The 72,089-nt window shown below is 41.3% G+C and overlaps 2 protein-coding genes across 2 annotated transcripts; one reads left to right on the top strand and one right to left on the bottom strand.

The window, feature by feature from the left end:
* The first annotated feature begins 10,747 nt into the window (after window positions 1-10,747).
* Window positions 10,748-39,560, top strand: CLOCK (clock circadian regulator). Its single transcript, XM_056855881.1, has 20 exons — window positions 10,748-10,795; window positions 11,571-11,630; window positions 12,725-12,873; window positions 14,481-14,572; window positions 15,736-15,825; window positions 18,534-18,654; window positions 20,502-20,615; window positions 22,050-22,168; window positions 22,944-23,026; window positions 23,229-23,335; window positions 25,346-25,493; window positions 25,738-25,813; window positions 27,203-27,344; window positions 27,662-27,762; window positions 28,833-28,922; window positions 31,720-31,878; window positions 33,309-33,515; window positions 35,689-35,894; window positions 36,915-37,188; window positions 39,353-39,560. The coding sequence occupies exons 1-20, from the start codon at window positions 10,776-10,778 to the stop codon at window positions 39,533-39,535; spliced, it is 2,541 nt and encodes an 846-aa protein (XP_056711859.1). The 5' UTR covers window positions 10,748-10,775; the 3' UTR covers window positions 39,536-39,560.
* Window positions 39,561-47,972: 8,412 nt separating this feature from the next.
* TMEM165 (transmembrane protein 165) lies at window positions 47,973-65,925 on the bottom strand. The gene is made up of 6 exons (XM_056855880.1): window positions 65,731-65,925; window positions 56,048-56,273; window positions 53,815-53,990; window positions 51,563-51,745; window positions 49,091-49,196; window positions 47,973-48,222 (listed from the first exon to the last, which is right to left on the bottom strand). Exons 1-6 carry the CDS (start codon window positions 65,923-65,925, stop codon window positions 48,146-48,148), a joined length of 963 nt encoding a protein of 320 aa, XP_056711858.1. The 3' UTR covers window positions 47,973-48,145.
* Window positions 65,926-72,089: the final 6,164 nt, after the last annotated feature.

Here is a 72,089-nt window from a genome sequence, read left to right on the forward strand (position 1 = left end):
TTTCTTCAATGTCAGCTGCACATACAGCATGTTACAAAAATTCAGTCTAGAATTTACAGAAGTATAGATTAAAGGGTTAGGTCAGTGGAGTTTAGAAGAGGAGTCAGTTTCCGAATCAGATGTAGATGACGAAAGGGAACATTTCTAGCAGGCCTAAGAACCTGGGTGAAAGCAGATGGAGGTAATTGGGGATAAACCAGCCAGGCTGCAGGGTGACTGTTCACCTTGGAACTGCTGATTGCAATTGAGCTAATCAGTAAAATGGGCAACCTTGGCATCTCTCAAGTGATGACTCATCTTTGACCATGAGGCTACACCATGGTACATCAGTGGAGGAATGGGGCCCCTGGCATCGCAGATGGGTAGCCATGTTAGTTTGTAGCAGCAAAAAATAATCAGGAGTCCAATTAAATATACTGGAATAAATAGTGTTGTCTGAAAGGTGTCACAGGACTCCTGTTTTATTTCACCAAGGGTGATTTAACAATTCTGACGAGGAATCGTACTGTATTTCAGCATGATTTTTCTACAAGTTTGCATTGTAGGGTGGCCTTCACAACCCCAAGAAACTTATCAACATTGACCAGAAAGAACAATCTGAAACTACTGTAAAAAACAGGTGTTTGGAATATTTCTGAATGAATTAAACTTTACCCACAGATGAGTGTATTCTGGGTCTGTCCCAAAAACAGTGTGTGTTTCTAAGGTGTGAAAAAATATTTTGTCAGTAATAAAATAAACATTTCAACAAACCGATTCCTTTCCTGTAATAAGGTAACAATAAAAAACCGTGCACTAATAATTAGCAAGCATAAGTTCTAACAATGGTGCAAGACTCTGAAGGGGCTGCATAGGCTGTTTGCTGGTGAGATGAAACTTAAAAGTAAAAACATCAGTTTAACTATAATCAGAACATTGTTTCTAAGGAAGTATTTCCCATTCCTCTGTCACCTACAGTCTTTTAAACCTCTGACCGAAATCTACCTAATTATAGGAAATTTGCCACATCCTGTGTTTTCTAGTCTGCTGTGGCAAAACAGAAGTAAAATTTAACAGTTTAAATTTCCACCAGCAAACATGATAAAATCTCAGAGATATGCATGCTTGCTTGGGAGTAACAACTGAACACAGTGATACTTATGTCTGAGTAAAACGTGCATAGAGGTCAGATTGAATCTGAGATTCCCCCCTTCATGTGGAAATATGAAATGCATACCAAAGATATAGATTAACAATTAACTAAGATATAGATTAACAATTAATTATTCAGTGTCATCTCAGTAATTAAAATTGCAAATTCATGGCCTTGTCAAGTTTTTTTTTTCTGATAGGGATATTCTGCCTGAATATTTTATGAAATTTTCATGCTTATTAGAGCCTCAATTTTTGAAGCATTTTACCTTTAAGATACTTTCACTGTAATACCAATTAACCAAACTTCAAACTTTACTAAATAATGATACAGCATTATATAGAACGCAAATACTAATAATTTTTAAAGTGGGGACCTGTGTTGAGTCTAGGGTTGCCAATCTCCAGGTGGTGGCTGGAGATCTCCTGGGACAAAAACTAATCTCTAGGCCACAGAGATCAGATCACCTGGGGAAAATGGCCTCTTTGGAAGGTGGACGCTGTGGCATTGTACCCATTGAAGTCCCTCCCCTCCCCAAACTCCACCCTCATCAGGCTCCACCCCCAAAATCTTCAGCTATTTCCCAATCTGAAGCTAGCAACCCTGGTTGAGTCTCATCCTCCACAGATGCTCTTCTTCCCCATTCTATCTTCTTTCCTTCCTTCCTCCCCTTGTAGCTTCTCTCCTTTCCCTGCTTCTGTCCTTCCCTCCTACCTACCCATCAGTTTCCCTTCCTACTGCCTCTATCATCCTCTCTCTTCCCCTCAAATTTCCTATGGTCTGCAGTTGCCTAGGCAATCCAAAATGGCTGCCAAGATCTTGTGAGGTAATTTTGCAAAATCACAGCATTTTTAAAACTTAAAAAATAATAATACCCTCCTTTTTAAATTTAAGAACTTATTCTGAAAAATTGAAGTTCCCCACATTTGCAGAAAAAGCTTTCATTTCTCTACACAGAAAACATAAGGGCAATCAAATAGTGTGTGAGACAAAAATACAAGCACTTGAAGTTTGTGTTAAGTATAGAACAGAATTAGGTGCAAAGCAAGGGTGGGACAATAGAAGAATATAAGGGAAAGATACCTGAAAGGGCAGAAATTTCAACTTAGAAAGCAACAAGCTGTGACTTTGAGATAGAAGAGATCTTTTCAGACTTGAAATCAAGTTAGAAACTGAATGCAAAAAGCCCTGTGATATATCACAAATTATATAGTAAAGACTGATTCTGTAGCCTTCTGGAAAACAATCATGAAGCTATTCTGGAGTGAATGGGCTGTTGATTTCTCTCATGGACTAGTAAAAGATCAGATTTGATTATGAATATCTTAAAAAAATGTTGGTACCAACAAGCATCTATAAAACATAAATATAATTTGGGATTTATGGGAAACTCTTCCCCCAATCAGGTTTATTTGTGTTCAATTTCATATCTAGAAATTGTTCAAAAATAAGAAAATTAATATTCATGTTTGGGTTAAACTTTTAGATAGCACTGAATCATGAGGAAATGCAGGCTAAAATGTTTTAATAAAATAAAATTGTGTAAGTTTAAAAAATAACAACCCTAAACCCCCAATATAAGCATAAAAAGTACTTTGTTGTTCATCAATTGATCTGAAGCTTGGAGAACCTGTTCTGTGGTCATGTCAAAAAAATCTCAACTGGTATTAACAATTTGTCAAGACTGGAAATAACACTGCAATAACTGTAATAATGTCATTACAGTATACAAGTCTATATTGTATCCATCAAAACAAATTTCAAAAGTATTAATTTCTTTGGGTTTAAGCTTATTATTTTATTTATATGCTGTTTTTCAACTGTTTGGTCATTAGAGTAGTATACAACAGATTAAAATAGCACAAACCGGTTAAAGTGACCCCAAATGGGCTCAAAATAGTGCTGGGGGGAATGGAAGGGCCTCTGCCTCCTACCCAAAGCAGTTTTCTTGTTTGAAAACCACACTTGTGGGGAAGTTATTTTGTGGATTTTGCTGTTCCATGTGCACAGATACTTCACAAGGAGCAGCAAAATCAGCAAAATAACTCCAATGTTCCAAGTTTATCTTTTTATTTCCTTTCATTTTTCTTCCTATGATGGATTGACTGCTGTTTGGTTTACAAGCCCAGGTGTATTGGGTCTGGATTTGTGGTTTAAAAAATGTTTGGGGTAGAAAAGGTTGGGACTATATAGCAGCCACTGGAAGGCAGGGAGAAAATTACTGCTTGCTGGGACTGAAAGTTGCTGTGATAATCACAATATATCTAGAGCAGGGGGTAAAGGGCTGCCATTGAAGGTCTGAGAAGCAGTATAGTATAGGACTGCACTAGTGATTATAATTTTTTCTGTAAACAGAGCATTTCAATGGTGGATAGCACCGAGGGATCAGAGCAAATTTAAATTTTCCTCTCAATGTCCCATCCTGTAAGTATTTCTCTTGTGCAGGTAAATCAAACAACTGAATGATTATTTAACTGGGGGAGAACATGTTGATCTTACCAACCAGTGTCAGAATACCCTTCAGCCCATTCCTGAAGGGGGGCATTTAGGCAGCGACCGGGAGTGGCGCAACCGCGCTGCCTCCACAGAGGTTTCCTGGCTGGAAAAAAGGAAACTAAAAGCACTGAAAATACAAAAGTTAAAAAAATGCCCTACAGACTTTCAGTGAGGCTATGCCAGCTATTTTGCTGGCATAGCCCCGCTGTCGCATGGAGGGGCATTCCTGGGGGCAAAAGGGGTTAGGAAGCTGCCTACAGGCAGCTTCACCCCCAGGAATGCCCTGGGAACACTCCCAGGATGCCAGCACGGGGAGGTACGCTGGGGAAACACCGGCGTCCGTGCCAGTTTGCATGGTGCAAGTGGCACGGATGCCAGCTAGGGGTCACGCCGGCGTCTATGGGCATTTGGGTCACCTTCAGGATTGCACGGTTTGTTTCTTATTGCTTATTAAATCTGGAGATTTTGCATCAGTTAATGTACATGCCTAATTTACTACTCAGAAAAGAAGCTGCTAAATTTAGGGGCCGACAAAATATATTTTTTTTGTAGGGTGTTCTGTTTGTGAGTCTTTGGAGATACTGCTTGTGTTAGTGGTTTTATTACATGTTATGTTATTATAGAAGTTGTTTTGCTTCTATCTCTCCGCAGTCTTGTTTACAGACTTAAAAATATGGTTAACAAATATTTAAAAATATATTGAAAAATCTGGATAATGTGTCAGGAGCCCTAAAAGTTGCGGTGGTTGTCTTACTGAGGGTGGAACTGATCACACCTTTTTGTGTATATACTGACATACCCTAGTAGATATGTATATATGATGTTATAGTTTGTCAGTATTCATATTAGCAGTCTAGCATGGAATTTGGCTTATCTAACTGATTAAAAGCAAAGTATGTAACAAGGTTCTTCATCAAGATGCAGAAATGTACTTGAGTTCAAACAAGTAAAGCGTACTTGAGTTCAAACTGGGTAAAGTGTAATTTGAATGGAATGAATAAAAGAGCAAAAGTAGAAAGACCATCTCTGCAGTCATGAAAACAGATACCTAAGTAGTCACCAGCCTGCTTGTGTGGGAATAATAGAAACTGCTTGACAGGCTCCAATGATCCGCTTGCTATGGGTTTGCCCACCAAATATGCTGTTCCCTGCTCCTGCTCCTTGCTGTCCTCTTACACAGGAAGGAAATATCAGTGGCAGCCCATTTTAGGGTATTTTCTGTATTTGCCACTGCATCATGGAATAGGCTGCATTTTGAGGTTTGGGGCACACTTTTCACTGTTGATGTTTCGAAAAGGCTATAAAACAGTTTTATTCCAAATAGTCTTTTTGTAATTGTAGATTGGATGTTTTAGTTTTGAATGATAGGTTTTGATTATGGATGTGACTTACTTCTGATTATATTAGTATTGATTTGAAGCTGGTTTCATTCACTGCTGAATTTTACTGTATATTTGCGTTCAAATACTTTTCTGAAAGATGATTAATAAATGTCTTAAGTATGCCCCTTTATTATATCTGTGTCGAAACTGAGCATTTTCATTGTAGTTGTTACTAAGCAGTACACAGTTCAGCCCACAGAACCACAATAGGGTGCCCTTCCACCTGCAGCCCAACATGAATACAGTCTATTATTCTGTCCGATTGTAATTGTGTGCAGTGTCCTGTGATAGCAACTGAATAGAGAGGTGAAGGAACTTAAAAAAGAAAAATTGAACATCCCCTTCTCCAGTTTTTTCTTGTTCTTTTCAAGGGCTTCTTTTTTCAGTTTTTCCAATTGAACAATTTTGAAATGTTTAGGGAGCGCTGAAAGAACCCCCTATGAAACATTTTCTCTTTTAGTCTGAGTAAAGTACTTTTTAAGACAAGTTTTTTACTAGTACATAGTGTATGTAGCATTGAAAATTTTATGTAAGACAAGCATTATTAGATAATGATAATTCCCATGTATAGTGTAGGCATTTTTAAATATGAATAACTTCAGCAACAATTGTTATGTTATGTGTTTAATAATACATTATTAAAGAGTTCAGTGTTTTCACTGTTCTAAAATTAACTTGCTGTCCAAAAATGTTGGTAGTCATATTGTGGCTGTGTCAGACTGTTTCTGTCCAAATAACATGCTTTCTTTTGCTAGCTACAGACTTTCCCCCCTAATTCCAACTTGTATTTTTTCTGCTTCTCAGATAACAGTAATTAAGAGATGTGTGCTAAGATAGCATAGTTGTGGCAGATTTTAGCACTTCCTTTAGTATTGAGTATAGTTGTAATTCTGGTTGTAGAAAACCAGCAGTGCGGTGATATTCCAGTCTAAATTTATTAATTTCAGGGGGCTGGTTTGGAGTAACTCTGTATAGGATTGCACTGTTAAGACATTTATGGTTTCAAATTCCTTAAGTCTGCCACATAGTATAATGTTATATGCTAAGTTATAAATTATATACCGTATTTTTCGCTCTATAACACACACTTTTTTCCTCCTCAAAAGGGAGGGGAAATGTCAGTGCGTGTTATAGAGCGAATGCAGCGGCAGCAGGGTGCAGAGCCGGGCCACCCCGGGAGCCGGCTGGGACGCCACCAGCCAGCTGGGGGCGGAAGGCCCCTCCCAGCCACGCAGCGCAGAGCAAATTAAAGACCCACCGCCCCCCTTCCCGGGACTTCCGAGAAGGGGGGCAGTGGGTCTTGAATTTGCTCTGCGCTGCCTGCCCAGGCAGTGCAGAGTTTAAACACCCACCGCCCCTCTTCCCAGGACTCCCGGGAAGAGGGGCGGTGGGTCTTGAATTTGCTCTGCGCTGCCTGCCCAGGCAGTGCAGAGTTTAAACACCCACCACCCCTCTTCCCGGGACTCCCGGAAAGGGGGGCAGTGGGTCTTGAATTTGCGCAGGCAGCGCAGAGTTTAAACGCCCGCGGTGGGGCGGTGGGGAAAGAGGAGGAAAAAGAAGAAGAAAATATTTTTTCTTCTTTTTCCTCCTCTAAAAACTAGGTGCGTCTTATGGACAGGTGCGTGTTATAGAGCGAAAAATACCGTGGTTTATGTTTTTAAAGTGGGAAAATAAGTTTAGGTTTGAGTGCAAAGTATGTGTGACATATATTTCACTGTTTCTCAAAGCTGTCTGTCCTCCCTCCCTCCCTCCCTCCCTCCCTCCCTCCCTCCCTCCCACATTTCTGGAAATTTTGCATTCTACAGATGAGTGTTAAATCATCAATTAAGTTTTCAGTGCTGATACAAAGAAGCACCAGTCTTGCCTGGAATGCTTCAGTGGCACCGGTTAATATAGTTCATTAAAAACCTATCCTGGCATAGTTTCCCTCTTTCATAAAATTTTTAGTTGATAGTGTGATTTTTAAAATTGAAGCTATTGCTTTTTCAAGGTGGATTTTATAATGGGATTTCTTTGTTATGTCCCTTATTGTTTTATTATTTCTTTTTACTTTAAGCTGTTTGAGAGCTGCTTTAGGAACATGCTAGGAAGCATACAGAAAATAAAATATTATGTTCATATACACTCTTGAGGTGTTTGTCTCTCGTGCAAATAATAGAATTATTTATGTAGCCATCTGCATCAGCCTCCAAACTCCTCTGGTTATCCTTTCATTATATTAAGTTTAGATTATCTGCTTTTGGCTTTTCAAGCTTTCAAGTCTTAAAACGTTGTTCTTCATTGATACAAGCGTAATCCCTGTCCAAGGAGCCACAGAAATAATTCCATGTGTCCAAAAGGGCTTTGAACTTTTGTTTTCTAAACAGCAGTACCCCCGCCACCACTGTACAGCAGTACCCCCACCACTGCTGTACAGTACCCCCACCACTACTGCAGGTTTCATGGAATTCCACTTCTGAAACTATTTGTCCATCAAGGTCAGTATTGTCTACTCAGATTGTCAGGGGCTCTCCGGGGTCTCAGGTGGAGGTCTTTCATATCACTTACTACCTGAGCCTTTTAATTGGAGATGCCAGGGATTGAACCCAGGACCTATTCTCTACCATTGAGCTACGGCCCCTCCCAAATCTGTGTCTGTCTCTGTCTCAGCCTCATACTCCCCCATCTGCAATATGAGGCTAGTCATACTGGTTTCTGATACAAAGACTTTGTAACTGTTACAACAAGGTAACATATGTGAAGTTCTTTGGACAATGAAAGCGCTGTATAAATGCTAATGAAAGTGAGATAGATCTTTAAAATCTGTCAGGGGCAGATGTAAAACTCGCTTCCTTCTTGTGTAATGATGGGAAAGATACTTGTACAAAAGTTTTAAAATGCAGGCTTCATTTTACAGTTTCTGCACTCCAGATTTCATGAGATCTCTGTGTTCATATTAGTGGATACATTTGTTTGCAAAAAGAAAGAACGCTGTTCAAATGGGAGATAAGGGTTTAACTACCTTAACAGGGAAAGTAGGTCAATAGGACAGTAGGCTATTAGGCCAGAAAGAAACAAGCAGGATACTTGAGTCATGCTCTTGATGGTATGTTTTTCCACCCTTCTGTTGGCAGATTGTTTTTCGTTCTTTTTAATTTCTGTATGAAGATCCTTTTTAAAAAAAACCTAATTGGTTGAGCAGCTCAGTTGGAAAGAAGACACATTAATTTTATGAATGAAAGTTAAATATTATTTTTGTATCTTTTACTTTCCTGAAGAGAACTCAAAATGCCAGTCTAATGTTTAGAATGAGGTTTTGAGGTAGTCCTGAAAAACGCCCTCTCATTTTGCCATCACAGCTGGCAGCAGTAAGAGAGCTGAAGAAAGCAGAGGTGGGAGAGTTCTCTAGTATCCTGCTTGCTATATAGATAGTTGGTAGGAACAGAAGAAAGGAATGCTTCAGCCTTCTCCCACCTTCCACAAGATTCTGAACGTGCATACTTTCACAACAGCAAAATTTTCATTCAGAATTTGAGTCTAGAGATTGACAGTATGAGTGATTTTATTATTACGGCGATAGCCAGATAAACTACAAACTTTATCAATTAAAATCGATTACATAATTAAATTAAAAACTCTCTATACAAAATACAGATAAAGTTATATCAATTAAAAAACACTGTATTCACAAGGCATAAAACGATTAAAATCAATTAAAATCACTAATACCCTTCTCCGACTGAATTTTAATAGCTACAGAGCAATACTTGGCTACTTGCAAAGATCGCTGAGAGTCTCCCTCCCATAAGAGGAATTTAATTTTCTTTTCCTCCGAACTAGTCTCCATATTGTCAATAAGAGGTAGAATTAGTTTCTGACGAATTCCCTCATAAAAAATACATCTTAAAAGAACAAGACTAGTGCTTTCCATTTCACCTGATCCACAAGGACATGCCCACTCAGATCTTGCTAACTTCTTGTACTTTCCCTCCAGAATTGCTGAGGGCAAGGCCGACCCTCTAACCAGGGTTAATGCTCTCCTTTGGTTATTTAGCTCAATAGCAGATAAATATTCGGCTGGCGCTAAACGAAAGCGTGTTCTAATAGGAGCCAGGTACGCTGGAGAACTCATAAGCTCTGTTTGTCTTTCTATATCAAAGATCCTTTGTCTAATCAGGAGCTTTGCTTGATCTGAGATTGACAGCAGCACTAAGGAGAATTTTAAAAAAATAGGTAAAAAAACCAGTCTGTGTAAAACTCCTTTGGGTTTAACAAGGGAACCATCACGGTATAGGTGTTATACCTGTAAAGATGTAATGGGATGACCCAATGCCGGAAGACACCATGGTCACAGTTGCAGTCATTGTAAATTGCAGTGTAAATTTATGTTCTCTGGTTAGGCATTTAGCAGAGTGCATTAATATATTAGCATACATCCAGTGTCATGTATGCACAAGAGACATAGCCTAAGGTACACACAAATGAGAGCAGCTGCATATATTAAAATGCATCTCCACTGCAGGCCTTGATCATTTTTATATGGAGTTTGCTGGCAGAATGCCTTAAGGATTGTGTTTTGCAAAGTGAAGTTGTAGTAATTAGAGGCAGATTTAGAATGAGGAAATGAAGATGCAGCAGGGTTGGGAATACATGTGGCATGAAAGTGTATTTAGAGCTGAGGAAAAGAGACAAGAGACTTAAAATGTCATCCTAAATTTTAATGTATTTGGAATTAAATTACTTTGTAATTTAATTAAATTACTCATTTTAGCAGACTTCAGGACATGAAGTCTTATTCAGGTAACGCTGAACAGAAGTTCAAGAACTCTTTTTTAACTGAAGAAGCACTTAAGTTTTGATACCCTTATCATTAAATATATTGCTGTATTTATGTGATATATGATTTAAATAAAGGAACAATTAATTTTCTAAAATATTAATTATGTGCAGAATTCCAATAATTAACTTTTTTTCTTTTATTTTTCTCTTACAGTACTGACTTAGAAATTAATGCTCTTCTGCTGGGAATATTTTTGAAGGCACATTTTTCTCATGAGGCACTTCTGCAATCTGTAATTTTAGAACATCAATATTTATCATCCAGAAAAGTATAAACGGTAAAGAAAAAAAATAAGATTATGTATTATGTTCAGATATCTAGGATATGGTATCAAAAAGTAGAAAAGTTGTTGGATATACTCTGGTCTATTAAAAGCTACTTCATGCATGGTCAAAAGTTTGAGCATGATTTATGGAATTTTTGTCTTTTTTGTCACCTTGGTATATGACAGGGGTTCCCAACATGGGTGCCCGCCAACACCTTTCCTGGTGCTCGCTAAGCATTTGTAGAAAATGGGCAAGTCCAGGTGGGGCTTTTGTTTTGACAGCAACTGCTGCAACGGCACAAAGATCTTCACTGTGTGATTGAAGATAAGCTGGGGCAGCCATTTTGTGGCTGTGTGTGCGCACACCTTGTGTCAGAGTTACAAAGGTGGCCACAGGCTCAAAAAGGTTGGGGACCCGCTGGTATTTCCTATTGGTGGTGTGGAAGCAGGCTGTTGTCCAAAAAAAAATAGGGCCTAATGCTTTCTTGAAAATGTGGAACTAGCTGCATGGTATGCTATTTTTTTTAATGGGAATAGGTAATTCTATTTTGAGGAAATAAAAAATAATGTATGGACTTTACATTTCTTTCTGTTTCCGTTCTTTCATAGACTAGACGTACAAATGTCTACCACAAGACTAAAGTGTGACATGTTACGTTCTTCACCATAAGCAACCATAAAATGAGCTCCATTGCAGACAGGTATGTTATTGTCTAGTTTTGTTAATTATTTGTATTTCTGCATATTAATTACTTATGATTTAAAGCAGATTTACAAAGTGAGGCAGTGTATTTGATGTATTGGAACTTGATTGGTCAGTTGGCCGTATGAATAAATTTGATTTGATTTGAAGTGAGGCAATGTAAAACTGAAATATATCTTTGTAACATTAGTTATTTATTTATTGCGCTGAATAATAATCTGTGGATCAAGTGTTTTTTGTCGTTTATATATTGAAAAATTATGTGCTGCTTTTCTTGCTGACCATGGTGACTTACAGAAAACATGAACTGCAGACAATGAAAAATTAAGTCAAAACAGGCACCCCTCAAAACCATCTACACAGTTTTCCTGCAAGATAACACTGTCTTTATACAATTAACTGCCAAATGCCCACCTAAAAAGAATGGTCCTACATATATTATGGAAGGTAGGCAGCGTAAGGACCTTCTGCACGTCCTCAGGAAGAACATTTTATAATGCTGCAGCTACCCTTGAAAAAAATGGACCTATGTTGTGGCTGATCTGACATCTTGAAGGGAGAAATTAACCAGGAAGAGTCTCTGGGAGGATCTGAAGTGGCAGACAGGCTCATAATGGGAGTGACAGGCCTTCATGTATATATTATAAACTTACAAATGTGTTTATCTTTGAAAAAATTTAGAGTATTCATTAACAAGCTCTTATTATTTATTTTGCATTAAGATAATGCTATAGCATTAGGCCGTGCTCTGAATTTTGTTTATTTGCTTGCAGAGATGATGGTAGCATTTTTGATGGTCTTGTGGAAGAAGATGACAAGGATAAAGCAAAGAGGTATTTTGTGACATACTAAAGAAGGTCATGAAGTTTGGTCTGTGCTTTGAAATGAGCTTCTTTGTATTATTAGTCTTTGGACAATATCCCATGCAGGACAGGGTCTGGGAATATCTCCACATCCAGCGATTTGAAGTGTGTCCCAGTGCTTCTACACTGAGAGCCGGCGTGGTGTAGTGGTTAAGAGCGATGGTTTGGAGTGGTGGACTCTGATCTGGAGAACTGGGTTTGATTCCCCACTCCTCCACATGAGCGGTGGAGTCTAATTTGGTGAACTGGATTTGTTTCCCCACTCCTACACACAAAGCCAGCTGGGTGACCTTGGGCAAGTTACATTTCTATTAAGAGCTCTCTCAGCCCCACCTACCTCACAGGGTGTCAGTTGTGGGGAGGGGAAGGGAAGGTGATTGTAAGCCAGTTTGAGTCTCCCTTAAGTGGTAGAGAAAGTTGAAATATAAAAACAAACTCTTCTTCTTCTACATCCTGTATACATTGCCAAACAGGCTGTCCATGCTGACAGTGCTGATCTCTTATTGAGAGGGAAAGGAACACTGATTTTGGGGCATCTCTTGGCATTTGGCTTCTCCAAAAAAGTGGCCAAGCTTACAACCTACACTATTCAGCAGAGATGAACCTTACATGTTGTGTGATTCCTGTATGCAAGAGTCTTTGGATCAGGTCCTTTGTTCTTCCAACATGCTAGCAGTATGAAATATTACAAATAAAAGATTAACATCAGTGTAAAATGGTTTCGTTTAAATGTATCTTGTGATATTCTAAATCTACCAAGAATCCAGATTAGCTTTTCTTTTCTCCTGGTCTTTTTCTAGGGTACTTTTGAAAGACTGGCAGTATATTTATAGGTGCTTTGAGGGAGAGATCCTTACACAAGCCTGAGACTAGAGCAAATTTGCATGATATTGTTGTTATACTTCATCCTGATTTTATCAAGCTTTAGTCACTGCTTGAGTTTTCCTGTTATTTTTACAGATGTATTATTCAAGGTAGCATATATTAGTAACGCTTGACACTTAATACGTTAACAATAGAATGGCATAAAACTTGGTTTGCATTTGTGTCGCAATTTTCTTTAGAGTATCAAGAAACAAGTCTGAAAAGAAACGCAGAGATCAATTTAATGTTCTCATCAAAGAGCTGGGATCTATGCTTCCGGGCAATGCTCGGAAGATGGACAAATCCACTGTATTGCAGAAGAGCATTGACTTTTTACGGAAGCACAAAGGTAATTCTGGGATGTTGCAAGAAAGTTAAAATTCCTGAAAGTATTTTTCTTGTTTGCACTTTAAAAATACTAATATCTGCTGTAATTTCAGTCGGCGGCTCATATATTTGGGAACAAATTGTCTGTTGATAAAGAAGGAAGTGTGTCTTTACGCTGGAATTTGTCCATAATGCATAAAACATTTTAGCTAACTTAGCAACTGTGTTATTGAGAATATAGGCTAATTACAAAGCCTTATATAAAATAATTATTAATTGAAAGAGCAGCGTTTCAAAACTGAGGAACCCACAAACCAAACTCATCATGCCTTTGAGGATAGCTGGTCTCTTGTGAACAACAGGAAGTATTTGTATTATAGGGAACTTTAGAAATTCAGGAGGAGTCATTTCTATAGATAGGTTGCTTCTTTCGTAACAGTATGTAGACAATAGCTTTACATATTGTGAGAACTAGTTGACAGTCGTGTTGCCACATTACATGCAGGAGTACTGGTGTGGTTGTATGAATGCATGCATCCAAATTTATCAGCATAGAACTAATTTCTTATAATTCCCACCCAGGAGTTTTCATATCTCATAGCTTTCACATATAAGCTAGTCTGATTAATTAGAATTTAGTAATGTTTTTGTCCAGGGCATAGAAGCATGTAGCAGATCTTTTTTCACATAAATAGATATTATGTGTTTGTGTGCAGATGCACTGACGTAGAAATACCTCGTGCTACAACTATTCTTAACTGTTGGTCATGGCTCTCTGTGCTGCATTCCAGTTTGCTTCTGTTCTGGTGTTCTAGTATGATTGGGAGCAAAAAATTTCTTTCTCTCCCCTTCTTGTAGGGATTTACTTGTAGGATCTGTATGTTGTGGGGACTTGCGTTCAGTTTATCCAATCTTCTGGGTGCAATTTTCTACATCGTGTGTAATAATATATTTAATTTATATACTTTTATTCAGTCAGAATTTTTTCTTTTATTCCTGTGTGTATGGGTGACAGCACAATATCAACAAAAATAAAAACTGTTGGCAGCAGACAGAACTTGGGCATCATCACTCACATTAACCATTGAACTGCCGGTTGAAATGGTTAGGATCCAAAGAACAATTGAAGCTGACAAAATGACTTGCCCAGCCTTTGGGAATTTTGAAACTTGCTTGGAAAAACTGACACTCCTGTCCAATCACAAAGTGCTTTTGAAACGCCCTTCATGCAACTTCATGCACTGCAGTTTGGTAAAGGGTAAAACCTCCTGTAGAATTCATCTCTCAGTTTATTGGATCTTGGCTGTTAAATGGTGAATCAAATTCCAGAGTGATCCATCAGTCAGCCACAAGGAATAAACACAACTCCTGTTCTCCCTTCCCCCTGTGTCTCTCTCTTCCAGCTACTGAAGACAGAATGTTGTAGTGGGTACAGGTTTTTTTCCCTTCCAAAAGTTTTCTTTGGTTATCAAACTGATGCAGTAAGTATAGTAGGTTCAATGGGATGGTGGAAAAAAACCTGTGCCACTAGAAGAGATTTTTTTCTTTCCTATTACAAGTCAGCATACAAAATTAGGTGTATGGATTAGAATAAATGAACGTGCAGATAATTGTTTTTCTCTTTAACAGAAATTACAGCACAGTCAGATGCCAGTGAAATCCGACAAGACTGGAAACCCACATTCCTTAGTAATGAAGAATTCACTCAGTTAATGTTAGAGGTAGGTTTTTTTTTAAAAAAAAATCTAAAATGTATGAGCATTGCTTTTATTAGACTTGTTTCTTGGTGAAGTGATAAGATTACGTTGTGATGTACTTTCTGCTATGTATCATAATTAAAATGCTGCCACCCTGATCCAGTAAGCGGTGGAGATTGGTAGGCTTCAGTAGGAAGAAAGGTATTTTTATTACAGATATAATGTCTTTAAAGCCAGGTAACTAACAGCTCATTCCTAAGCGGGAGGGCTTCACTGCCTCCAAAAGAGGTTCCCCCCCCCCCACTGAGGCCGAAACCTTCCCCTTCTCCCAAAAACCCGTGCAACCGCTCCATAGGGTTGCATGGAAAAAGGAAAGGGGGCGTTCCCAGGCCGAAAGGGCTTTGGAGGCCGCCAAAAGGCTGCCTTTCCCCTGGCCCTGCGTCAGAATGCCCCCAGGAGGACAGCGCACAGAAGTGCACCATCTGGACGCTGGTGTGAGGTTGTGCCGGCGTCCCTGAGCGTCAGCGCAGGAAGGATGGCATCCAGGTCCCACCGGCGTCCGTGCCACTCTGGATGGCATAAGTGGCATGGACGCTGGCACGGGGCCTGTATGCCATTGCAGCCCGTTCATCCTTTCGGGTCAGGAATGGGCTGTAGTAACCATAAAGCTGCCATAAGAATGGTATTTAAATGTCTGACCACTTCCTGAGTTCGTACAGGCTGAACATTCCAGCGTGATGATGCTTTTGGCAACTATTGCTATATTTGTCCCAGAATCTGGTCTACATTTGACCTACCTTTATGTAGAACAGTGTTCAAATGATAAAGTTTCTGAACATTCAGTTATTTAGAGCAAGTTTTCTTTTCCTTCATTATGCATTTTGTGCTTGTCAGTTGTACTTGAGGTTGAGGAAGGGGAACTCTCATGGAATATTGGGGAGAGAGACTGGCTGAGTGGTGCAGTGGTCAAGAAAGCCTTTAGTCATTTCTAGTCCTGAGAAGCAAATCTGATCAAATACAGCCACTACACATTTTTTCACTCAAAGCTGCTTCTGTGAAGAGGTACTTTATGTGATTTCTAGATCAAGTAAAAAGCCAATTTTGCTTCTTTTAAAAAAAGAAAAGCACATTAACCAAGTCGTACAGTAAGCTGCCTCTTTTTAACTGTTCCTTATGTTTAATTTCAGGCTCTTGATGGTTTTTTTCTCGCAATCATGACAGATGGAAGTATAATCTATGTATCAGAAAGTGTAACCCCTTTACTTGAACATTTGCCAGTAAGTACAAGCCTCTTTTAGTAGGTTATCAGACTCACTTGGTCCTGGGACGTGCAAACAACTTACCATCTGCTATATGAGATTCTGGGGCTTAAACAGTGTGCATATCTTTGTCCAAGATTTTCTTTTTCTTTCCTCTGAATGCAACTCCTGTTGTCTTACCATATGTCTCACAAATGAGGCTGATGTCGCTTTGGTGGGCCTGAACCATCCAACTATTTTCTGTATGTACACACAGCCACCACAGAGTACAACAGTGCATATCCATACACGCAACAGTAATGACATATGAACATAACACCTTCTGTGCACAGGACAGTCTCTGAAAATGTAATGCTCCTCAGTTGTCGGAAGGATATAAATGATTTTAGGGTGTGGCAAGAGAGCAACAGGCAGGCTGATGAAGGGCCCCAGCAAGTGACCTGCCCAAAACTGTATCAGACCCAGATGTTGCTGCTGGCCTTGCTCTGTCCACTTCTGCCTCTGAGCCCTGTAGCACAGCACAACACATGAAGCTGCCTTATACTGAAGCAGACCCTTGGTCCATCAAAGTCAGTATTGTCTACTCAGACTGGCAGCGGCTCTCCAGGGTCTCAGGCGGAGGTCTTTCACATCACCTACTTGCCTGGTCCCTTTAACTGGAGATGCCGGGGATTGAACCTGGGACCTTCTGCATGCCAAGCTGATGCTCTACCACTGAGCCACAGCCTCTCCCCAAAAACTGCCACATTGTAGCAAAAACTGCTACATTGTAGCATGCCTGCTATAACAGTTGAGACATCAACAGCACAGATTTGTCCACAACTAAGTAGTGAACGGATTTCAGTAATTGGTATGTAGTGAGGGTTTTTAATCCCCCAGTTGCTGCACATATGTAAACACACACTCTTACAATAGTATTCTTGATTAGCATGCAGGCATGCACATGCAGACCCACAAAGTGCCATTCAGCTCATTCTTTGTGTTCTTAAAATGGCCTCTGTGCAGCAAAAAGTAGGGTGCTTGTCAAAGTGACCAATAGAATATTCATCAGTTAGTGAAGGGGAATCTGGTAGAGGCATCTTCAATATGAAAACTTCAGGCTGCTGTCCGTATCGGCTGTGTGCTAATGGTGATCAGGTGGTTAGTGCGGAATTTGTCAAAATATATGTTGGGTTGGATCCAGACTAAATGTTCCAGTGGCAGAATGGAACTTTCCTGTCCTCCTGTAACCCAAATTGGTTGTAATGTGCAGAGGCGTCCCCTTGCTAGCACAGAGCAAACATGTGTATTTTGGGTACTTTAATATAATTGGGATCTTAAGCCCATGTATATCAAGGGCCAGATTCAGATCAACACTTGGAAAAACGAGGGGAGAAAAACTCTTAAACCGAAGTGTTTTTATTTTATAAACAGAAAAGAGACCAAATTAATCTATGTAAGTACAAAAACGGCAATGGAAATTACAGAAGGGAAAAAGCAATGTGGTAAATGACACAGGACTGTTTCACACGTTACATTTTCGCTCATTATATTGCCATGTAACGTTGGGGTTCCCCCCCCCCACACACACACACACATTCTGCATCTTTCTGGCTTCAAGTTCTCTCTGGGTTTTCCCCAGGCACTTATAAGGTGATTGTTCCATTTAAAGCACTAGCAGATCGGTTTGACTCTCTGTGCACAATTATTTTTATGATTTTATTCTTTCTGAAAATTCATGCTCCCTGCTATGCACCTGGAGAATCCATGCCCCCTACCATCCCTCCTGTTCCCTCCTCCCCTCCATCCCTCTTCCTTTTCTGTGTGTGTGTAAAGTGCTGTCAAGTTGTAGCCGACTTATGGCAACCCCAGCAAGGGGCTTTCAAGGCGAGCTATTAGGCAGGGGTGGTTTGCCAGCGCCTTCCTCTGCAGAGGCTTCCTTGGAGGTCTCCCTTCCAAGTACTGACCCTGCTTAGCTTCCAAGATCTGACGAGATTGGGCCACACCATGCTGGCTTCCCTCCTCCCTCCCCTTACCCCCTCCCCACATTTCCCTTTGCTATTTTTTGGGGGGAGAGTACACAAAGCACTAGTGATACTTTGTAAATGATAGTGGGCAGGTGGCAAAGAATTAACGATCAGACATTCATTTAAGTTGAGTGTTTTTTCCCAAGTGAAACAACGTTGTTAGCAGGAGTGCCCCTTCCAGTAAATCATACCTCCCTCCCCACTAGTGTCCTGCCTTTCCCTACGTATAAAACGACCCTTTCTTTATTATTTCCAAGGAAATAAACACACAATCCCCCCACCACTTTATTGCTTACATAGGGAAGCCACCCACAAACATCAAATATGGTGTTTAATTTCAGTTAGATTCCAGAAACAAAACCATATAATGCCTTTTATTATAATCAATCAAAATAACAATGTGCTTCTGAGCTCTCCAGAACTCTTATCAGGCCGGTTCCCCATACCCCCCAATTTCTGGCAGTAACTTCAACAGAAGAAACACAGTGGACGTTTTTCTACTATTTGTATATGCCTGTAGCGACATTTGTTCATTATGCCAGAAATTGGTTTGTTTTATAAATATGGTTGAATGACTTAGGAATCAGAAAGCTTTTTTTGTGAGTGTGATACTTGAATTCTTCTCCTTGATAGCTTTGTTTGCTGCTGTGCATTTGAAAACAATATTTCACGAGATGTTTAATTTTGTCTTTTATTTCTTTTTGTTTTGTTTTGTTTCAGTCTGACCTTGTGGATCAGAGTATATTTAATTTTGTCCCAGAGGGAGAACATTCGGAGGTTTATAAAATATTATCTACTCATTTGTTAGAAAGTGATTCGTTGACTCCAGAATATTTAAAATGTAAGTTGAATTATCTCTTATATATGGGGAGAGATGTTAAAATGTGCAAGTTTTAAAATATGCAGTTAAAATATAATTTTGACTTATTCTGTTGGGCTAATAGGTTCCTCATTTCACAAGCCAAATAACTGAAACGGATAGCTAGAATATTGTCGAAGGCTTTCACGGTCAGAGTTCATTGGTTCTTGTAGGTTATCCGGGCTGTGTAACCGTGGTCTTGGAATTTTCTTTCCTGACGTTTCGCCAGTAGCTGTGGCAGGCATCTTCAGAGGAGTAACACTGAAGGACAGTGTCTCTCAGTGTCAAGTGTGTAGGAAGATATAGTCAGAAAGGGGTTGGGTTTGAGCTGAGTCATTGTCCTGCAAAAGTAATGTGCTAATCATTGTCCTGTAAGTATCAAGATAATGTGCTAATGACGGTGTGGTATGTTAATATGGAACCATTGTATCCTGAAGTGACCTGTTAATGTGTGAAGTCCAAAGCTAATCTCCATGGCTATTGTTGACTATAGTCTTTGTTAGTCTGGAGGTTTTTAGGACAGAATGAATAAGGCTTGGCTTCCTGTCCTAAAAACCTCCAGACTAACAAAGACTATAGTCAACAATAGCCATGGAGATTAGCTTTGGACTTCACACATTAACAGATCACTTCAGGATACAATGGTTCCATGTTAACATACCACACCGTCATTAGCACATTATCTTGATACTTACAGGACAATGATTAGCACATTACTTTTGCAGGACAATGACTCAGCTCAAACCCAACCCCTTTCTGACTATATCTTCCTACACACTTGACACTGAGAGACACTGTCCTTCAGTGTTACTACTCTGAAGATGCCTGCCACAGTTGCTGGCGAAATGTCAGGAAAGAAAATTCCAAGACCACGGTTACACAGCCCGGATAACCTAAAGAACCAAGGATAACTAGAATGTTTGGAATAGTACATCTCCTAATGCCTTATGTTGAGAGAATGTCGGACTAGTTCAGATCCCCACTCGCGCCATGGAAGCTTTCTGGGTGACCTTGGGCCAGTCACACACTCTCAGCCCTGACCCTGTCTAGTACTTGGATGGGAGACCTCCAAGGAATAACAAGATTGTGATGCAGAGGCAGGCAATGACCCTCCACCGCTGAAGATCCTTTGCCTTGAAAACTCTATGGGGTCACCATAAGTCAGCTGTGACTTTACGGCAAAAAACGGATCTTGCATTATATAAAGGGTGTTATCATTTCATATTCTTATTGGATTGTTTGAAATTGGGATATTGACAGAAACCCACTGAACCTTGCAAAAGCTTATCATTCACAATTCGATAACCCATGAGGGGTTGGGATCCACACTCTTTAGTGTTCACAGTTCTGTTGAGGGAAGGGGGCATTCCTCAGTTTTAGAACACAGCCTTTTACATGTGTGAGGGTATAGAGTCAGTCCTTGGCATCTCCAAGCTGGAGAATCTCTAGGTTAGAGATCAATCTTAGCCTTGCTATATCGGAGACTCTTGAGAACTGGCATCAAGCAAGGAGAAAATAGTGGGCTACTTGGACTATTGTTTGACTGCATACGGTAGGTCCTTCTCTCAATCAATCAATCAAGTTTTATTTCAATACAAATCAGTTCTGGATAAAAATCAAAGTTAGGTTAAAATAATAAAAGTCCCACTAGACCGGAGACAAAATTTGACTACTTGAATGGTTATCTCCTGAGAGGAGTCTGCTAGGAGAAGGAAGGTAGGTCCTTCTATCATAGATTGTGTAATTGCTTATTTTTGTTTGAAAATGTATACAGCTTTTAATGCTTTCTTGTTCAGTAGTGGTGTTTCATCTTGCATGTATTGTTTCAGCCAAAAATCAGCTCGAATTCTGTTGCCATATGCTCCGTGGGACAATAGACCCCAAAGAGCCACCTACATATGAATATGTAAAATTTATAGGAAACTTCAAGTCTTTGAGCAACAGTAAGTTTTCTACGGTACTTTTGTATAATGTGCAATTTTTAGTGTATATTATAAATGCCTCTTTCCATCCCAAAGCTTTAAAAAAGAAAACACATATAAAACCTCACCAGAAATATCAACAGTAGTTTCCTTGTTTTCAAGGGATATGGGCCAGGCACCAGGCAACAACATTTATATAATTCTGCTGAAATGAAGTAGTAAATGTAAAATGGTTCAAGAAATATATGCATTAGTAACAACACTGATGGTTTCATTTTACAAAAACTGGAGCTGTTTTTGCTTTTAGGAGTATAAAGTCCTGTGCCTTTAAAACTATGTTTAGATATTCGTTGACACACAGTATCTGTTTGGTAGGACCGATATAAACTACCAAGTGTCATTAAATTTCCTCGAATTGGAAATTAGAGCACGTAACTGCTAGTGAAGACAACTGTCTCTTAACCTGTGTGGTGGTGGGAAGTGTAAATGTACATAAAAACTGTATAAATAAAATATATGGCTAACAGTGATTCAGTATTTAACTGAAGATTAATTGGACCCTGAACACCTCTGAAGTTATAAAAGTTTTGCAAATGTAACCCAACTTTTTCCAAGAATTCTTGCTTCTGTTTTGCAAGGGGGATATGATCCCAATTTTAGATCCTTTTCTTTTCAAATTAAGAGATAACTCCTAGAATTAAAACAGGTCAGTTTTTACTTGAAGAGCATATGGAAAATATCCTGTGATATTGCAGTCAGATGGAATTATGTAGGAATTGCATTGTGTTCAGTAAACTGTGTCATTCCTAAACGAAGTGTTGGCTACCAAGTTTCCATTCTGCTAATGGTGAACTGACCCTAGAAGCTAAAATGACTAAACTGAGGCTGTCGTACCTTGGACATATTATGAGAAGACAAGAGTCACTGGAAAAGACAATCATGCTAGGAAAAGTTGAAGGCAGCAGGAAAAGAGGAAGATCCAACATGAGATGGATTGACTATAAAGGAAGCCACGGCCCTCAATTTGCAAGATCTGAGCAAGGCTGTTAAAGATAGGACACTTCGGAGGACATTGATTCATAGGGTCGTCATGTGTCGGAAACGACTTTACGGCACTTAACACACACACACAATGGTGGAGACTTCCTCTGATGCAAAAATTGTTGCTGTGGCATATTCAACTGGTAGAAGACTCCTTGTGTCAGAGAGAGGTTCCACTATTACCAGAACGGAAACTTTGGATCCAGCCCAAATGCTTTGGAAGTGTTATCATTATACAACTAATTGATATTATTAAATTCAGGATTTTAATGTGTAGTCCTCTGTTATATTTCCTTTCTAGTGATAGTCTCTTATAATTTGTACGTTGCTTAATTGGCTTACAAATTATATGTTAAGATTTTCTTTGCTGTCTTTGAAACTGTTGTAACGTTTCCTTCTTTCTCTCCTCTTCAGTGCCTAACTCTACACATAATGGTTATGAAGGAACCATACAGCGGCCTCACAGGCCTTCTTATGAAGAAAGAGTTTGTTTTGTAGCTACAGTTAGGTTAGCTACACCTCAGTTTATCAAGGTTTGTTAAAACTTTCATCTCTTCCAAATATAAAATGTATTTTTAAAATCTGTTATATTTTTATTGCTCGGTTATGGAATCTAAATATTTCCTGTTTTTAATTAGCCATACTCATGCTGATCCAGGGAAGTGGAAACTGACTTTTGCATGTGGGATCACCCCAGATTAGGTACTTTGCAGGTTAAAAATGCCCCCTTGTGTGCTAAATCAGGTTGAAGCATACATTCCCAACCAATAGATGATGCTGTTGATTTTGACAGCACCATCTGTTTGCAGTTAGAGGGACTCAATTGCTCCAATCAAAGTTGACAGTGGCAACCATGTTACTCAGTACCTTCCTCACAGGATTTTTGTACCATATGGTGCCCTTCTTGAAGTGGAATTGAATTAACCGCAAAGAATTTCCTCTTTCAGGAAGATTGTAGCATGTGAATTTTGTGAAAACCTATAAATGGGTTCCAAGTCAAAGTGTGAAAGTGGAATGAAGTGTTGGGGGTGGGGTGGGTAGATCTCGTTATTGGCTGGTTCCAATACATAGGATTTATGGTGATCAAGTTGCATTTCTCATCATTATAAAATGGGCGTAAAGTATGTTGGTTTGGCCAGGCAAATTGCTTAAATTGTTCCACTTCCAAGCAGCATTGGAATAGCAAAATAAATGTTTCATGATTCATTAGTTTGAATGCATTTAACTGTTTGGAAGGCTTGGATTTCAGAAAAGTTTTAAAATTAGGGTAGAGCAGTTCTGGGAAACTTACCCTTTTTATTTTTTTAGGAAATGAGCACTGTTGAAGAACCCAATGAAGAGTTCACCTCTAGACATAGCTTAGAATGGAAGTTCCTTTTCTTGGATCACAGGTGCCATTTCTTACAATGTAGTACTAAATGGTAGCTTTCTGTTACCTTGAGTGGCTACTAATCTGCATTGGCTGTTTTATAGCAAGCAATAAATTTGACTTTTTGCATTTTTGGTTGATTGTGAGTGCAAATAATCAATGATGGTGTGGCAGATTTCTTCTGTTCCGAGAAATGAAGCAACAATTCCTGTGTCTTTATCCAGGGCACCTCCAATAATAGGTTATTTACCATTTGAAGTGTTGGGAACATCTGGCTATGATTATTATCATGTGGATGACTTAGAAAATCTGGCAAAATGTCATGAACACTGTAAGTAAATATTTTATGTAAGTAATGCTAATTTAGACCTCTGTACAGTAGATAAATAAGCTTGTGTGATGACGTGGAGCATTGTGGGAAGATTAATAAATGTTGGAATTATGCACAATATTGAAAACTTTTTTTCTGTATTGAACAGGTGGAAATATTTTGCCATCGAGAATTTTTCACAAGGCAAACTAATTCCTGCTATGCTGGCATGTTTTGCACATCAAATGAAACCATGGTTTGCTGCTACAACAAGAAGCCTGGAAGATACTTAGCCTTGTGTTCTCCCTCCCTTTAATGTAGTTCACTAATGAACTATTTTTGTTTTTGCAGGAAAGCATAGATTGTGACTGACAGCCCATTCCTGAGCCAAAGGGACAAAAGTCCTTAGGATGCTAGGAAGGGGCTGTGCCGGCGTTCGGTGTACCAGTGCCCATGCCACTTATGCTGCCCAGGGTGGCATGGACGCCAGCGGGGGGACCTGGGCACCATCCTTCCGCCTTGGCCTCCTGTTGGCATCCAGACAGAGCACTTCTGTGTGCTGTCCTCCCGGGGACGTTGCCGGGGTGTTCCAGGGGCAAAGCTGCCAGTAGGCAGCTTCCTGACTCCTCTCGGACCGGGAATGCCCTCCTCCGAAACAGTGTTTCTGTGCCAGCTTTTTTGCTGGCACAGCCTCGCTGTTTTCAATGAGGCAAAATGCCCCATTTCCCTGAAAAAAATTTTTTTAAGGCTTTTTAAAGTTTTTACGCAGCCGGGGAACAGCTTTGGAGGGGCCGCATCTATGCTGTCCCCAGCCGCTGAAAATCTCAGGAATGGGCTATAAGTCTGAGCCATAAACTGTGGCTTTTTCTCTTTTACAGAAGCTAGGATTAAATTTTGGACCTGTGGTTTATGGAAAAGGCAGCAGAGCATAGTTCTCTCTAAGCCAGGATTCTAACCAGATTAATTCACTGGTTTCCAAGAAAACTGGAAATCTTTCGTTATTGACACATGTGTGAAGGGAGAATGTGGGAGCTCAAGAATCCCCAGGCTCAGTCCCATAGCAACAGACTATGGGTTTGTTGTTGAATGTGATTCATTCCAATATGTCATCTATGATAGCCAGGTTGCTAATAGCATTTTGCCATATAATCTGTGGAAACTTGATTCTTTTCATCTATTTCAGCATTTTGAAAGTTATTTTGAGTTATATTTTCTGATTGTGTGGCTGTTAATAGCCAACCACATGCACTGCATGTATTGGAAATAAAACCCTTCAACTCTTGTTGTCTTCTTCACAAACAAGAACACTATTTACAATAATGTTCACATTTCTTTGTGTATGGAAGGATGCCCAGTGGCGCAGAGTGGTAAGCTGCAGTAATACAGTCCAAGCTCTGCTCACGACCTGAGTTCAATCTCGATGGAAGTTGGTTTCAGGTAGCCGGCTGAAGGTTGACTCAGCCTTCCATCCTTCCGAGGTCGGTCAAATGAGTACCCAGCTTGCTGGGGGGTAAAGGGAAGACGACTGGGGAAGCACTGGCAAACCACCCCGTAAACAAAGTCTGCCTAGAAAACGTCAGGGTGTGACATCACCCCATGGGTCAGGAATGACCCGGTTCTTGCACAGGGGACCTTTACCTTTATGGAAGGATGAACTTCTTAAACTTGCTCGAATTCAAAGATCTGTACTACTAGCTCTGCTTTCGCATTTTCCAGTGCCACTTGGTGCACTGCTTGTAACACAGGGGAATTTCAAATGCAATTTGTAAAATAACGCTGGGGCTCCATTGTTCAAAGGAAGAAAAGGTTTCGCTTTGCATGCCTAAACTCTTGAGTGTGCATAGTGTCATTCTTAGATCCTTGGCATTTTTGGTATGGCCCTGATGATCTTTATATTTGGGCTATTAGATTAACATGATAGAATTTGCTGTACGCATTCCAAAGAATGAAGTAAACCTTCTGATTGCATGTTCCAAAGCTGGGATGTTTTGAAGCAAATCCTTATTGTGTTTCATTTTTTTTTTTTTTTAGTAATGCAATATGGAAAAGGGAAGTCGTGTTACTACAGATTTCTTACAAAGGGGCAACAATGGATTTGGTTACAGACTCATTACTATATCACTTACCATCAGTGGAATTCTAGACCAGAGTTCATTGTATGCACCCACACAGTAGTAAGGTAACCGAATAGTGCTTTTTCTTTTTAATTTCAGGCCTCTAATAAATTTTACAACCACATTTATCAAGCATTAAAAAAGAGTTATATCACTAATCTTCTGAGCTGGATACAATGACAAACATGTTAATGATTCAATTTAAAACCTGTATTTTATTCTTAAAAGAGGGTGGTATATAAAATATGTTTTTGTAAGAAAGTACAACATGCTAGTACCCTGAATTTTGGGGTTTTTCCTCCCCTGTAGTTACGCAGAAGTTCGAGCAGAAAGGCGGCGTGAACTTGGAATTGAAGAGTCTCTTCCGGAAATAGCAGCTGATAAAGCAAGTTTTTTCCACCATCATCCAACATTGTTTCTTTTCTTAATCTTAATACTTAAAATATCTTAATACTTAAAATTAGCTTGCATTTTTTAAAACAAATCGGCTCAAAAATGTGCAACATTATCGTTTAGCACAATGAAATGTAAAAACAAAAGCCATGTAGTATCCTTTATTAAGTTCAACTAAAATAACGCAAGTTAATGCGCAAGTTTTCATGTTCTGTGGAATTGTTCATCAGACCGGATGTTTTAAAAAAAAGGGAGGGAGAGAAAAAGATCTTCAGGCCTGATCTTAAGACTAAGGAAGCGTGTATATGTAAATTGTAGTTCAGGTTTTTCTTTCTTCTTTATATTTTTTAACTGGCAAAGTGTAACAAAAGAATTTTTATTCAGGGTCTCATTTTGCTTGCTATAAACGCATAAAATTACATGAGGTTGGATCCAAAGTACTATGTGTCGCATAAAAATAGCACTTAGTTCTGGTGGTAAAAGACCCAATATTGTGTTTTATGATTTTATGCTTTTGATTTTACAACTAAGAATATATCTGTTGGCATATTATTGATATTAGGTTTTGTAAATGATCATTTAAATATTAGTATCTTGTTGCAGATATAGGTACATATTATGAGTTAGTCAACAAAAGGTTACTGGAAATCAGGATTTAAGACTATTGATCATAAGTGTGGAGGTAGGGTTTGCAGTGCCTGGGCTTAAGCAAGTGTTAAACCTCAACCCCCAGTTTTTTATTCTTTCACACTGACTTTCTGCCTTTGATTAAGTATTTTAAAATAAATTTGCTCAAGAAGCCTAATAACGTACAGCATATTTTGAATTGAGCCCAAACTGCTCTTGTAACTTTTGGTTCATTTACAGTTTTGTAATGGTAATGGAAGTTCATCTTGTATGATTGGTATGATTGAATGGAAAAACTGGAACAATGCCAAGAAGACAGAAGAGAACAAATTGTGACTGTGGGGTATCATAGAACGAGAGAAGGGGCTGTGGCTCAGAGCCTCTGCTTGGCATGCAGAAGGTCCCAGGTTCAATCCCCGGCATCTCCAGTTAAAGGGACTAGGCAAGTAGCTGATGTGAAAGACATCAACTTGAGACCCTGGAGAGCCGCTGCCAGTCTGATAGACAATACTGACTTTGATGGACCGAGGATCTGATTCACTAGAAGGCAGCTTCATGTGTTCAAGTATGAAGACTGCGAATGGGCAGGGGATAAGTTAGAGAAGCGGGTAGAATTTCATGGATATTTGTATCACTGGATGTTTTCTTTTCCATTGCAGCCCTGTATTTAGAAAAGCCTAATGAACATTTACTGACTGGATGTTGGTTTTCTAAGATAAGTCAACCAAAATATTTTTTGTCTATATTGTTTCAGAGTCAAGACTCAGGTTCTGACAATCATATAAATACAGTAAGCCTCAAAGAAGCATTGGAGAGATTTGATCGTAGCCCCACACCTTCTGCTTCTTCCAGGAGTTCAAGGAAATCCTCTCATACTGCAGTTTCAGACCCTTCATGTAAGTGTTCAGAATGGAACACGGTTATAATCTGATCTATTAGCGAGTAATTTTGAAGCCTGTAAAAAGCAGTGTATAATTAATATCAGCCTAATACATGTCAATTTTGTATCTGCAAAGAGTTTGTTAGATCTGTTGCTGATATAAAATCCCATTTCTTACTTAACTAATCGCAGGGAAGCCGTTTTGAAAATACAGTTCTATAATTTTATTTGGACAAACACATCATTATGTCCCTATATATAACATGTCCGTGTGTGTATGCTCAGGGTTATGAGAATAAGAGATAAAAGTGTTCCTCTTTAATTTTACATCAGCTACACCAACAAAACTGACCATGGATACAAACACTCCTCCAAGACAAAGTTTGTCCACTCATGAAAAGTCTACACAAAGAAGGGCGTCACTTGGTAATCAGGTAATTTTTCAGAAAAAGCATTTCTTTTTCATGTGTCAATAGAGGTTAATTCCCCACATAATTAAGACACATAGAGAGTGTATACTCTCTAATTACTGTTGCACAGGTTAGAGAAATCCATTTTGGGTTCTCTCTGTTGCTTGCTTGAGATTTTCCCATCCTGAGTATTTTCTCAATATACTCAATTTTTCCTATAGCATCCCAATATTATATCCTGGCCATTTAAAAATCACTGGAAATCATGCTGTGGAGTTAAATTGGAAATATCATTGCAATCTCTAGTGTTTTGGTTGCATGTAAACTTAGGGGGTTATCGCACTTGTATTCCCAGCAATGTATTAAGAGTTTGAAAACATTATAAAAAATGCTGTTTGCACTTTGTTTGGCCCCTTTAGCTGTGAAGACGTCTTCCAACCATTTATAAGCCGTGGTATCCAAAAACCCTTTTAAAGCGATGTTTTTTATAACATTTTCAAACTCTTAATACATTGCTGGGAATAAAAAGTGCGGTAACCACATTAGTTTGGTTCAGAGAAAGGGAGTGAAGGATTCATTGTCATTTTAACTGCAGTCCATACGGCAGTCAAGTCCTTCCCCAGCTGTCTTACAGTGTCTTTTGTCACTTATCTAAACACTTGGAACTGGGAGTGTGGGTTTTTAGAGTGTGCCTCGCTTATCGCGTAAGGGCAAGAAGGTGCATTCTGAAGCAGGGAAGAACTCTGAGACTTTTGCTCTGGGCTGATACTTTCGGTCTACCTCTTTGGGTTGTACAGTAATTGCATTGGGCATTCTGTGCATGTGGGCAAATAAAAGAGGGAATATTGAGAGCAGTGAGTGATGTTAAGCAACCTGCACTCTTTCCAGCTGTTCTGTGACAAGGGTTCATTATTGCCTGTGGTGTTGTGGAAAGAAAGGATAATGTCTGTTATGAATGTGCTTCATAGGCCTCTGATTTTCACATCCCCCAAAATGCCTTTTGGTACTAAGCTCCTATAAAGAAAGAAGTGATTACCTGTGACAGAAGTTTAGCTTAATAATTGTGCTGTATGTATATACTTTTTAAATCCTAGTCTTTAAGTTCACAATCTGTTGGACAACCATTAGCACAGCCAATGATGCCCCAGCCTACAGCTCTGCAGATTCAGCAAGGCATGTCTCAGGTACCAATTTTACTTCTGAATTGCTACTGACTATATTAAAGTAATTATATTTTTATGTGGAAAACCACACAAATAATTTAATTGAATCAGTGTTTGATGCACAGAATCATAGAGTTGGAAGGGACCACCAGGGCCATCAAGTCCAACCCCCTGCACAATGCAGGAAATTCACAACTACCTCCCCCCTCCACCCCCCTAGTGACCAGAAGATGGCCAAGATGCCCTCCCTCTCATCATCTGCCTAAGGTCACAGAATCAGCATTGCTGACAGGTGGCCATCTAACCTCTTCTTAAAAACCTCCAGGGACGGAGATGCAAAACGTAATCCATGAATTTGGACAATAGTAAACTTTATTAACATAGGAGTTATGATGAATATTGCTATTTTTGTATAATTCTGCACTTGTAGATTTATTGCCTAGTTAGAATTGAGTTCCTTTTAAATAATTTCAATACAAATAATTGTTGGTGAAATTGTGAAATCTTTCAGTAACTCTCTGACCACGCTGCTTAGAATAGGAGTTTTATTTTTATTTATTTATTTTCAAATTTATAGCCGGTCCTCGTCCCCAGCAAGCCAGGCTCAGGGCAGGTTACATCGATTAAAAACATATATCCAATATATATATCCAATATATTTATATCTAATATATAAAATCGTCAACATCATTAAAACCATAATCTTAATAAATCATTTATACTCAGATGGCCATAAATATACCTGGTGCCACAGCGTAATAAATATCAGCAGATCAGCTCCCACAGATTTCAAGAGTGGGGGCAGGATGAGGAGGCCAGTAAAGATGGATGTTCTTGCGGCTGTCCTCAGTTATAGGCCTGGCGGAATAGCTCCGTTTTACAGGCCCTGTGGAACTCCTTAAAATCCCGCAGGGCCCTGATGTCACCAGGAAGACTATTCGAAAAAGCCCTGGCCCTTGTTGAGGACAGCCGCACATTCTTCGGGCCAGGGACCACCAGCAGATTACTGTTAGCTCTTTGGGGGGCATACCAGGAGAGGCGGTACCGCATGTTGCCAAATTTTGAATTCTCTGCAGCATGCTACTCTAGGTCATAGCTAGGGAATATAACAATCTGACCTATCAGGGTTGGGTATCATCTAGCAGTAAGTATTTGACAGTTACGCACTTAGTTGTAAGAGGGCATTGATTTAGGAGGAAGAGGGTGTCTGGGGAATTAATGTGCTTCAACAATCTCCTCAAAGAGCAGATTGGCAGTGGCTGTTTGCCCTTCCAGAATACACACGTGTTAGCAATGCAATAATTTGTGTTCCTTCTTTACAAGTGAATAAGGGAGCAAAATGGTTACCATTTCATGAGTTGGATCCATTGCTTTCTTCTTTTCGTGCGAGCGGCATATCCACATGAGAGATGTCCATGGATTTTCCCCTTCCCTTAGCAGAAGTGCAGTAAGCCCCTGAAGGTCCATTGACTCCCTTCTCTTCCCCAGAGCAGGATTTCAGGAAACTGCAGCAGGCTGCTATGGGAAAGTAGAGGTGGAAAAGTACCATTCTTTGAGCACCATGGTGGATCCAGTCCATTGATAAAAACTTGGTAGGGTCCCTGGAACCCTGATAAGAGTTTTTCTTTTTTGGGGGGGAGCAAATCAGAACTTTCCAAATGAGTCAGCCCTGTATCGTTCAAATAGGGAGAGTGTTCCTATTTTCAGTTGAATTGCATTCCAAGAGAAAAAGAACCCAGCTCACACTCTTAAATCATCACTGCAGATTACTGAGGATTCAGCCCATTACTCTTATGGCTCTTTGTTCAGTAGTATCTTGATGTATTGTGGAACTTGCAGTCAGTCCTCAAATCCACTCTCTGCTGGATCAACAGCCTGTAACTAATGGGTGGATATATTTCTCACCACATATTTTACCACCTGTGTTGCTTAAGAATAGATTGTATTGGAGTTGAGCAGGGCTTGGGAGCAGGACCCTCAAGTTTCCCCTCTCCTTCTTTTCTTGGTTCTGTAACTCCTGGTATTTTTCCATAGTGTTCATTATCAGATGCATCATTGTAATTAATTGTATATACCCTGCCCTTCCCCTTGGCCCCATGCAGTTTACAAATCCGTATCTAAAACTACAAAATTGTTAACCCCCCCCCCAAAGTACCCAATCCCTAAAATACTTCCTGTAACCTACACCCTATTAAAAGCCCTAGTAGCACCCCTTAAAAACATCTAAAGATTGGTGCCCACCCGACTTCCTCAGGGAACCCCATTCTGTAGGGTGGGAGGTTCTGGTCAGTGCCACACAGTCTACCTTAAGCGAGCAAACAAACCAGTAGGTGGCGACCTGAGGACTAGTTGGCACATGGGAACATATAGGATATGTGCGATCTAGGCTGTAAAAGTCTTTAAAGGTCATGACCAGCAGCTTGAATTGAACTCAGAAACAAACTGGCTGCCACTGTGGCTGTTAGACAATAGGGGACAAATGTTCCTGTTGGCTGGCCCCTGACAATAATTTGGCTGCCGCATTATGAACCAGTTGCCATTTCTGGGTTTGTCTTCAAGGGCAGCCCAAAGTAGACTGTATTACTGTAGTCCATTTTTAATATTGTAACCCACCTTCCATTGTGTTAGGGAAAGGCAGTCTAAACATGTCAAAAATCAATCAATTTTATAACTTTAGTTTAAATACAGGTGATTATTATGCTGCGCATAGCCTTGATTGCGGGATTTGAATTTTTTTAATTACTTTTCCTATAACGTGTTTAATGCTGGTTTCTGATTCAAATCTTCCTTGAGTTATTGCTAAATATTTGCTCTGCAGCCTATGCTTCAGTTTTCTGCTCAACTAGGAGCCATGCAGCACTTAAAGGACCAACTGGAGCAAAGAACACGAATGATAGAGGCAAATATTCATCGCCAGCAAGAAGAATTGCGTAAGATTCAGGAACAACTCCAAATGGTCCATGGTCAAGGCCTCCAGGTTGGTTGAAGTTGATCCACTATTAGCTTCTGGCCATTCTATACAGAATCAATAGATTGACTCCCCGGAGCTCTTCCGCTAGCCGTGTTACTTTCCTTTGACTTCTGGCACCAGAGGATAACTTCACCATTAGCAAAATGGATCCATGGCATCCAGCCCCATGGATCTATGTATATAAAATGGTCCTATTAATACGAAAAGCCATCTTCATGTGCTGGTTCTGCATAATGCTTGATTTCTTGGACAAGCACATTTTTATGCATGTAGGGATTCCATCAACTGTGTTAATAAAGCTGCCTATTTCAGTGTAGTCTATTCATTTCACTTGCTAAGAAACTTAGACCCTCCTTAAAATTATTTTGTTGCCCGTTCCACTATTGAGTACACAGTACTCTAGAACTGAGAACTTAGGAGCTTAATTTTTTCTTTAAAAGATTAAGTCTTACATCTCTATCATCTTGAGTAGCTGTTGCGGTCCCAGCACCAAAGGGGTAAGGAGACAGCAAGGGAACGACCTACACCCCAGTAAATGCAAGAACGCAAAAGATAACCTTCTGGATTGAAATGGCCACAACCTTAATGGTTACAGCAGCACAGCATGGAGCAGCAGATCCTGGCATCGGCTGACCTGCCTGCTTGCTGATGTACCCCAGCCGGCCTGCCATGGGATGGCAGGATGCAGGATTCCACATGGGCACAGGCCACTGCGTGGTCTTACCTGCCACTTGAGAAGGAGGGTGCCTTGACAGCCCCCGAGCTGGGTATGTACCCTGTAAGCTCTCACCCCGAAATCCCTTAAAGGGATCCCCAAATATGGGGGAAATGGGCATGTAGGCCACCTTTCCCCCGAAAATGGATCCAGCCCCAGGCTGATACCACCCAATGCAGTTATAACAGAGAAAGGAGAATCAAAAATAACAACCTGCAAATTACACAAAACCCAACCAACACCCCTTTAATGCTGCAAACAAAGGGAGGGATGGGTGGGAAAAGTCACGAGGCCGCCTGAGCCAGGTGGTGCAGAAGGGCCCCTAATAATCCAGCCAGGCGGACCAGAAGGAAAACTCCTTCTGAAGGTCTGCCGGCCAGGTCCCACCCCTGGCCATGCCAGGCCATGCTTGATTGACTAGGCTGGAGAAGGAGGCCCAGGGAGCTCGCGCAGATGCAGAGGCCTCCTCAGTCGTTACCCTACCATGCTGCCAGCCCGGACAACCTCACCACACTGCATTGCCTGTCTTCCTGCCCCTGCGGGCCCTCAAATGGGCCCCAGGTAAGTTGGGGGCACCTAGCTTCTTGATAAGCCATGTCATAAACAAAATAATATTGTGTATATCTTTCATCTCTAGCATCTAGGATTCAGTGTTTTTTAAAAACAGCCAATATATTCTGAACTCTCTAGTAAGTGATTTTTTGTGGTTATCCTCTGATAGATGTTTTTGCAGCAGTCAACTCCTGGATTAAACTTTGGCTCGGTGCAGCTGACTTCTGGAAACCCATCAAACATTCAACAGATTACACCAATAAACATGCAAGGTCAGGTTGTTCAAACAAATCAGATCCAAGGTGGTATGAACACTGGTCATATTGGTACTCAACACATGATACAGCAGCAGCCCCTGCAAAGTACCACAGCACAGGTAAATAATGCCACAAGATAAAATCTTGCAAATATTACAGCCACTGTGGCTGCCAGGAGATACTCCTTTACTTTTCATTACTTTTCATGCGCTTTCTGTTGTCAGCCGAACGTTATAAAGACTAGGATGGACTTCGTAGGGCATGAGAGTGGGACCCATATCTCTGAGTAACCTAAATTGGGGGGGGGGTAATTCACAGTGGGTAGCCGTGTTAGTCTGTTTGCAGTAGTTAAAATTGGGGGGGGGATTTGGGGAGGATGCTTTAGTTGTAGGTGCAAGAAATTATACTGAAAGTATAAGAGATGTTATGGGCTACAAAACCAAACCAGATACACAGAAACGACAGGCTTGGCACTAAGGGAAGGAAAAAAGAATGAAGGAACTTGCAGGGATAAACCAGATTTGCAGTGGAGCGGTAGCTGTTATCTTAACACAAGGGCTAGTAGATCAGTGGCCATTTATTAAACCTTTTTGTGGTACATTTTGCTATCTAGTACAGGGCTCTAATGTTTGATGAGTAACTTTAAAAATAAAATCTTTCTGTTCATTATTGTGTGTGTGAGGTGCTGTCAAGTCGTTTCTGACTCATGGCAACCCTATGAATCAGTGTCCTCCAAAGCATCCTATCTTTAACAGTCTTGCTCAGTTCTTGTCAATTGAGGGCTGTGGCTTCCTTTATAGAGTCAATCCATCTCTTGTTGGGTCTTCCTCTTTTCCTGCTGCCCTCCACTTTTCCTAGCATGATTGTCTTCCCCAGTGACTCTTGTCTTTTCATAATGTGACCAAAGTACGATAGCCTCAGTTTAGTCATTTTAGCTTCTAGGGGCCGTTCAGGCTTGATTTGATCTATAACCCACTGATTTGTTTTTTTGGCAGTCCACGGTATCCGTAACACTCTACTTTCTTCCTACCAGCTTTCTTCATTGTTTCTCTTAGGCAGAGCAATTCTGTCAGATTTTGCAATGACCGTGGTACTCACCAAGACCCCATAGCCCTGATTTTTTTCAGAAATAAGGCTGAAAGCAGTAACTACTTAAGTGAAAAGATTAATGAACTTTTTAAGTTAAAAACTATAATCAATTAATATTAACTGTTCCATTTGTGTGTGTATATGTGTTGAGTTATGCTAAATATCCTCCATAAGAGAGTCTCAAACTTTGTCAAGGTGAGCTTCGCTGAGTCAAGAAAAAAACAAAAACTTTGGCAAAACCAAAAATGCATCATGTGACTGGCCACCAGTTCTTGCTTTTGGCCTATGAGCAGAGCCCTAGAAAATCCAAGTCCATGAAATATGCACCTTTGACCATCAGCAGAATCTATCAACATTGGGGGACAGGAAAAATAGACTTCAAGTACCTCTCTGTCTGCATTGGACTGACTGATTGCAATGAATAGCTCAGCATTCTGAGTCTGTGAAATACTGGACAGGAGGAACTTGGGCAGAATCTTGTGCTTCCCTTGGCTTAGCTGTTGTCCCCACCTTCTTTGTGAGTCGCATCTTCTAGTTTGAGAGCTCTTCAGTTTTTTTTCTTCTTCTCTGTTCTTTTTAACACGATACTTGTTAAAAAAGAAATAATTTGTATCCACCACTAGTTCTAGAGAAACTGAATGATCTCAAAAATACCTTGTGCAGTATTACTGATGCATTTAAATCCCTCCTTTTAAAATGTATAGTTATTTAACCTAAATATTTCACAATAGTTTCAGTTGAGAGATGTTTAAACTACTGAGACTCTTTAAAATGATTTTTTGTTAAAATACCACCATCATGGTAGATTTAAATTATCTTCTACTCTTTTCATTTTTAGGACAAATCTTCTACCTCCTTGCCAGAACTGTATATGATATTTCAGTCAATATCTGCTTTATTAATCAAACTTCTGGATGCTTTCATCTATATCTGCATCGTACCATTTCACATACCAGAGTCATTTGTGGGGGATAGTGTTTCTACCAAAGGGCACACATTTCTGAGGATCTGATTAATGTATTTATACCTATATTTAAACACAAAAATAAATATTATACTGTTAGCATAACAATGAAAAAATAGCATTTTTCTCTAGCTCAGACTTATTCAGCAATCTTTGTTTTCTTTCATGTTGGGGAAATATGTTTAGATCTGTACTGCTGTGCAGAATCACCTCAGTGACAAAATATTTTCTTTCTGCAGCATAGTCAACAAAATGTTCTGAGTGGGCACAGTCAGCAGACTTCTCTTGCTTCTCAATCTCAGAACACACTGTCAGCCCCACTGTATAACACTATGGTGATTTCTCAGCCAGCCGCAGGAAATGTCGTCCAAATTCCTTCTACGTTACCACAAAGCAACAATCAGAATGCTGCCGTTACCACATTTACCCAGGATAGACAAATCAGGTGCGTGTTGAGAGAGAATTCCTTTTAGAAGATTTAGATTTTCTCTTTTTCTGCTGCATCAGTTGTTGTTGTCTTCAAAGGGGATTTAGGGGGCAAAAGAAGGTCATGGTTACTAGCCTATTTCAGGCAGCCAGGGATCACATTTGATATAAGAAACTGGGAGGGGAATGTCGGAGAGCGGAACTGTCAGTGGCGATATTTTTAATTTTGTTACAGACCTACTTTATTCTGTGTCAAGAAAAGGAACAAAGTGGTAAAATGCCTTTTTAGTTACCTCCCAAAGTACTAGAACTTAATGGCACTCAATGACATTGATTGGGAGTAGGTTTAGGACTGACAAAGGAAGGTACAGCAGAGCCATTGTAGTGTAGTGGTTAAGAACGGTGGTTTGGAGCAGTGGACTCTGATCTGGAGAACCGGGTTTGATGCCCACTCCTCAACATGAAGCCAGCTGGGTGACCTTGGGCTAGTCACACTCTCTCAGCTCCACCTACCTCACAGGGTGTCTGTTGTGGGGAGGGGGAGGGAAGGAGATTGTAAGCGGCTTTGATTTTTCTTAGAGTGGTAGAGAAAATCGACATATAAAAGCCAACTCTTTTTCTTCTTCTACTTTATAATACATGGTATTATAAGGTATTATAAGGTATTCCATATACTTTATGGAATTTGCAGCTATAAAGTATGGTTTGAAAAAGGATTAGACAAATTGATTGGTAGGTCTCTCAGTGCCTGTTAGCCACAAAAGCTGTTGTTGCCGGGCAGGAGGAACTGCCACCTTCACGCCTTGCTTGTGGGCTTTCTGAAACCATCTGGCTGGCCACTGTGGAAAAAGGGACACTAGATGGGCCTCTCAGTCTGATGCAGCAGTGCCCTTCCTGCGTTTTTGTGTCTTGAATGAGATGTAGAGTAAAGCAGACCTTTGATATCAGGCTAGTTCATGTGAGCCTTGCTTTCGGAGTACGCGAGGTCCAACGATTGTCAAACATAGAGTGAAAACTGATGTTTCTGTGCTCCTTACAGATTCTCCCAAGGCCAGCAGCTTGTAACGAAACTGGTCACTGCTCCTGTAGCCTGTGGAGCAGTCATGGTACCAAGCACTATGTTTATGGGGCAGGTGGTGACGGCCTACCCTACTTTTGCTGCACAGCAGCAGCAACCGCAAACATTATCAATCACACAGCAGCAGCAACAGCAGCAGCAGAGCCAGCAGGAGCAGCAGCAACAACAGCAGCTCACAACGGTTCAGCAGCCGACTCAGACTCAGCTGACCCAGCATCCGCAGCAGTTCTTACAGGTAGAGCCCTATCCTGGGTCCATTATGCGTTGAACGAGTCTGCAGTGTACTTAAACAGTGTATACCGTTGAAGCATCTTGGTAAAAAGATGTTCTTTTGTGGATAAAAGACTGCACAAGTTTCTTTTTTTAACATATACAACGCACACCTTGCCCAGCAGTGCAAGACATCGAATGTAAGTTGCAGAAAGCAAAATAATTCAGTCCCGAAGAACCTAGCAATTTTAATTTGGGCCTGGGCATTCAAGCAAGGGAGGTAGAGAATGTATTTATTTATTTGCATTGTTTATGGTTCGCCTTCCTCACTGGGACTCAAGGCAGATTACAGTTGTGAGTCATTTTGTACAGTGCTACCCTGTTGCCCAAGTAGAAAAACCCTCATGAATAATTCAGCCAGGAGAGCGGGAGCCTTCCTGACTTCCTCAGGCAGACCATTCCACAAGATGGGGGGCCACAGTGGAGAAGACACGTGCACAGGCAGTTGCTGATTTTTGCCCATTTGCAGGTTGGCGCCTGCAGAAGGGCCTGCTCAGATGGGCGAAGTTGACGTGGCAGAGCTTAGGGGTAGAGACACAACTATCAAGGTCCAAGGCCATGAAGGGCTTTGTATGTCATAGGCAATACTTTAAATTGAGCCCAGTAGCTGATGGGCAACCAGTGGTGTAACTGCAGAATGGGAATAATGTGCACGTGCCATTGAGCTCCCAAGCCATGGCATTCTGCACCAACTGGAGTTTCGGAATTGTTTTTGTGGGAAGACCAATGTACAGTGCATTATAGTAGTCTAGTCTCAATGTTACCGTGACATGGATCCAAGGGGCCAGGTCAGCCGTATCAAAGTAAGTGCTCATTTTTCAGGCTAGGCTAAGTTGTAAGAAAGCCTTTTTTGCCATTGAACTCAATCAAGCTGCTTAGCTGCCTCTTATTCCTTTATGAGGCCAGCAAAATGGGAATATTTATGTATTTGTTTAGATATTTGTACCCCATTTTTCTCCCCTAAGATCGCAAAGTGAAGTTGTCAGCGGCAGTCTATACCCTCCTGTTAAAGAGTGCCATGGAGGCACTGGGGGCCAAAGACTGGCATCAGATCAGGGCATTGCTCCCCCTCCCCCAAAAAAGGATGCCCCTCCGAGAGTTTTGGGATCTATTTTGTGTGTCAGGCCTGGGCAGGAAGGAGATTGGTGGCTGAACTTTTCTCCTGGCCCTAATGTGTGCCTGGCTGGACTATGGGGCCAGCTAATCCTCATTGTGCCACCCTAAGTTGATTTAATCAGAGCTCTGAGCAGACCATTACTCACCCTATCTGCCCCCATCCCAGCAATCAGTCAGTATTCAAGAGAGTAGCCCAGGCATTCTCTTGGTACCCAATAACCCATCAGGCCTCTGCTACCCTTTTGTCGGAACCCCGGAAAAGCACTCAATTCTTTGTTCTCTAGCTTTCCTGCCGGCTTACCTCATACTGCCTCTGGACCCATTTGGGGATATAAATATTGATACTTTGGCAATTCGTATTGTGTGTACCTTGGATCTGTGCACCCATCCCCACTTGCGTGTGGGTCCCTTCTTTGCTACCGCAAACGCTGGCCATTTTCCCCCCTCAGCACTGCTTTCCCTGGACGTCCCTTCAAGACTGGTCACTATCACCCTTTCCTGAAACCCTATCCAACCTCTTACCTTTGCTGTTAGTCACTCTTGTATACTGTGTGTGTATGTTTGGGTGGGGGCGTGGCTCAGTGGTAGAGCCTCTGCTTGGCATGCAGAAGGTCCCAGGTTCAATCCCTGGTATCTCCAGTTAAAGGAACTAGGCAAGTAGGTGATGTGAAAGACTTCTGCCTGAGACCCTGGAGAGCCGCTGCCAGTCTGAGTAGACAATACTGACTTCGATGGACCAAGGGTCTGATTCAGTATAAGGCAGCTTCATGTGTTCATGTTTATTGGGTTTTTTATTTTTTAATAAAACTTGTTTCAATTATACAACCGCCTGCTCATTTGAGAGTTCTCACCTGGGACGATCCTGGGATACATACGTTATGGATTCCAGTTACCCCCTCTTGCTCTCTGCCTCCAGCCAATTCCCACAACTTAAGTGGAGGCTGCCTGCTCAGGGTAACAAGTATCCTGTCAGGATTCAGATGCCTCACCGTCTCTCATCTGTGTGCTTTCAGACATCCCGGTTGCTCCACGGAAACCAGTCGACTCAGCTTATCCTCTCTGCTGCTTTCCCGCTACAACAAAGCACTTTTACCCCATCGCACCACCAGCAGCACCAGTCCCAGCAGCAGCAGCAGCAACTTTCACGACACAGAACTGACAGCATGACTGAGCCTTCCAAAGTTCAGCCCCAGTAGTGTGGAGGCTCTGCTGCTTCCAAATGCAAACGGTCAGGGAGAGGCTGCTCCCAAATAGTTACACTGGTGACGGCAGAGAGAAGACTACAGGCTTTTCCAAGCGCAGTATTGAATATTCTTCTAAATGCTTGGAATCTGTCTGCTGAGGAAAAGATTGCGAGATGCTGCTGAAAAGGTACCTTTGGTGCAAATCAGCCAAAGGGTGATGGGGAGAAGGCCATGGCTACTTTTGCCAGGGATCTGGTTGCGCCAGCTTTTGTGTTTTGTTTTGTTTATTTTCCTTCAAAGGCATGTACTGCCATGTGTTAACTTGTCCAGATCAAGTCTCAAAACGTTCAGTGGACTGAGCAGGGCACTTAAATATTGTGATGTTTTTAGCAATTATCTCAAATTAAGTGTTACAATGGACATGCTGTTGCTACAGCAGTTTGTTGGGGTTGGTTTTTTTTTTTAAGAACACCTGCAATTATGCTCCGAAAGACAGTTAATTTTTTTCATTATGGGACAGTAAATATTTTCAAAATATTGTGTGGAACTGAAATTTTCATTGTACAGATGCTGTAAAATACTGTGTATATGTCTGGATAAAAGGCAAGAGTGGAATATTTTATATGATGCATGAAACTGTTGGTTTGAATGTTTTTCCCTAAATTTTCACACAATGGCTCAAAACTGCAGTTTCCATCTGTTTTTACCGATTTGTCTTCTATGACATGCTCCATCATTTAATCTCACTTGTAATGTGGGCACAAGTCTCCTGTCTGTGCTTTATCCGTGATGTCAGAATTTGTTCAATGAGGTAATATAGTGTGCTGGTTTGTGGAAATTATGGAGTTATATTATTGATGAAACTCTTTGAACTGTGAGGGGTTATGCATCAGAGTTCAAGGCATTCAGTTTCTTAAATATCATTTGTAATTTCATAGATATTCAATTTTTTTCCATTGGGGGAAAATAGGAATTTGCACTGCTATTATTGTGGATGGTTTCGAATTTTACTCCCCAAAGTTATCTTTTGATATAATTAATAGTTGGAAATATTTATGTAAAAATAAGGTTTAAAATATGAAAGTGGTTTTCACGAATGTCTCAAATACAGGAGGAGTAATTTGCACAAAAAAATCTTTTAATTTAATAATTGTAGGCACTTTTAAACTTTCTCTGTGGTGAGAAATGTAACTTCTCGGAATATGTTGGAAACTTTTTATTATCCTTTTCAAATTTTGACCTTCATTTAGTCAAAAATGATTCAGGGTCATTTGAAACAAAACAAAAATACCCATAGTGCCTTGGTTTTGATTCAGGTGATAATGTTAAACATCTCAAATTACATTCTGTTGAATTTTTAACCATTTTTGAAGTCTTAGAATATTGTTAACAAAGCATGCTCCATATTTCTCTACTATATTTGTATATATAAGTATTTTGAAAATTGTACAAATTGAGATCGGAAGTGTTTTGAAAACATTGGCACTTTTTTAACCACTAACCCAGGGCATGCACCATTTAAGTACTTTCTTTTTGAAGTAGCTGCCTGATAAGAAATAGTTCTTCTAAATGATATCAATACAGACATGAATAGCAGTTAGTGTAATTCCTTTGTGACTGAAATTTCATGGAAAATCTAAAAAAGAGATCATCAGGGCTTCAGCTTTTAAAAGGGATAGTGTTAAACTAAGACTTCAGATGGTAAATTCACTTTAAAGATAATAAAAAGTTCCAACAGAAATTCTGTACACTTTAAAAATATATATACAGTGAGTAGATTTTATGGTACTAGTTTTAAAAACCACATCTGCAGAGCAAAACGTGTTAATACAAAATAGATGGGTAGTAAAATGGGAAAAAATGGTTATGAGTAGGGAATGTCTGAATTAAGGAGTATTATAGAGGAGCTTTATTAATATAACCAAAGTGTGGTGGGATGCTAAGATTGCAATGCTGGGTAAACAAAGCCTGCATCCAAAGCAACACCATGTAGCAAGTGGTGGCAGCAATGATTTTGAGGCTAACTCCCCGAGAATGCTTTTTGTTGCCATACCCTTCCATGTTCCCTACCCTTCCCCATTACAACTAACAGACTATTAGCAGAACCACAGTGAAAAGAAACAAAATTATGATGAATCAACCAAAGAATTGGACTAGTTCATTCCCTTTTAGCAAGGACTGCGAACCTATCTAGGAAACCACCTGTCTGTGCATTCATTAAAGGGACTTTGTGACATTCCCTAAGTTACTTTCAATGTATGAGAAGCATATATTGTAGTAAATTGATGTCCGGCTGCTTTCTTCTGTTTGTAATTCTGATTTAGGCTGTATCGAACAAAGGTTCATGCTTTAAGTAGATTATTTAGTGGAGGTTGTCCTCTTGGGCTTTAAGCTGTTGACAATAATTAAAAAGCACTAAATGAAAATGCTGGGAAAGCTTTAATAGTGCTTACAGAAGGGCAAAGCATTGGTATTTGTTAGTGAAAAGGCAGAGACAATCACTGGACTGGTGATTTACTTGTTTAGCGTAAATGCAGCCCCTAGTAGATGTGAGGGCTATATAGGAGGCTCCAGGGCATTTGTTGATGACAAAACCTTCCCTAGCCTCAGAGGGTGAAAGTACCAAGTGCTTTCCATTGTCTTTAGCAGATAATGGTGGAGGAGCAGCAATTGACTGGAAAATATTGCCTTGGCCAAACTTAATTGAAGGAGTGCAGAATTTGTGTTGGTACTGATGCCCTGTCTCTGCCGCTGTTGACTACTAAGAAGTGGTGCTCTTAAGAGGACTGTTTGGTTTGGTTTCTTCTAAGCCAGGAGGAAGACCTGGGCTCTGGGTCTCATGATAAAAGCTGCTGCTTTTGCAAGGCTGTTGTTTGTCCCAGTAGTTATTGCAAGAGGGAATGCCCCACCGTCTGGAACTTAATATGGCCAAATGTCTCTACATGGGTTAGAATGTGGAGACTGGTGATCTGTGAGTGAATGTCGTGGTAATGCACTAGTGCTAAAGCAAAAAAACAGCATGAAGTCTGATGAAGTGCTACTGAAGAGAAATAAATAAAAGATATAGGTTTGCCTAAGTTTGGGTGAGAGTGGGGAGGGGTGGGGGGGAGAAGACTCAAAGACGAGCCTTTGGGAATGTTAGAGGGAATTGTATAGATATTTTTATATTATATTTAATATATATACTATATTTGTACACATATTAAAAGAGTATAGTCAGAGCTCTCCATATGCCTTCCATTATTTTTATCTAGACGTTTGCTTCCTGGGGCCCCGGCTCCAGCGCTTCACCACCTTCTGTGGGCCACTTGCCTACTGCCAACCATCCACACCATCTATACAGTTAGCACCAAGTTGTAGGTCCTAATTCCTAATCCAGCAAGATGCTGAAAGACGTGCCAGAGCAGTAACCCCCACTAGGTTCACTGCCATTGGGGTTACTGTTTGGCAGGGTAATCCCATTTTTGAGACGATTAGGAAATACTGCTTTTAAAAGACTTTGGTAAGAGGGATCTGCTTATGCCACCAATCCACTGGTTTAGCCAAGAGAGTAGCCACAAAGATGGCGAGTTAAGGATGTTCGTTGCTCTGAAGTGCCATGCTCTGACCCTTCTAAGGCGGTCGTCCTCCCATCATATTTGAGTATCATATTGAATTAGTACAAGATAGAAGATGTGTGCAAACTTTAAGCACTTTATTGAGGGGGTGATCTTATTTGAAATGCAGTATATTATTCTAGGCATGGGGGGATCTCAAAGGTATTGGAATGTAGAATATTGTCAAAGAGGCATTGCTGGAAAATGTTTCTCAATCTGGTGATCCTTTGAGGCTCTGAGTCCAAGATTATGCGGGCATTGAAAACAGGTCGGCTTTGTAGGAAATTGATAAATATACATCTAAGGGGTTTTTTAGAGCTGTTTTTAAAAAAATATATATATTGCACAATTGTCAGAGAGATATCAACAGGAGGCTTGTTAGAGCCTTTTAAATGATTCTAAGTGGTCCTTAGGATAAAAATGTGTAGAGGGTTTACAGATGTGGCCTTTAGTAGACTGCTTCAGTCATAACTATAGAATAGTTAATATTTCTAGAGGTAACACCATTTTGTGTGTGTGTGTGTTTAATGTCATGGTGTCATGTAATTTCAGCATTTGTGTTAACATCATAAATTGTCTCCATTGGAAATTTATCATTGAAACATGATGGGAAGGGAGCAGATTGGATTTAAAAGGGAGGAAAAGCTCTCTCTCCATGAAGCAGGGAGACTTTTTGGAAGAACTGAGGTTGAATGGTAAAATTCACAGTGCATGAGACAAGGTTTGAGAGAACTTAAAAATTTAATTTGGTTGTTCACAAAGCTGGGTAGTTTGTCAATATAGATATTTTTAACACTACATTCCTCTTTTAATAAACCTGTACTTTTAAGTGTTTGCTATGCTTCATGCTTTCTCATCTGCATAGGTGTTGTTAGAAGCATGATGGGCTTATATTGTGCAAAGATGTTGTACCTACTAGTAACACATACACACACACACAAAGCAAACAAAACACTGTGTATGAACAAAATAACTGTGTTGCCTGATATACAGATCCCAGCTCTGACTGACAGGTGCTGCACTAGTAGACAATCAAAATTTATGGAAGACTTTTGGGGGGAAATGTTCTTAAAGATACAGCTGCTTTGAAAGTGTTTTTTATTCTTAAAGTAAAAGGAGTATTTATTTTTTAAATTGTCTGATTGGATACTTTTCAGTGTTGATTTCACATTGTCTTGGTTTTGCATTTTTAAAATTTGGCATTAGATTTGTATATGTAGAAAAAAACATGTTCAACTTTCATTATCTGACTTCAGGAAAATGTAGATATGGTTTCTTAGTGTTCATGTGACCATTATCAAGTGTCAGTTTTTAATTGAATAAATATAACATTTGAAATTTCTGCTGTGTGTAGCTTTTAAGGTCCTGGCAATGTTTCTGGTTTGTGTCCTGACCTGTATAGCACTACTCTTGCTCAGCGACAGCACTAGCAACTATGTGCATGGGGCCGTTTGATAATACTTTATCTCCCTACCCCCCTTACAGTATGATACGATCTGGACTAGCTGAGATTAGAATCATCTCTGACTCAGGGTTCATTACTAACAAAACCTTGTTTAGGAATGCCCTTAGCTAAGGCTCTTACCGTGTCCAAACGTGCTTGTAAGCTGTTTCCAGCTGTGACTATCAGTGCATTCCTGAGGTGGGGGGCTGAAAGTGCTCTGGAGGTGGCATGACCCTGCTGCCAGCATGTGGCCTCTTATCACGGAATAAGAGGCACTTACACTGGCGGCAAGGGCAGTTCTGTGGCCGCCTGGGCACTGCGGAGCTGCATGCTGCTCCTCCAATGCCGCAGTCTCTCTGGGACCGAAATCCCGGAAGAGAAATGCGGCGCCGGCGTGTAGGGGGGGATATCCTGGGGTAGTCAGCTTCCAAATCCTCCAGCCCTGGAACACCCCCTCCAGCAAGTGTTGCTGCGCCAGCACTGGCACTATTTTCTATGGGGGGGGGGAAGCCCCATTGTCTTTTTTACCCTTTAAAAAAGGCTTTTTTAAGCCTTGTGGCATCCGGGGAACCTCTTTGGAAGCACTGTGGTGCTGCCTCAGATATGCTGTCCCTGGCTGCCACAAGGCTCAGGAATGAGCTGTATATGACAGTGGCTGGCTTTTTCAAACAGCGTTTGTTCTCCTTTATTTCTCAGTTCTGAAACCAAAGGTGGCAGCTGCGTCTCCTGCACTTTGACATTTTTAAAAATACATGAATTTTAACTGGACTCTTAATTCAATATGGAGTTTTCTGACCAGGTATACAGAAGAGGGTTCAGATGAGTCAATAGAGTAAGTTTCACTGTAACACAAACCATTGGTTTTCTTAATTTCTCTTTTCTCAGAATGACATTGCGCCATGAGGATTCCAGAATATACTATAGGGTACACATTCAGTATACCCGTCAGAATAGCAGAAGTCATGTTCGTTTTCATGGAAGCTGGTCTACAGTAACATGACCTAATCAAGGAAAATAAAACAGAAGTCCATAGGGACCTTGAAGACTACCATTTATTTCAGTATGAGCTTTAAGTCACAGCTCACTTCCTCAGATATATGTGCAAAGCTCACGTTGAAATGAATGTTTTTAGTCGTTAAGGTGCTACTGGACTTATTTTCCCACAGCAACCCCTTTTTAATTCTTGGGGAACCCTAGGATTCCCTGGGAAAATTTAGAGGTTGCTACTTACTAACTAAACTGTGAGCTAGTGAACAGTTAATTGAAATTCAAGTCCCCCACTAAACTATCATCTTAGGTTGGTTGTATGTAGCCATCTTGCTCTCCATTTCCTATCTGCGTATCAGGAGTATTACATACAAAAGTTAACTGATCACCTGAAATCCAATACAGCTTATTAAAAGGCAGGTATTGATTAGGGGTTTTTTGCATAGCAGTACTAAGTGTCTGACAAATTGCTCCAGCATGAAAAAGGAAAGGCTATGGATATTTAATTTTCAACTGATAGGTGAATTCTATTAATTTATTAGCACCTACTGCTGCATATTTCCTTAAGAATTTAAAAAGAGAGCCAGTGAAACTGTCAAACAGAGAATGTTTATCCTGCTTCTTAACCAAAAAAAGTTGACTCCTCAAGTGGCTAACTACAATTAAAATATAAATATTGAGGATTGATGATTGGTGCAAGGCCCAATGGAAGGATGTTTGGTTGCTGGTAGAGAGTTTAATAGTGTCTCCCATTATCCAATTTTATTTTGGCCTAGATTAGAGTGGTGCTCGGATGCAGTATCACAGGTAAAGAAGGGCCAGTAGCAGTTCATGTTCTTCCCAAACTATGCTAGTTCTTGGAATGCCATCTTGTGATATCCAGAACGTGTCACCTAGTTAACTCTGGCATCCCCCAATGCATTCCAGAATGTTAGAATACTTCCACAATGTCTCTTTCCATACACTTAAGGATTGCCATGAAGCCACACTGTTTAATGTTCTCAGTTCAATTGGGGAAGACTGTTCTGCTACCCATTTCCCATCACTGAGGAACACCGTCAATCCAGCACGGGTAAGCAATCTTTTTCATCCCCACAACAGAAACTACTAGGCCCTCAGATGTATGCAAATTATTTAAATTGTAATTGCTGCCATTACTCAATGGGAAAACTGCTATGGGAGCCGATATGGACAAAACCAGGGCATAATGATATATTTTTTTTGTCTGCTTCATTAGTTCTAGTCCAGGAGAGGCAACATTACATAATATGCTCTCAGCGTTAGGACCCATCTTTTAAGTACTCCTATGCTTAGTGTCAGCTTCTGCATTTAATAAAAATTGTAACTACCTATCAGCTGCCATGGTAGCTGTTGGTTTTAAGAGCCACTATGAAAACAACGTAAACGAGTCATAAACGAGTTTTATTTTTCAAGTATTTTTTTCCATCTTGGACTATCACGTACAGTAACAGGATGCGCTCTTTGGCTACTTAATCTCATCTCTTACTTGGCAGTTGTAAGATGGTGTGCTTAAGCCATCAGCAAATTGAAGAGCTGTTAAACTGTTTTGGGAAAGATTTATCGTTTCAAACCACCAATCCATTCCTTAACAGTTGTACTACAGCTAGTGCTTACACTGTAAACTAGTTGAGTACCAAGTTACTGCAGCTATCTACAAAGTCTTAGCAGAGTTTGAAATCAAGAGTAAGGAACACAAGATCAGATTATTCAGACTACTAAACAAATGCAAAAGTCATTTACAGTACTGGCTGTGCAGGACACACAGGGAAAGTCTACATCTACTTAAGAAGTCATAAAAGTCATTTCCCCAAGTGGTCAGGAATTAACACAGATAAGAAACCAAAACTGAATGGTAATAATTTACTTCTAATCACATTTTCATCTAAATTCAGTCAGTTACATCTAATTTTTCCCATATTACATTTTTCAATTGCTAAAAATATGATGAACATAGTACTTTAATTTGGAAATGCAGATCATTTTGGGGGTCATAATACAAAACGAGTTTGAATCTAGTAAACTAGGTGGATTATATGTTAAAAACATTATATTCCAAATGAGTTTACTACATACTCAAATATCCCTGATTCTCTCCCAACCCCCCCAAGTTGGTTCCAAGCCACCAATTCTTGACAGTCACATGAGTAACTCGCAATTCCCTCGGTTCTGGTGTCTGATTGTGGAATCATGTGCTCGGCAGAGCTCTCTCCAATACATTCCACTGGACAGTTCGTAAGGCATAAGTGCTATTCTCACAGCAGCAGCAATTCATCCATCCAGAATGACAACCAGTGGTGGTGAAGAGATGGGAGTAGCAATCCCCACATTTCAGGATCTGTTTGCTTGAGCAAGAACACACTGTACGAGCATCCCATGTAAAAAAATATAGAGAGAGAGACGGGGATTCTCCATCACGGTATATTCAGAGTGTCCCAAATTGTTACTATAGGAGTTTCAGCATCTCATCATCAGTGCTCATTTCACTACAACTGTACATTATATACAGAACACCAAGGATAGGTTTGTTGCTCCTAGTCCTCATTTTTTTCCTCAAGGAAATGGAGAAACATCTTGTTAAAAACCAGCATCTGGGCTTATAAATAGTGCAGAGAATGCAAATGCTAAGAAAACAATGCCTCCTATGATTGTCACTGCAAGAGAGGAAAAGAAGGTTGTTAGATCCTGATTACTGTAAGTAATCCAGCCCCATCCTGAAGCTTCTTTTAAACCCCTTCAACAACTCTCATACTCCAGTAAAGCCAACGACACCACCTCTTACATGCCAATCATGTTCAGAGGCAAGAAGCCACAAATGCCAGGCTGTGCCTACTCACAAGTAGATCAACTTTTCAAATAGCCTTATGAAATCACACTATTACCACTGTCCTCTTTCTCCTCTGCTTGAAATATGCTCCAAGAAGGGGAACACTTGCAAAGGACAAGAAGAGGATTTTTGGTGAACTAATATTCAAACAGAAGTGAATCTGGCATTTTGGTGGGAAAGGACTGGATGCAACCCCATGGTGTCTCCCAGTGGGTGGCCACCACTTCAGTTTAGTGCTAGGCTGTGATACTGCCTATGTGGTTCCCTTGTCATGCATCTACCAAAGAGCTTCACGTGGGAAAACAGATGTACCGATTTGTTCAAATGGCTACCATGCTACTAGTGCAATCATTAGATTCCAGTCAAACCACAACACTTCTGGAGGGGCAGAGATCCTAAGTATAATGGCACTAGTAAACAGGCAGGCTGTACATTAGTCCCAGCTTGGGCATGCGTATGCATAGAGATGTATGCATTCTTGAGTATACATGCACAATAAAGATCCCCCCCCCACAAATAGCTCTTATCCACCGCTTTGCTAGTTCCTGCTCCATATATAACATGCCTCTCCTTTATAAAAGAGACAGTTCAGAGATAAAAAATATTTAGCCTAAGCAGCTGGTCTCTAAAGTTTAGAGACTCTCACTGTTTATAATGGTTTACAGCAATTAGCCAAGCTGCTCTCCTACACTTACCAGTCCGAACAGAGATTTTTTGTGCTATCATTCTTCCTCCAATCACTGCTAGGCCAGTGCATAAACTATGTCCAAATGTCCCACCAACTGCCACACCATAGGGATCCTGTACAAAATACACATCAATATTCAGTTCTGTTGGAAAGCTATACACCTCAACAGCAGTTTCTTGGGGAGAGGGACATTAATACTTCCAAAAGGCAGCGACAAAGCTAACATGTGGTGAATACTGCCAGCCATATCCAAACGTTAGGGCTAATTAGAAGGTGATCTCACTGGACACCACATCCTCATATGAAGTCAAAGGTGTGCAATTGTTTTTGGAAACACATTTTTGCAACACAATTTAAATACACAGCATTTAGCAACAAAAAGGAAGTACTGTGAGGGCTTCACTCATTACTCGGATGGAACTTGAAAAGCAATCTGAACTAGTCGCATGCTCAGAAGACTCCAGGTGATGCTAACAGCAGCTATCTGAATCAATAGTTTCAGCAAACTGAGGCCATCTTTTTCATCCAACTCTACATTTGGCTTCTTCTAAAAACAGAGGAATAAAAACCACAAACTCCCTTATTCTGCAGAATAAGAATAAACAAGTGTGTTAGTGGATGGCAGTGCAGAGGGAACTGGAAGTGGGCTATCTGCAGGTCCCTGCAGCCAACAGATGCTGCTACAATCACCTACAGGCCTCTGGACAAACTGCTGTTATCTAGAGCAAGGAGGTACAAACCCAGGATTAAATAAAGGCTCTTTCCATCATTGATAAAACAGATTCCTTCAGTATTCCTGGAAATGCAATACAGAAAGGATGATATATGCATCTGTTTTGGAACTACCATGTGGGTGCATTTTAGTAGTTATAAGATCAGAAGCAACCCTCAAGAGATCAGAGTTCCGTTTCTCCGGCATCCATTGTATGCCACAAGAGAGTGGCACATTTTTGGAAGAGAGAAAGCGATGTACTCCACCTAAAAATAATTTGAACCTGCAAAAAAAACCTGTATAGAATGGGAGAGAATCTATATGTATATAGTGGGCTAAGCAACCTATTCTCCTATTGTTTACTCAAGAGAAGGGGTAGAATGGACTCCGAGTCACACTGGAACTCCTTCTCTGCATGATGGCCAATGAATTCCTGGGATTCAAATTGAACTGCTCCAACTCCTACCTAAGTGTGGCAGGTGTGGCAGCGCACTGCCTCAGGCTTCAGAAGCACCTTTTACATTTTATTTATTGTATTTCCCACTTTTCTTCCTTCAGACCCATGTCTCTCACACGGGCACTCACCAGACTAAATCTGCTTAGTGTTATCAAGGCTGTTTTATGTCAAATGCTATCCTAACTGCACGGAACCCTTTTGAACACTCTTCCCTACTGTCCACCCCAATTTCAATCACTACCAGATGCAGCCACACCCTGCCAATTGCGTCTTATTTAACTGGTCTGGAGGTGGACTTGATAGTCCACACATGTGCTGAGCCTTGAAAAATGGACTAAATAGCAACTCAGGCACAAGAGAGCCAACATGCCAGTTAGGATTCACCCATTATACTTTTTATTTTTTTAATTTACGTTATTTATAGTCAGCCTTCCTCACTGGGACTCAAGGCAGATGACACAGTCTGTCAATACAGTAAACAGGATGGGACATCCCATAAACAACGCAATAAGGTTTGGACTGCGGAAATCTGAACAGAGCTGACAGCTGAAGAGAGCTGAAACAAAATGTACGTATTAATGTGACCAGTTGAATGATGTAAAAATTACGGAGGAAGATCATATTTAGTGAGCCCCGTGGCGCAGAGTGGTAAGCTCCAGTACTGCAGTCAAAGCTCTGCTCACAACTTGAGTTCGATCCCGATGGAAGTCGGTTTCAGGTAGCCAGCTCAAGGTTGACTCAACCATCCAGCCTTCCAAGATCAGTAAACTGTGCACCGAGTTTGCTGGGAGTAAAGTGTAGATGACTGGGGAAGGCAATGGCAAACCACCCTGTAAACGTAGTTTGCCTAGGAAATGTCGGGATGTGACGTCACCTCATGGATCAGTAATGACCTGGTGCTTATACAGGGGACCACCTTTACCTTTTTAAGATCTTGCTTATGGCAACAGACTGTAAGAACTATAGACAGCAGTATAGTCCAGTCCCTCACCCTTTACCAAAACATCTTTCTGAAACATTTTACTAAGTACAGCTCTATGACGTGTAAAAAAAGCCCTCTTGAATAATTCAGTTTTGCATAGTTTGCAGAAAGCCAGGAGAGTGAGAGTCTTCCTGACCTCCTCAGGCAGGCTACTGCATAAAGTCAGGTCAGAATAGTGAATGTGTGTGTTCAGGCCGTCACAGATTTTGCCCATTTGCAAGGTGGCACTTGAAGAAGGCATTACCTACATTTAATTAATTTTACTGTGAACTGGACCTTGAGACCTTTTGTTCTTTGAATATATGCATTTCTTATGCATTACACTTACCTCCCTTGCTGCCAGAACTATTGTGGTTAATTGAGAGCGGTCTCCCCATTCTGCTAAGAATGTTAAAGTAAAAGCTTGCACAAAAATGGGAGAAATAAAATGCAGCCATTTCTTCTGAGGCGAGCTGGGGCCTGCTCCTGTTTCCACATCTCCGGGCCCATTTAACAACTTCGTTCTCTGGAGCTAGAAAAAGCGAGCAGATACCAGAGTGTCAAAACTAACATCCTTTCCTCCTAGTAGACACCGTATATCAATATATCCAATTCCCAACATGGCTAGATCTGTGGATACTTAAATCCACAGACTGGAGCAATGAACAGACAAGATAGTTCCATAAACCTAAGAAAATCCCCAACTTTGCATAAAAATCTGAAATCTTTAAAAAGTAATACATTGGACTGTCAAACCCCCTCAAAATAATAGAAGCAGCACCTGTAACTTTAACAAATACCATCCATGGCTGTTGCTAGGCCACAACAGTACTGCCAACCTTCAAGTCTTGGTTTCTGACAGTAAAAGGCAGGGGGAGAGTGCAGGGCCCTTTTCAGGGATGTTTTGGCCTTTGAGGGAGAACTCATCATTGCCAGGCCTGGCAGCAACCATCAGGTGACTTGCTACCATGTGACTGCATGACTCACCCAGGACTAGTTGCTTGCTATTGCTCAACAGCAGCCACCTCTTGAAAGCTGCTTTGGTGTAATGGTTAGAATTTCAGACTAGGAACTGAAGACCCAGATTTGGGTCCCCACTCTGCCATGGAAGCTCACTGGGAGACCTTGGGCCAGTTACACATTCTCAGCCTAACCTATCTCTCAGGGTTGTTGTGATGATACAATGGAAAACATTGTAAGCTGTTTTTGGCCTTCCTTCACTGTGCAGAAAGGTGGAGTATACATGAACGATAAATCTAGCTAAAGATTGGGGGGGGCAGTTAAAAAGTAGGTTGGTGGGTGCATGGGAAGGAGAGGAGAAAGCAGGGGAAAGTGAGGACATGAGGATTTCTAGGAGAAGGGAGAAAGAAATTCATGTGGAGAGGGGGAAACGGGAAAGTGAGGTGCCCCTCCAAGCCCCTGAAGATTTCACACCATGCAACTGGACCTGAAGCAGCAGTGGGCACTATGCACCTGGGCCATAGCTTTCCTAGCTAGAGGCTGCTGGGGGAAGGAAAGCTGAAGATGGGGGCATATAAAAGTAGGTTGACTGAGAATGTAGTAAGAAAGGGGAAAAGCTATGGGTGCTTTCAGGGAAGGGAAAGAGGAAATAGCGAGGGAGGGGTAAATGAAATACACCTCGCAGGTCCCTGCGGGTTCCTCGCTTGTATCTATTACCAGAACAGGGTTAGGTTTTTAACACACTACCAATTTTAAAGAGGCAGCGTTTATCAAGAAAGACAATCCAGCTCAGCTTTTCATTCTTTCCAAAAGTAATGTAAAGGGAAGAGTAGTAGTTAACCTGTACTAACAGTTGTAAGATCACATTTTGGATTAAATCCTGTACCTTACACAGGAGTTTTTTGTTTGTTTGTTTGTTTTTTACACTATTCTGACATGGAAACAGAATGTTACTGAAGTGGAGAATAAATTCTAATTATGCTAGAACCAAAATTAATGAAATACAGGAGTGATTTTGAAAATAGCTACTATTTAGAGTTCTATATCCCAATATAATTATCAATGAAGATGCCTTGACATACAGAAACTCTGTAAAGAGTTCAACATAAAGTGAATCCATTGCTATATTGGAGGAATTTGTCTCAGAAGATACAAAAAGCATTCCAGTAAAAAAGTAATTACAATTAAAAGTAAAAAACTAAAAGACACAGTAGTCAATTTCTCCTAGGAAGTTCTCCCAATCAACACAAAGAGCAGCATCAACTGTCAAAAGTTGATCAAAAGTTCACTGCTGCAGCCTCAGTCACCACCCTTAAGCTTCCTGTGCACTTTCAAATAAAAATGGGAAGGTGTGCATTTATAAAGCCAAGGGGTTCAGAGCTTCCCCTCTCCTGCTGTTACAGCACAATTCAGTTTTAGTCAGGTATCAGGACATTCTGCTTGGGACATTTGGGGATATCTTGGGCTAAGGGGGGAGTGCTGGAAATGTTTTCTGAAAACTCTGTTCAATCAATTATACTGAAGACTAGATATTAACTAAGCACCCAGATGCTCACCCCAATTTCCCGAGTTCTGCCCAACTTCCTGAATTCATCACAGTATTTGACATTGGATTCACTCTTTCTACATACTTTAACTTACTTCTTCATCTTTCTTCTTGATTTCTGCTTGAACTTCCTCCAATTCTTCCTGACCTTCATCTGGGCTCATCTTTAAGCCTTCCCGAAGCATTCGGATGCCAAAAATTGCAAAGAGTGCAGTTGACACATAATATGTATATACTCTGGGGATAACCGTGGTAGCATAACCAAATAAAACTAAGGGGGAAAAATAAACATTTTAGGTTACTTGTTCAAGACCTCACTTGTTCATTCAGTCTAACACTTTGAATACTGAGGTAATTTCTAGCCCTCAGCATTTATGGATATGAGGTATGTATGCAAAATACAATAATAATAAAAGCTTACTTAAAGTCACCTAGCAAGTTCATGGCTGAGATTCAACTTGGAGCTTCCTAATTAATAGTCTTAAACACAGGGCTACAAGAGCTCTTGTATCAAATTAATACTTCCTTCTTTTTCTTATTACAGCATTAAAAAGAAACTATACAATCCAAACGTCAACCAAAACATATTGGAATATAAAACAAATAAAGTGAACAAGCAATGGCTTTATGATCATCCTCCATCTGATTCTAGCATTTTAAATATATTTTCCATTCTGGAAATTGTAGGACTCCATACTTCCTCTAAATCCTCTGTTTTTATCATTTTGGTAATGGGTCAATTTAATCCATAGGTCTCTTTCACTTTGTCATACCAGCTAATTAAATCTGGTGATTTAATCCTTTTCAACATCTAGCAAAATTTACTCTTGCTATTGTTAACATGTATATCAACATATTTCTTTTGTATAATCGGTAGACAGTTTCGTAAAATTGTTTCTGGTTTCATGGGTACTTTAGATTACAGTGTAAGGTTGTAACATGGAGCTATAAGGTTATTACATATAGCTAGCTTTAAATAACATTCAAATTGTGACTGTGGCAAATTCAGATAGTTTACATTGTATAAATAAAGAGTAACTCAATAACATTTACCTGATTCAATTTTATGGACAAATTCTGAGTGTGCTAGACAACCTCCACCACAGAGCACACTTCCTTTTCCACTAGAATTTCCCTTTCTGCACGTTTTCACTGAAAACCGTTGATCCTGTACAAATGGATGTGCTAGACGATGCTCTTTCCAGAGCAGAGGCCGTGCAACACTCACAGAATTCATCTGTAGCATCCAAGCCTACCTAAACGTTGGGTCTGTTGAATAACCAGTAACTTGCAGCTTTTGGTTTCTACTGACAGGATCTACCTGGGATGAGTAGTTACCTCACAAAATATTCTCTATATCCTTTCAGCGCGAGATAGAAATTCAACAGTCCTACAACCAGGTCCATAATAGGACCATCTCCACATAAGTTTCACACTGTCCAGTTCTGACAGGCTTCCAGCACATCATGTTTGCGGCAGGAGTACCAAGGGATACAGTCCAACCATCCAAACTGTGTCTTAACAGATCATGTTGGCTGTTTTCCCCCCCCTATGTCACCATTAATTAAGTCACCACTGCTCCTGGCCCCTTCCCCTCCAAAAGCTCCCCAAATTACTCATTAGACATCATGACTCAAACTAGAAGCCTTAGAAAAACCTTGCTCAGTATACTTCACTAATATCAATTCAAATTTCAACTAAACTGGTTCAGATGCAATGCTAAATGATGGCAGATATTTATTTATTTACTCTGTAGTCCGCCTTTCTCAGAGACTCAAGGTGGATTACAGGATATAAAAACAGTCTAATCAGACCGCATAAAACAGCCAATGAACAATGCAATCAGACTAAGATTACATAACCAGAGAACAAACTATCTCAAGCCAAGTATGCTATAAACAATACATATAGTGGAATTAAAAGGTAAAGACAATGCAGTAAAAGCAGTAGATAGGTATAACAATCATTGCAGCGGGCTACCATCCCAATAGAAACTTCTGGGTACATGCAGTTCCTCCCCCAAACATGCAGACAGAAGGGAATAGTCCTACTATTATGCTAGCAATTGCTAAATACCATCTGGGCTGAGTTTGGTTTTTCCTCTGTTTGCAGGTACTTAAGCATGGGCATGGCCAGAAGCACAAGCCACAGTTTGTGGCCTAATGTTAGCCAGGCCAGTGAAAACAGGACCTGCCCAGGATAGGTTTGATTTTGTTAATTTTGGAAAATTCTGTGAGCTGCTCTGGGGAGAACAGCTAAGCAGTATGTACCTTTCTGGCCTGCAGACAGAATATGTGACTTTCGGGACAGAGAAATCGAGGCACTAACCTGATAAACACGTCATCAGCCCTAAGGCGAGCATAGCGCCAGCCAGCACCGTCAAGCGGTTATAACGCATTGCCATGATGGCGGCGATGAAAAAAGTCTTATCCCCAAGTTCAGAGACGATGATGACCGATATGGCAGCCACAAATGCATGGATAAATCCCAGGTTGGTCTTATCTAGAGAGTCTCTGCTAACAGAATGGTCTGGGGCAACCTGAGTAGGTCCTTTCTGAAAAGAAAAAAAAAGTTACTTAACTTTTGCCCAACCCAGCCTACCCTTTATAGTCTACAGCACATTTTCATGGAAGATTATAGTTCACTCTAGTGCCTGTTCACATCCTGACATAGGCCGCCATCCATCTGAACCTGCAATAATCAATTAACATTCATTTACAATATCTAGTAGTTTATAATACTGGAACTGCTCTGTACATATTATACTATTAACGAATGATTTGTAGAATCATAGATCAACGGGGGGGGGGGGGGGGAGGTAGTTATGCCAGAAATGTTACAGGCTTAGATCCATACTAGTGTTCCTGTATTTACAGTTTTCTACCTGCAGAGCACAATTTTGCTGCTTCACCTGTCCTGCAGCAGACTGACATGTGCCCTCAAATCCAGCTCTGGTGCAGGTCCCGTCACCTCCCAAAACAGGATTTTCGGGGGCATTTAGGGCTGCTAGGGGTGGGGGAGGCAGGAAAGTCTTGCTCTGCAGATGGAAATCCCAGCATCCATGGAAACAATAGCCTGGATCCAAGCCATAATCATTTAAATTGTCAACCGTCCACATTTCCAGGACATCTGCAGATGAATAAAATAAGATTTCCAATTTAGCTACTCTAATTTAGTGTAGTGTGTGTGTTAAGTGTTGTCCAGTCGCAGCTAACTTATGGCGACCCCATAGGGGTTTCAAGGCAAGAGACTAACAGAGGTGGTTTGCCATTGCCTTCCTCTGCATAGATTTCCTTGGTGGGCTCCCATCCAAATACCAACCCTGGCCAACCCTACTTAGCTTCCAAGATCTGACAAGATTGGGCTAGCTTGGGCCATAATAATTAATACAACCAAGTTCAGTACATAATATTGTCGAAGGCTTTCACGGTCAGAGTTCATTGGTTCTTGTAGGTTATCTGGGCTGTGTAACCGTGGTCTCGGTATTTTCTTTCCTGACGTTTCGCCAGCAGCTGTGGCAGGCATCTTCAGAGGAGTAACACTGAAGGACAGTGTCTCTCAGTGTCAAGTGTGTAGGAAGAGTAATATATAGTCAGAACGGGTTGGGTTGAGCTGAATCATTGTCCTGCAAAAAGTAATGTGCTAATCATTGTCCTGTAAGTATCAAGATAATGTGCTAATGAGGGTGTAGTATGTTAATATGGAACCATTGGATCCTGAAGTGATCTGTTAATGTGTGAAATCCAAAGCTAATCTGCATGGCTATTGTGGACTGTAGTGTTTGTTAGTCTGGAGGTTTTCAGGACGGGAAGCCAAGCCTTATTCATTCTTAAACTCTCTTCTTTTCTGTTAAAGTTGTGCTGATGTTTATGAATTTCAATGGCTTCTCTGTGCAATCTGACAAAATAGTTGGTAGAATTGTCCAGTCTTTCAGTGTCTTGGAATAAGACCCTGTGTCCTGTTTGTGTCAGTCCATGTTCAGCCACTGCTGATTTCTCAGGTTGGCCAAGTCTGCAGTATCTTTCATGTTCTTTTATCCTTGTTTGTATGCTGCGTTTTGTTGTTCCGATGTAAACTTGTCCACAGCTGCAAGGTATACGATATACTCCTGCAGAGGTGAGGGGGTCTCTTTTGTCTTTTGCTGATCGTAGCATCTGTTGTATTTTTTTGGTGGGTTTAAACACTTTGTAGGTTATGTTTTTTCAAAAGTTTCTCCATCCTATCAGTGACTCCTTTAATAAATGGCAAGAATACCTTTCCTATGGGAGACTGTTTTTCCTGAGTTTTCTGATTTTTGTCCTGAAAACCTCCAGACTAACAAAACTACAGTCAACAATAGCCATGCAGATTAGCTTTGGATTTCACACATTAACAGATCACTTCAGGATACAATGGTTCCATATTAACATACCACACCCTCATTAGCACATTATCTTGATACTTACAGGACAATGATTAGCACATTACCTTTGATACTTTTTGCAGGACAATGGTTCAGCTCAACCCAACCCCTTTCTGATTATATATTACTCTTCCTACACACTTGACACTGAGAGACACTGTCCTTCAGTGTTACTCCTGTGAAGATGCCTGCCACAGCTGCTGGCGAAACGTCAGGAAAGAAAATACCAAGACCACAGTTACACAGCCCGGATAACCTACAAGAACCAAAGTTCAGTACATAATCTTAATTCTAGTCTGTTGTCCATGGATACAGATTAATATTTTTCAAAGAATACAAACTGTTCAGTGCTTCTAGCCAGTCATTATTCCTTGGATAAACAAGGCATATCAAAGTGTCCTCTGAGTGCTACGTTCTTTACAAATGGAAGTTTTTAAAAAGCCAGTTGTTTAATCTCGTCCATATGGTCAGATCACTGAAGACAGCAAGAAAGACAAAGTCCCATGTGATAAGGAAATTGCTTTCTTTTAAAAATCTGTCTCAGTTATGCTGGATGAGCAATGGCCAGCAATTAACAAGCATGTATCAGAAAAGCAGCTGAGTTAGTCTTTGAAAGGACAACAGGTTTTCTGTGGCAACGGCTAACAATAGTTGTGCCACAATATCTTCATCTTAAGGTGCCACAGTACAGCTACTTGAACCATGAACCAAATCAAATTAAAGTATGGGAACAGTTTACCAGAAAAGAGACTATTAAGAAAATGAAGTCAGCACAGTAATTCTTAAGAGCAGATTGCAACTTCAAAGGTGACCATGGAGAGGCCTCTGTAAAATGGCTTATGCATACATGATCGCATACCATTCTTCTGTAAGCACACCATTCCACATTCCATATCTCTGCTCACTGTACTCTAATAAGTATTTACTACTACTAAGTTTAAGGAGTTCAGGGTGGCAAACTTGAAGCTATCCTGTTTTATATCTCACAGGGTTGTTGAGGGGTTGATCAGCAAATGATTCTCAGCCTAACTTAGTAACCTTCAGGGTTAAGTGAGCAGTTTCGGTTTATTTATTTACAGTCATTTGACCAGCAGAACAGGGTTCAGTGGAAAACTGACCAGGTCTCCCCAATCAAAATTTGACAACATGTTCTATATGCCATACTTGAACCTCAAACTATGTTAGAGCATTCTCACTGTACTGCCATCTATAGTTGTAGGATACAGTGGGGGTTACCGCACTTGTATTCCCAGCGATGTATTAAGAGTTTGAAAACGTTATAAAAAATACTGTTCGCACTTTGTTTGGCCCCTTTAGCTGTGAAGACGTCTTCCAACCATTTATAAGCCGTGGTATCCAAAAACCCTTTTAAAGTGATGTTTTTTATAACCTTTTCAAACTCTTAATACATTGCTGGGAATACAAAGTGCGGTAACCCCCAATATTTGACTTCTTTGCTTAGACAAGAAGCCAATCAACATTAAACTGTGGCACCTAGATAGCTAGCATAGGGGTAGTGTCCCGGGCCAAGGTGACACTCATATTTAAATGGGAACAAGAAAAAAAGCTAGCCAATACTTGAATCCCAGACAACCAACCATTAAGCTCAAGTTGGTCAGATAAGATAGCATTCTTGGTCTTAAAACTGCAGTTCAGACTTGGCTACTACTTGTGTAGCACAGACACTTCTAAAACCACTTCAGCATTTTCCACAGACTAAGCATTCTTATTAATATTTAACCATTTTAATCACCTAATATTTAACGATTTTAATCATCATTGCAGACAATCCAAAGATGGAAGGAAAATTATATCATGCACTTCAGACTTAGAGTCCTCTGTACATCAGTCATCCCCTCAGGCTTATATTTTTTTCCTGCATTCAGCTAGCATGCTCAACATGTTTCACCTTGTTAGCCCTTTGCCACCAGTAATTCAGTCACCAGCAGTAAAGGTGGAGACCAAGAGCAACATGAAAAGCTGGTTTTCTAGATATAGGTTCTGCTAACTGTGATGCCTCCAGGTTTGGTAAGATTAGGTGCCCATCTTTTTTTTCTTTTTCTTTTAAAAAGCAATGATTTATGTTAGAACAGTTTAAAAGCAGAAGGAAAGCTTAAATTCTTATTTGTTTTGAAGAGGAAACAGGCTAGAGATACTAGGGTTTTTTAAATAGAAAAGAAGGTATCCAATATTAGGACTTAAACCATCAAAGTGTACAATTCAAACACAGTAGAGAGTATACCTCACTGAAGTCTGCTACTAACTTTGGGGCAAGCAAGTACAGGATCAGGATGCAAATTTGATTGTTCAATAAAAATGATAGTTTATGTTTTTTAGAAGTGTGGTCAAAGTCCTGTGGCACCTTAACATCTGGCTCTTAAAAACTTATGCTACAATAAATTTGTTAGTCTTAAAATTAAGAGTCTTCTGGCATGCTAAACTTTTACATAATTTGTTTCTCAGAGGCTCATTGCCCTCACCTAAAAATAAAAAGGGACTCATTTCAATCTGAGGGAAATAATCCTTCTATGTTCTGGATATATTTTTAAAGCCTTTGATTAAAGGAATGCATGAATACAATCCATTCCATTTGGCTTTTTACAACAAGAAAGAGTTTGAATATTGTCGCAAGTTCTAAGCGAAATGACTAAAATACAATACAGGAGCAGTGGTAAAGCATTACAAATGAATAAGACAGGAACCTCAACATACAAATATAGCTGTGCAATAGCTGTGTTTTGAAGACCCTTCATCATACAACCCGTCAGCTTACTAACGAGTTCTCTCACAAGGGGCAATTTTTTTGTTACTATCTTCTCTACAAGCGAAACCCACCAAGCACGTTTGGGAGAACTTTGAGGAGCAGTTGTTAACACACAAAGAAAGGACAGTGACACATTTTGTCTAAGTGGAATTTGACCGGCTTCCACCTGTTGTCACAAGCCAGAACTAAAATCACTGCAGCTTACCCAAGCCTCTCAAGGCTGTTGAAGGGTGACCATGCCCCACATCTCTGGTTTGACTTGTCATCTTAACTGGGCAACGTGCCAATGGTCACTGCTTTAAAGCTAACCTGCTGATGGCACATTGTGCTGAACACAGCCAAACACATCCAGGCATTTAAATAAATCCTGTAATTAGACTTCTATTGACTATGCTTGTAGGCAGCAACTATACTTGCAGTGGGTTTGTTATTGTTTCCTGCAACAATCCAGTGAAAAGTTACAGGCATGGTTAATCACCAGCACATGGACATAGGCCTTCAAGGGTACATTTACTGTACAGGTAGTGCCACTTAAGGTATGGAAATGGCCTTAAAAAGTTGCCTTACAGATGGTAAAATCTTTTGTATGCATTACACAAACAAGAAAGGTCAGACTCTGCAGAACCTGAAAGGATGCATCTATGAATCTTCTCCACAAGACAGGCAGCCTGAAAGACAACATGTGTGCTGGTTCTTCCTGCTTGCGAAAGCCAAGCTGAGCAGCATCTGAACAAACTGCAAGTAGATTTGGTTGACTGTCAACCAGGATGTGGGACCACAACATTTAACAATCCTTTTTAAAAAAAAATCAAAGTATGAATTCACCTGATAAACTGTACAGGTCAAATTGCAACAAAAAGCTAAAATAATTATTTATATTTCTCCTCTCGCATGGTGGGAGGGAGAGCATAAATTATCAACCTGATATGGCACTGCAATGCATATGGAGAGTGACAGGGAAACCGAATTGCTCCGACGACTTCCTTTGAAATATGTGAATGGACCACCACATTCATGGCACAGTTCTTTGAGTATTCTAAAGTTAGTGTGTCAACTGCTCTCAGAGCCTTTCCCCCCTTAAAACAATGTAAGGGAGGTATATGCTATATTGTCTTTAATTTTTACAGAAATTATTCCACTACTAATAATTTTCACTAAAAGCTTTAGATTTGTTTGAACATAAATAAAGTGTGGCTTAAACGTTTTCTTTCCATACTCAAATAAAGTGTGGCTTAATTATTTTCTTTACATACTAAAATATTTCAAATATTTGTTTTACTGGATCATACAATTAATGCTAGCACTTCAATAGCATTCTCTAAATATAAGGTCAAAGCAAACATGTTAAATCAGACCACACTCTTGTTCAGCCATTGGATAATTTTCGAGAACCTCACTGTTCATATGACAAAGGTTCACTGGCAGACTTTCTTCTCCAAAGAAATGATGCTCATGAGCTTCTTCTACCTCAAAATCTCCTCAGACTCAGAGAAGTGGAAACATTACACTAAGACCCTGAAGACACTGTCATTTCTCAAAGGGGATTGCCAGAATCGCTAGCTCAAAACTCTATACGAGCGGTTCCCAAACCTTTTGAATCATGGAGCACTGTAAGGAGACAAATTTGTCACGGAGCACTAATTTTCATCTAGCACCTGTATACTAAACCAAATGACAGTAGTATTCCCCCCCCCCATCTCTTCACAGAGCACTAGCAGATGTTTTGCGAAGCAGTTTGGGAACTGCTGCTCTATACTATTTTCCATAGTATCATAACGAGTTAAAACTTGTTCAGATGCAAGATTTGACAATGCCTAACAGTAGTACTGACAGGGCATGCATGACAGTTTATGAACATGCCTTTTGCCAGTAATGCAAGGATAGTTAAAAATTCCCATAATAAGGGCTTGTTAATTCAGGGAAATTCCCCATTGGAACAGAAAATGGGCTTCAGGGGAAAAGATCCTTTACTGGAGAGACGTGACTTAATAAAACATAGAAACCATTTTAAATAATCCTTTGTGTTTAAGAATCAAGAAGCAATCTATGCAACAGTCACATTGATGGCATGACATCAAAACATAATTGTGTGTGCAAAATGCTATCAAGTCACAGGTGACTTACAGCAACCCAGTAGGGTTTTCAAGGCAAGAAACAGGGGTGGTTTCCCATTGCCTTCCTCTGCACAGCGGCCCTGGTAGTCTCCAATCCAAGTACTAACCTGGGCTGACCAAAATAATGATTAGACTATATCAATTAAATTAGTGTCTGCAAAAATTAAGCCATTTTTAAGGATATTCGTATTTACGGTGGTGCTGCTGGGAAAGTGCCTCCAGGTGATTTGAGAACTGTTTGTTTTTATATTAGTTTTTTTAAAAAACACTTATCTTGTAAGCCACCTTGGGATCTGCTTTGTTGGTCAAAAAGTCAGTTAACATATGCTCTAAACTAAAAAAAAAAGGCACATGTTTTTATCCTACAGTTCCTCCAAGGAGCTCCAGACAGCTTGCTTTCAACCTATCATTCTGTGCTCACAAAAACCCCAGGAGGTAGAGCAAGGTGAAAAACAATGACTGGATCCAGGGAGATTCATGGCCCACTGACTCCAGTAATAGCTTGATACAATGACTGAAAATGGGTGTTGTGTAGCGGTTACAGAGGGATTGATGGACTATCTCATTTAGAACGAAGAGCACTACTGAACATTTTAGTTCCCAGGCTTATGTTCACAAAAATTCTGCAGCAAAATATATTTTGGAAAAAGCAGTACAAAAAAGCACTAGATAAAATCTACACATACAACATACACATATTAATATCCAGCATAGGAAACCAGAGACACATTTAAGCTCAAATGCAACTTCTACTGTCAGACTTTAAAAAAAAAAGTTTCCAGCCTATCAAACACACTAACCTGGGCTGTCTAACATCCTTCAAACACACCCTTACAGTCAGCCTAGCTGGGTAAGATATTTGTTAGACTTCGGGGGTTACTACACTTTGTATTCCCAGCGACGTATTAAGAGTTTGAAAATGTCATAAAAAACATCACTTTAAAAGGGTTTTTGGATACCACGGCTTATAAATGGTTGGAAGACATCTTCACAGCTAAAGGGGCCAAACAAAGTGCGAACAGTATTTTTTATAACGTTTTCAAACTCTTAATACATTGCTGGGAATACAAGTGCGGTAACCAACTGTCCAGGTTTTGTTTTATTCATATGGTGTTTGACAGCCAAAGTAAGTGTTTTGCTTCTGTGAGCCTATTGTTTATGAAAAGAAATACACCAAGTTAACTAAGAAGAGGGAGAGAATATACTTTACAGAGAGGAGAATTTTTTCAGGGAATAGCCTGAAGCTACACCTCAATGATCTCCACCAGAACTTCAAACATATTAAGAGAGTCAGTATGGTGTAGTGGTTAAAAGTGTTGGGTGAAGACTTCAGAGTCCCAGGTTCAAATTCATACTCTGCTATGGAAGCTCACTGGGTGACCTTGTAGATAGATCACAATGGGTAGCAGTTCTCTTACCAAGGGATTTCAAAGGGAGGTTAGAAAGAGAGACTGCTGAATTACAACTAATAATGAAGCTCAAGACTATGCATTCTCCTGGATTTAATAGCGATCTGGGCTTCCTGCCTCATTTCCAATGCTAATTTTTCCACGCCTACTCCTCCTCTGCATATCACACCTAATCCAATCACGCCTCCTAATGTAATTTACTTGCTTTTGACATTTACATTGCCATTGTGTGTCTAATTCACGCATCTCTACTGGAATCACAGTAGCAGGAATCACATCCTACCTGTATCTGAAAAAGTGAGCTGTAGAAATTTTGTTGGTGTTTGAGCTACCGGACTCTTGCTCTTTTCTACTACTGTGGGTGACAGTGGGTTAGTGTGCGTGTCTCTCTCCCTGCCTAGCCTACCTCACAGGGTTGTTATGAGCCCGTGATAGAAGAGGGGAGAATAACGTGCACCGCCCTGAGTTCCTCTGAGGATGAAGAGCAGGATGAAAATGTCATAGATGAATAAGTCCAGACTCTCTCTAGAGTCAACAGGCCATAAATCTCCCTGGATCCAGTTATTGTTTTTCACCTTGCTCTACACCTCCTGGGGCTTTTGTGAGCACAAAAAGGATAAAAGCAAGCTGTCTGGAGCTCCTTGGAGGAAGGGTGGGATAAAAATGTGTGCTTTTTTTTCTTTTTAGTTTAGCGATAGAGCATCTGCTTGGCACGCAGAAGGTCCCAGGGTCAATCCCCGGCATCTCCAGTTAAAAGGACTAGGCAAGTAGGTGATGTGAAAGACCTCTTGCCTGAGACCCTGGAGAGCCTTGAAGAGGGGCTGTGGCTCAATGGTACAGCATCTGCTTGGCATGCAGAAGGTCCCAGGTTCAATCCCCGGCATCTCCAGTTCAAGGGACCAGGCGAATAGGTGATGCGAAAGACTCTTGCCTGAGACCCTGGAGAGCCGTTGCTGGTCTGAGTAGACAATACTGACCTTGATGGACCCAGGGTCTGACTCAGTACAAGGCAGCTTCATGTGTTCCTTCCACCCACCCGCCTTTCCTCACTCCATTTTTTAAAATTGTTTTTTATTAATTTTTACCAAAAAAGAAAACATAAATTATAAATCACCTAAACAAATAACTAAAAAGAAAAAGAGAGGAAAAAAACAACAACAACAGGAGGGCCTCTTTCTGCGCCTCCAGCCTCTTTCTAAGCCCAGCGGAGAGCTTCCGCTCCCGGAAGTGCGCCTGACTAAGGGCTGAGGCAGTTGGGCAGAGGCAGTTGGGCCAACCGCCAGACCCGCACGACGCCTCCCCCTCCCTCCCCCAGGCCTCACCTCGGCCCTGACGAGCTCCGGCCCGGCCGGGTGTTGCGGCGGCGGCGGCTTCTGCTGGTCCTGCTGGGGCGGCGGCGGCGGCTCTCGCTCCAGGCCGGTCTCGGGCTCCAGGGACGCGAAGGGCGCGGCCGCCAGGAGCGCGAGCAGCCAGAGGAGCGGCCGCAGTGGCGGCGGCGGCCGCGGCGGGACCCCCATCCCCGGCACCGGGCCGGCCCCTCGCGGCGGCTCCCTCGGCTACGCCAGGCGGCGGCGGCGGCAGCTCTGGGCCATGGCCGCTCCGCGGGTCGCCACGCCACAAAAGCCTCCGAAGCGCCCGCCCCTGCTCCCTGTCCGCCTCTCTGATTGGCGGCAGCGCGCGAGCGTCTGTCGAAACGGACAGGTGAGGACGGCCCGCCCCCCCTCTTAAAGTGGCAGGGAGTTTGGTAGGCTTTTCCCGGAAGGAAGGGCTTTTTTGGGTCACGTGGTGATATCCGGCGCCGGAAGGCTCGTCGGTCTTTCCAAAAGTTTTGGAGGAGAGGGGGAGAGGAGGAGAGGGGGAGAGGGAGGAGGAGGAAAGGGGGAGGAGGAGGGGAGGGGGAGGAGGAAAGGGGGAGGGGGAGGAGGAAAGGGGGAGGGGGAGGGGGAGGGGAGGGGGAGGGGGAGGGGGAGGGGGAGGGGGAGGAAGGGGGGAGCGGGAGCAGCAGGAGGAGGGAAGGAAGAAGGAAGGAAGGAGGGAAGGGCAGTAAGTCAGGGGTGATTGTTAATTCTTATGATAATTTTGTGCTGCTTTAGTGTATATCACCTTGTGAAACGCATATGATTGACAAAGTAAAGATCAGCAAACCTGGAGTGTGTGGTGCACTAGTTAGTGTGTTCCCAAACTGTGCTCCGTGGAGCACTTGGTGCTCCACAAAACATCTCCTAGTGAAGAGAATGGGAAAAAAAATACTACGGTCATTCGGTTTAGTATATAGGTAAAAAGGTAAAGTGTCCCCTGTGCAAGCACCGGGTCATTCCTGACCCATGGGGTGACGTCACATCCCGATGTTTACTAGGCAGACTTTTTGTTTACGGGGTGGTTTGCCAGTGCCTTCCCCAGTCATCTTCCCTTTACCCCCAGCAAGCTGGGAACTCATTTGACCGACCTCGGAAGGATGGGAGGCTGAGTCAACCTTGAGCCGGCTACCTGACTTCCGTCGGGATCGAACTCAGGTTGTGAGCAGAGCTTGGACTGCAGTGCTGCAGCTTACCACTCTGCACCACGGGGCTCCTAGTATATAGGTGTGTGTAAAGTGCCGTCAAGTCGCAGCCGACTTATGGCGATCCCTTTTTGGGGTTTTCATGGCAAGAGATTAACAGAGGAGGTTTGCCAGTGCCTTCCTCTGCACAGCAACCCTGGTATTCCTTTCTGTGTTGGCGAACCTATGGCACTCGTGCCACTTCCGGCACGCGTAGCCCTCTCTGCCGGCACGTGCGGGTGAGCTCCAAAAGGCCTCCTGGGTCGTCTGTGCCCCTCCCTCTCTCAGCTGAGCTCCCCACCCCCACCGTGCGTGCGTCGGCGCGTCAGCTTCCTGCCTTGCACACACATGGCTGGCTTCTTCCTCTTCCCCCCCCTCTTGCCCCGCAACAGCTAACAGGTGACGAGGAGGCCAGCAGCAACGAGCCCTGGCCTCCTCCTCCAGGCTCCAGCAGCAGCTGCTCCTCGCCGCCTTCCTCCTTCTCGTCCCCCTCAGGCGGCTCCCAAAAGTCCAGCTCCAGGCTGCCGCCACCATCGTCCTCCTCCTCAGGTGCCTCTCCCCCTGCCGTTTTCGCCTGCCGCCTCCTCCTTCTCAGGGCGCTCGCGGAGGGCCAGGCGGCCCCTCAACAGCCACGCGTCCGCCAGAGAAAGGCCTGCCGTCTCCCACCGTCCTCCCCCTTTCCCCCGCTCGTGCTCATCCCTGTCTCCTGTGGTAAGCTTGTGGGGTAGCCGGAGCCACCCTCGAGTCCTCCGGCTCGGGCATGGCTGCGTGGCCTCTGCCTTCTCCCTCCCCGCCCCCTAAGGTCGCCCACAGGCTGGCGGGGTCGCGAGTGTTGGCGCGCTCACCCTCGCTCTCGCCGCCCCCTCCTCCCCTGCCCCTGACAGCCAGCTGGGAGGTGCCCGATGCCGCCGTGCCAGGGCTGCCCGCCCGATGGCCAGCTGGGAGGCACCCGATGCCGCCGCGCCGGGGCCCATCGTCTCCGCCGTCCTGCGCCATCGCCTCGCCGCCTCCCCAGAGCTGCTGGTAAGGGGGGGAGAACTTCGGGTGTGCTCCCTGGAGCAAGTCCTGGGTGGGGCTTGAGGCCCGACCCAGAACACTTTCTTTCTTCCTTAAATCCTTCCTTCCATCCTTCCTCCTTTTCATCCTTTCTTCCCCAATTCCTTCCTTCTCTTTCCTTTCCCAGTTCCTTCCTGCCTTCTTTCTTTCTTTCTTTCTTTCTTTCTTTCTTTCTTTCTTTCTTTCTTTCTCCGTCCCTCCCCCCTTTCTTTCTTCCTCCCTTCCCCAGTTCCTTCATTCTCTTTCCTTTCCCAGTTCCTTCCTTTCTCCCTCTCCCTTCCCCTTCCTCTACTAGGGCTGCCAACCTCCAGGTGGTGGTTGGAGACCTGGCAACCCTAGCAATAATGTCCAGTGGCTGAGCAGAGGACGAGTCCTGGAGAGCTGCATGCCAAATACAAACAAATTTTTATTGAAAGGTAAAAGTTTGCATCATTGAAAGCTCTGTTATTGTGTTTTTCTTTTAACGCAAAATATGTGAATGTATGAGTTGTTTTTTCTAAACTAAAACCTCAGTATTCAGGTTAAATTGCCGTATTGGCACTTGGCGATAAATAAGTGGGTTTTGGGTTGCAGTTTGGGCACTCGGTCTCTAAAAGGTTCACCATCACTAGGTGAAAATTAGTGCTCCATGACAAATTTCTCTCCTGAAAAGTGCTCCATGACTCAAAAAGATTGGGAACCTCTGGTCTAGGGTTTTGAATCTGGGTTTAGATTCTCCACTTCTGCCATGAAACTTACTGGGCAACTTTGGACTTACTCTCAGCTTAACAGGGTAGTTGCAAAGGCAAAATGAAGGAAGAGTTCATTTCACCATGAACTTCTTGAAAGAAGGGTGGGATGGATGCAGAAAATAAATATTTCCTCCCATGATCTGATGATTTGGGTATAAAAATATTTATTTAGTGCATCTTTATCTCGTCCTTTCTCCAAGGAACTCATTGTAGTGTACAGTGAGATAGATGTGGAAAATAAACATTTTCTCCCATGATCTGATGACTTGTGTATAAACAAATATTTATTTAGTGCATCTTTATCTCATCCCTCCTCCAAGGAGCTCAGGGCAGTGTGCATTGTTCTTTTTATCGACTTTATCTTCACAACAAGCCTGTGAGGTAGGCAAAAGTGATTGGCCCAGGGATATCCAGCAAGCTTCATGGCAGACTAGGGACTTGAATCCGGGACTCGTAGATCCATACTCAGATTTATACGATCTGAAGAAAAACCATTCGCCTTTAAAGACTCGTAGATCCTGTTCCAACACTTTATTATACCATACTGGCTCTAGAAACCCACCAGCCAAAGTAAGTGTATCATTGGAACAATATATGATAACCCAGTCTGGCACACATACAGTGCCTTCCTAAGCAGAGTTACACCCTTATGAATCCATCAGAGTCAATAGGCTTAGAGTAACTCTGCTTTAGCACTGCTCTGTAACAGTGGAATCCTAAGCAGGTATATTCATAGTCCTGTTCAAGTTGGCTTACTCCCAGGACAAAGTGTTTTTAGGATTGCACTGTAAGTTCCTTCCTGGATAGGTTCCCTCCAGTGCAGTATTATGTATTGAAGGGTGATTAGCAGATGCTTGCAGAAAGTCCACACATCTTTTCTTGTTCATCTTTATACAACGAGTTTCACTTAGCTATGCTGGCAATTAGCCACTGATAGGCCTATACTTCAGCTGCCTGTTTTCTTCTTGCATAACTACTTCGCCACACATGTCATAACCACTCCATACCGTTTAACCAAACGTTCAAATAGCTGTAAGCAAATCTATTGCATCAGCCACCCACTTCCCCATTTCCATAAATTTCTTACATATTGCATGACTGTTATACTAGCAACCATTCGCTGGAAGCCTGCTATTTCATTTCAAAGGGATTTTGTCCTTGGTTGTAGCCTTAACGGACAAGTAAGAAATTGGCAACAGGCTAAGATACCCTTAAGGTTAGCACTTATAAATCACAAGAACAACATTCAAATAATTAAGAAGGGAAAAGGGCTATAACAAATTCTTTAAACAATTGATGGATCTTGTAAGCTATTACTATGAAATGCAATAAAATATATACTTTTTAAAAAAATTTGAAGAATGGTCTAAGTCATTTGATGCAAGAATTAAGGTATACTAATCCTTTTCTCCAGCCTTGGTACCCAGCCAGCCAAGCTAGTTCCTATCACTCATGGTGTACTGGTTAAGAGCGGTGGTTTGGAGCGGTGGACTCTGGTCTGGAGAACCAGGTTTGATTCCCCACTCCTCCACATGATTGGTGGAGGCTAATCTGGTGAGCTGGATTTGTTTCCCCACTCCTACACACAAAGCGAGCTGGGTGACCTTGAGCTAGTCACAGTTCTATTAAGAGCTCTCTCAGTCCCACCTAGCTCACAGGGTGTCTGTTGTGGGGCAGGGAAAGGAAGATGATTGTAAACCGGTTTGAGCCTCCCTTAAGTGGTAGAGAAGGTCAGCATATAAAAACCAACTCTTTTTCTTCTTCATTAGAAGAAGAGTTGGTTTTTATACTTCAATTTTCTCTACCTTTAAGGAGTCTCAAACCAGGTTACAACTGCCTTCCCTTCCTTGTGAGGTAGGTGGGGCTGAGAGTTCAGAGAGAACTGTGACTAGCCCAAGGTCACCCAGCAGACTTCATTCGTAGGAGCGGGGAATTGAACCTGGTTCTCCAGATTAGAGTCCACCACTCTTAACCACTACACCATGTTGGCTTTTGCCACCATGCATCCTTTTGCTTTTTATTTTAGTGTCCTTATAAGACTTTTATAGTAACTGATTTCAGAGGGAAAGGAACTCTTTGTTGCAAGAAAATGATCTGAAGTGATGACTGCAGGTTGTGTGTGTGCATGTCAAGTTGCAGCCGACTTATGGTGTCCCCATAGGGTTTTCAAGGCAAAGGTGGTTAATAAACAGTATAAACTCAAAACGCCCCAACTTGGATGGCCTAGGCTGGCCCATTCTCATCAGATCTCAGAAGTGAAGCAGGGTATTTATTTGGATGGGGGACCACCAAGGAATTCCAGGGTCACTATGCAGAGGAAGGCAGTGGCAAACCACCTCTGTTAGTCTCTTGCCTTGAAAACTCCATAAGGAGTCACCATAAGTTGGCTATGGCTTTATGGCATTTTACACACACAGACAATTCCCATGTACACCCGTATGCATACTCTCATTCAACTAGCTGCACATTTAACAGCATACAACTTTAATCATAACTGTTAGAATAATATTTGAATATATATTTTTATAATAGAGAACTTTTAATTGAAAATATTAATTTATTATGGCTTTATAACTTTGTTTCGCGGACCTTAATTTAGTTCTCGCGGACCCCTGGGGGTCCATGGACCCCTGGTTGGGAACCAGTGGCCTAGACTAAAAGCCACATGGGACATGGGCTGCAGTGAGGAGTGGAATTAGAGAGATCACTCCTTTTCTGCCAGCAGAGAAGCTGATAGGATCCAACCCACCGGGCTAATTTGGGTTTTCTGCAGCAGGGAAATTAGCCCTGTGTGTGCATTTAGTTGCTTCAGGAACACTTCAGTCTTCTACTTTGAAACTATAGCAAATAAGGAAATGGTTAATTTGTCAAACATCATATGGCAGCTCAAACCTTTATTAAATATGGATTTGTATGAAGTACAAAATGAAGTATATACATTAATTACATTATTATATATAAACTCGGCAGAGGGACCCTACAGAACAAAGAGCAGGGCAGGACAAGTGTAAAAAACCACATCGTTATAGAAATGGTGTAACTACTGTACCAGATAAAATCAATCTGTATAACACATTCACAAGAGAAAAGCAAATGTACAGGGAATTAGGAAACATATTGCCACACAACCTAGCTTTCTTTCTTCCTCCCATGGCATCTTACACAGTGGGCTGGATCCAGCCAGTATTTTCACTCAGTCTTACCCAATTCCCCCCATCCCACATGGCTTTTTCACATGCAGGTCTCACGATCTTCAGGACAACTTTTCTGGGTGGTCAGATGGGACTCCTCCTTTCACCGGCAGAAAAATTGGCTGGATCCAACCCAAAATCTTTAGGCCTTGTCCACACAGTCA

Source organism: Euleptes europaea, chromosome 9 (assembly GCF_029931775.1).
Source record: "Euleptes europaea isolate rEulEur1 chromosome 9, rEulEur1.hap1, whole genome shotgun sequence".
NCBI lineage: Eukaryota > Metazoa > Chordata > Lepidosauria > Squamata > Sphaerodactylidae > Euleptes > Euleptes europaea.

Coding starts and splice junctions, on each gene's coding strand:
- CLOCK (XM_056855881.1), top strand. CDS start 10,776: ATGAGCTCCATTGCAGACAG. Junction 27,345..27,661: donor TGCAGTTTCAGACCCTTCAT/GTAAGTGTTCAG, acceptor ATTTTACATCAG/CTACACCAACAAAACTGACC. Junction 33,516..35,688: donor TGCAAAGTACCACAGCACAG/GTAAATAATGCC, acceptor TTCTTTCTGCAG/CATAGTCAACAAAATGTTCT.
- TMEM165 (XM_056855880.1), bottom strand. CDS start 65,925: ATGGGGGTCCCGCCGCGGCCGCCGCCGCCACTGCGGCCGCTCCTCTGG. Junction 56,274..65,730: donor CGGAGCTCGTCAGGGCCGAG/GTGAGGCCTGGG, acceptor TTTTCTTTTCAG/AAAGGACCTACTCAGGTTGC. Junction 53,991..56,047: donor GCTGATGACGTGTTTATCAG/GTTAGTGCCTCG, acceptor TTTCCCCCTTAG/TTTTATTTGGTTATGCTACC.